This window comes from Trifolium pratense, linkage group LG5 (genome assembly GCF_020283565.1).
Source record: "Trifolium pratense cultivar HEN17-A07 linkage group LG5, ARS_RC_1.1, whole genome shotgun sequence".
NCBI classification, from domain to species: Eukaryota; Viridiplantae; Streptophyta; class Magnoliopsida; order Fabales; family Fabaceae; genus Trifolium; species Trifolium pratense.
Genome location: NC_060063.1, coordinates 839,719 through 911,266, shown reverse-complemented (window position 1 = coordinate 911,266; position 71,548 = coordinate 839,719). Strand labels below are relative to the sequence as shown.

The following is a 71,548-nucleotide window of genomic DNA, read 5'->3' as shown; positions in this document are numbered from 1 at the left end:
TGTTGCCTCACAAGTATTAGGAGAGTATCAAGCCAAAAATGATAACCTCTCCGAGTATTTAGCATTAGTGAAGGAAAAAATCACTAAGTTCGAGTCCGTGGAAGTGCAACACGTTCCACGCGAGCATAACAAACGGGCAGACATCATGTCCAAACTGGCGAGCACAAAAAAGAAAGGCGGAAACAAATCCTTCATCCAAGAAATACTCCCTAGACCAAGCATCGAGAAGACGACCAACGTCCTCGACATAAATGTCATTGGCGACAAAAATTGCTGGATGACCCCCGTCTACAACTTCCTCGCAAACGGAACCCTCCCCGACAATCAGAAAGAAGCTGCAATAATAAGACGTCGAGCATGCGCATACGTCATCCTCGACCGAAAGTTATACATACGAGGGTTCTCAATCCCGCTCTTAAAATGTATCGACGAGGAAACAGTCGACTACATCCTGCGCGAGGTTCACGAGGGAATCAACGCCCAGCACCTGGGAGGAAGATCGCTGGCCAGGAAAGCTCTTCGAGCAGGATACTACTGGCCCACCATGCAGCAAGACGCAAAGGACCATGTGAAAAAATGCGACAAATGTCAACGACATGGGGACATGCACCTGGCTCCTCCCCACGAACTCAAATCTTTGTCGTCACCATGGCCCTTCGCCTGGTGGGGCATGGACATACTTGGCCCCTTCACAAAGGGACTCCACCAAAATAAATTTCTAATAGTCGCCGTGGACTACTTCACCAAGTGGGTAGAGGCAGAACCCCTCTCCGACATAACGTCGTTCAGGATACTCCGTTTCTTCAAACGTGACGTACTCTGCCGATTTGGGATACTACAAGCCGTCGTCACAGACAACGGGACACAATTCACGGATAAAGGATTCCAAGACTTCCTCGCTGCCCTGGGGACTAAGCAACATTTCACTTCCGTGGAACATCCCCAAACTAACGGGCAAGCCGAGGCCGCCAACAGAGTAATCCTGCGCGGCCTACGACGAAGATTGGATCAAAATAAAAAGAAATGGGTCGAGGAGCTCGAAAGCGTCCTTTGGGCCTATCGCACAACACCACACTCCACAACCGGGGAGACTCCATTTAGAATGGTATATGGAACAGAAGCAGTCATCCCAGTGGAGGTGGGCGAGCCATCTCGCCGAACCGAGCAACCGCTCGAAGAGGAAATGAACGACGAAGCTCTCCGTGAAGAGCTCGATCTCGTCGAAGAGATCCGCACAGGGGCATCCCTTCGGGAAGCCACCCTTAAACAAAAAATAGCTGCCCGACATGACGTCAAAGTCATCAAAAGAGAATTTGAAGTGGGCAGCCTCGTCTTAAGACGAAATGCTAAGGACTCCCAGGATGGTAAGCTGGCGGCCAACTGGGAAGGACCATATCGCGTCATTAACAAAACAGAAAATGGCGCGTACTATCTCGAGGATCTTCGAGGAAAGAAACTTCCTCGACCTTGGAACGCCCAAAAATTAAAATAGTATTATAGCTAAGTTATTGCCAAACTAAAAAACAATTCTAAAAGGCTGCTCGGATCCTCTAGCAACGAGCCCGACACCTCGACAACGGAAAGCACGCGGGCACACGTGCTCGATCCAATTATTGAAAAGGAGATACTCTGGCTCAGGAAGGGCAAAGCGTCTCCCCGACGAGGATGATCTTTGAGACAAGCTCCTCGTCTTCGTGCCAAGGCTTAACGCCCAGCTCGCGATGGGAAGTTCAAGCCGCGGGGGCGGGCACAACAACGTGTCGGCGTCCGTATTAGCCTCAGAAAACAACTCTAGGCGCTTAGACAGTTCCCTAAACTGTCTAAGTTAAATCCGAGGACGATCTCCTCGACGACACGCGCTCGAAAGAAAAAAAACTTGCAAATAAAGAAAAAGGTTTTGTCGAGCAGGCATACAACAATGTCGAGCAAATACACAAACACCAAAACCAAAAATTTGTTAAGTTAAAAACGAGCAAGCATAAAGACATGCGCATTACGAACAGGCATAACTTAGCAAAAACAAAGAGCAATAACTTAAACATACACACGAGGAGAAGGAAATAAACGAGCAAGATTAACAAAACAGGCATCACTGTTATAAAATACCGGGCATGAAAACCCACTTGTTCGGATATTACAAAAACCGGGCACGCAGGCCCCCAAAAATTTGTTATAAAATGACAAATAAAAATTACAAGTAAATGGCGCGCAGGCCTAAATAGCTTGTCGAGGAGGTTCAGCTGCTCTCGTCATGACCTTCTTTGCCCTCATCGGGACCCTTCTCCTCCTCGACTTCCTCCTCCTCGCCATCCTCATCATCCCCCTCATCATCATCATCCTGCTTCTCCTCCTCAAGGGCCATCTCCCTGTACTTCGCCGGAATAACAATCTGCCCATTTTCAACCTTCTTGAGCTTGTGAATACCATCAGTAATTAAGCCCCGATCGGCATTCACAATCTTGAGCTGGGCGATCGCGTTTTTCCATCCGTGCACCATGCTCGCCAGCATCAAGCCCCCAAGCCTACGGACCTCCTTCACAAGGTCTCCTCGAGTTGCAAACTTGAGAGTCTCCTCCTTTTCATCCTCAAGAGGGGCACACTTGGCCTGCAACATAGCCATTTCCTCCAGCATCTTACTCCTCTGCTCGGCACTACTAACTTTAAGGTCCTCGAGCACCTTATTCGTTTTCTCCAGCTGCTCAGCAGTAAGTCGAGCCTCCTCCATATTCTTAAAATAATTTTCCTGCTTGGTCCTAAGGTCGAGCAGGTCATTTTCCAGCAAATCAATCTCAGCCTCCAGCTTCCTGTTCTTTGCGGCCAACTTCTCCACCTCATGAGTCGGGCCACCCTCGTTCAAAACAAGTGTCGTCTCCGCCAACCTAATTACCGCAGCGACATCCCGGTTTAGTTATTGTTGACGAGCAGCTGCAGAGGTGCCCAGCAGATAATCCCTCTCTGAAACAGGCACTTGGGGAGGATTATGCTCGAAGAAGCTCCCATTGGTCAGACAGGCGGGGAGAACAAACCCGCCATCCCCTTCAGACAAGTCAACAATTGTAGCCAGGGCCTCGTCCCTCTGCCTCTTTGTTCGGCTACCCGGGGCCACCTTAGAGCTCACGACCGGGGAAGACTGGCTCGGACTTCCAGACAAAGTTTCCTCCGGAATCATTGTGCTGCTCGACCCAACCTTGGCCCTCTTAGCCTTCTTCTTCAGCTTATCACCCTTGTGCTCGGCAGCCAGCTTAAAGAGCTCTGATGCAAGGTCGGCCATGTTATCTGCAACAAAACATTAAATGGTCAGTACCACGAAGAGGAGCAAAATAACAAAACATTATCAAAAATAAAGACAAGTATAATACGAGCAGGAAAAATGAAAGTAAATACCAAGCAAAACTTTTTCCTCCTCGACACTCTTGTACGCGAGCAAGGCCTTAGTATTGACAAACCGGGGCTCGACCCTAGGCCTGCCCTTCCTGTCGAGGGCAGCAGCACCCGACGCGACGGTAAAAGTACAAGGTTTGAAGCCCTTGACATAAGTCTTGAGCTTCAAGAACCCTGCCTGTTCCTCCGGAGACAGATCCACAGCAGCAGTCAAATATTCCTCCGTCCTCATTTCAAAATGTTCGGACGACCAAGCTAAAGGAAACCGGGGTACCCGTTCAGTCATGGGCACCCCTTGTTCGTCGAGTCGAGGAGACCCATCCTCCTGAAGCAACTCTTTATCCATATAAAGAGAATCCCGGGCAGCTTGCGTCACTGGTTTGACGACATAATACCTCTCCTTGAACCCCCGGGCAGACTCCACGAACATCTTGAAAATCTTTGCAGAAGCGTGTTTCAAAGAAACCCAGCCCTGCCTCTCCCCGACAATCTGCTTCTGAATCTTAAAGATATGGAAGAAGAGGGGAACTGTGGCCTCGACGTTCAGGTACCGGCAGAGAATTGGATATGCCCGAATAAACGCCATCGAATTGGGGTGGAGTTGCGAGGGAGCCACCTTCAACCGGCCAAAAACTTCGCATTCAAAATTGCTGAAGGGCAACTTAAATCCCAATTCCTTAAAGGCCAGCTCATACATAGCGAATCCATCCTCGGAGAATGTCGAGCAGATCCGCTTCCCCTCCTCGGGCAAATAAGTTTCCCAATTCACTGGCCCATTCCTAACGTCCTCAACAATGGTGTAAAGCCGAGGATCTTCAGCTGTGAGCGTCGAAGCAATACCCCTCGGCTCGGGCGCGACCCAGTCTAGCGCGGGATCCGTTATGGTATTGTCCAACTTATGCTTGGAAGCCGCTTGGCTCCCCGTAATCTCCTCTGTGTCTGACATTTCGAACACCTGAAAAGCAGCGAAAACAAAGTGAATTCGACAATTATCAAATCCACCCTTTCACCGCAGATCAAGTGAAAGGGCGTAGGATAGGGCGAGGACGCTGTCCCCGACCAAAAGCCCTTATCAAAATGGCAAAACAAAGACAAAAACAGAGGAGACGAGGAGAACCATTTCACAAAGCCCTAAAACGGGGAGAAGGTCCCCGACACAAGCTATCAACATTGCTCGACGCTTAGAAAAAAACTTAGTTTTACATAAAAACCTCAAGTTAAAAACGGGGAGAAGCTCCCCGACACAGAGTTTCTACAAACTCATGTATCTACCAAATTTCCCAGCGAAATAACGGGGAGAAGGTCCCCTAAAAACGGAGAGAGCCTCCCCGACAAAGAGTTTTCTTCAAACTCATTTTCTCAAAGAAAATGCGGGGAGAATGTCCCCGACATTCATACAATTCACAAAGACACTTAACGTATTCGCGAAGACGAAAACGGGGAGAAGCTCCCCGACATAAGGGTCAACTAACCTAGCTTTTTGCTACAATAAACGGGGAGAGAAAACAACATTCTCCTCCCCGACAAAAAACTCATAGAATTCCAGAAATCTATGTTCTTCGCGAAAACCCAGGTGTTCATCTTCATCACATTCATCCTCATATTCATCATTTTTTCAGAACTTCATGGTGTTCTTTCCAGAACCCAGAAAATCAAGCCAAAACGCTAACATAAAGCGAAAGGCACTGGTAAGGGGCAAATCAAAGCCCAAAACATACCATTTCAAACAAAAAGCAGACAAAGATAACCACCAAACACAGTGAGAGTTGGGTCACTAAAAACCCAAATTGAAGACCCAAGCATATTTAGATAACAAAGGGAATCGCCAAAACAAACTCAAAAAGGAAGACGCAACCAGAAATGAAATTATAACAAATAAGAAACTTTCTTACCTTTGTTAAGTGGAAATTTGAAGTCTTGAAATGCAAAAACTTGAAGATGGAAACTTGAACCTTTGAAACGCAGGAAGTTGCTTCAAGCACAACAGAAGTGAGAATGCAAAGAGTGAAAACTTTGCAAATACCCCCTCACTGTCCTATTTATAGCCCTCACAGATCCCTACGTCTGCATCGCGGATCAACGCGCCTCATGTTGTTACAGCCGTTGATCAAATCTGAGGGTCACGATTAAAAGCCATCAAATGGCTAAGATTCACTCTGCAGAAAGCGAAAGGGCGCGATCAATCTAACGGTCATCACGCCTCCTCGTAAAACGAAGCAATAGTCACCTATTCCCAAGGCCATCATTACGCCTCTTCATAGCCCACACACGTGGCGCTGGAAGACGAGAAAATCTGTCTCTTCATGTCCCATCGAACAGACGGCACGATACTCGAGGGACTCATCGTTATCCCCAACGTAAATATCTCCCCGACGTTGCGGACAAGCACAAACAAACGTGCCCGCAAAAACAAGCAGCATCATCTAGATGCAGTATACGCAATACGTCCTCGACAATTAGTCGAGGAACTAGAAAGCAAATGACCTAGAAAGGCAAAATCCCTTCCCCGTAATTTCCTCCACGAACATCCTGACACGCGTCACGAGCAAAGGGAAGCTTCCTCCTTGGATAATTCTCCTCGTCGTGCCAAGGAGGAATTTACGAGCTACATACAAATGCACTTCTCGCATAAACGAGCAATAATCATAATCAATGAATTATGAGCTCCTCGACATACGGGCATGGACCTTAAGTCATTACTCCTATGACTAGGAGCAACGACTTGGGGGGCTCCTGTTCTGGACTGGGCCAAGGGCTGGCCCAATCCCTTCTGCCCGACATTTGGGGCACAGCCCACTAAGGGGAGACCTCCCCGACACGTCAGCCAATGACGTGCCCTGCTCGACATAATGGGTAAGCAGCACGTTAAATACGTGCTCGTATCCATTCCATCGTAGCTTAACAGCTAAGCAGCACGTTTAGCACGTGCTCCTCTATCCAGCCACAGCTGTCACGGAGCCTATCCCTTACCCGCGAATAGCGGAACGGCTCCAACCAAGATAGAGGCAAATAACGGTCTTCCCCTACGATACGGGGACTATCTTGGCAGTTGAGTCTATTGGGCCGGTTATCCCGGCCCAATAGACCAACCTTTGGCCCAGCGCTGGGGGCACTATATAAGCTCTCCTAGACAGGAGAGCCAGGTATTCTGAATCATTCTGCATTCTACTTTCTCTCTCTTCTCTTGTATCTCTCTTGTTCTCTTTGCTGACTTAGGCATCGGAGCACCTGCAGGTACAAACCCCCCTTTGGTGTGGAAGCTTGCTCAACGGACCGGCCTCAACCTTTCTGATCATCAGGTTGGATCAATAATAATATATTTGCCGTTAAAAATTTTAAAAAACAATTAGTATATATGTAGATGCAGTTATAAAAGTAATTTATAAATTAGTTCTGGCTTATCAAAATAAAATTTTCAAAGTAATCTATAAATAAATGTTGAATCAAACTTGTTGAAATAATTTATTAAAAAAATATATTACCAACTTATTTAACCAAATATGCATGTAGGTGCACATGCAATGTTTCATTTCATGTGATTTACAAGTGCAGTTGTAAAGGATGTTGTAAAGGATGCCTCAAGTGTCTTACTTAAGCTAATGATTATTTTCAAGAGAGGATGCCTTAGTAATAATATGGAAAGAAGATGATGGTGACTTTATCACAAAAATGGGGGGTGGGGAAGAGAAGAGAATCACAAAATTAGCAACCCATGTGCAATGCTTGAAATTGCTATTCCTAAAATCAACTCAAAGGCTATAAAAAGACTTTTTATTTGGATAAATAATTATATGTATAGCTTGATAAATAACGTTGCTTTTTCTGGTAAAAAAATTCCAGACAAAGGAGCGTCGGCTTAGACTCGGCCAAACCAACTCTAAACCAGCGATGAATGACATGTAGCCAACACAGTGTTTAGCTTCGAGCATTTTAACATTGGTTCCGACACAGACGCTAATTTAACACTACATAGGTGTTAGTGTCGGCCTTTTAATTGACGCTAAATACTATTTTTCTGGAGCGCCCCATATAGATGCCAAATATAAGTTATATATAAAAGACTAATTAACTTGTTTTGCATGTGATCTTAAGAAAAATGTCAACTTTCTACAAAGATATGAACAAAGTCACCTTAGCAAATTTACACTTTTTGCCTTTTTATATAAATAGATTCAAAACTTTGTGAGAAAATATGTTAGTATCTTAGAACTCATTTTTATAGAGAGAAAAACAGGAGAAAAGTAATTTTACACCATTGGAGAGAATTTGAGCTTGGTTTTCTAATGTTGGATATTTCTTTGCTTCATTTCATCTTCTCTGTGTTAGCTATTTTGAGTATGTGTAGCTAAACTCTCGCTTTGTATTGGGATTATTTTTAGTTAGTTGACTCAAGGAGCTGCTTTTTGATTTTGATGGACCGTTCACTTTTGCTTTGAGATCGGAAGTTAGTATTTAGTGGCATCTCTATGGGTTAGGTTACTGTTTTCTCCGGTGGTATGGAAGCCGATCAGGACCGTCTCCGACAATTTGGAGGCCCCAGGCTAATAATAAAAATGGACCCCAAATAAAAAAAAAATTATAAAATGAACATTATATATTTAAATTGTAAATAACATTAAAAAATAGTCATTATAAGATGGGATGAGTAGCTAAAATGATTGAACCGACCACCTGCTCAAACTCTCAAACATTTGGACAGTTGTTGACCACTAGGCCAATAGGCAATTCATAATCTTTAGTGTTTGAAAAAGTACTTAAAGCAACAATTTAAATTATGGGCTTGAAAAAAAAAATTTAAGGCCCCATATTTTTGGAGGCCCCGGGCTGGAGGTCTGGTTGCCTTGGTCTAAAATCGGGCCTGAAGCCGATGAGTATTTTTCTAAGAATGAGATTAGAGTGGACCTCTATTAGGTTGTGTCTGTTTTGGTATTTTCATTGTTGTTCCGCTTATATACGGTGTATTTTCTTTGTAGCCCCTCTATTACGGATTTCTGTACGTCTTGTACAGAGTTCTGATTATTAATAATATTATATTTGCCGTTGAAAAAAAAACTATTTTGATGTAAACTCTTGATTTGGCCGACTAAATAAATTTGTCTCATTATGTTGCTAATTTATTTTTGCACTTAATATTTTTCCGACTTTAATCCCCGAAATTTATATTTTGATTTAGGAAGTGCTAGAGATAGGCTTTTACTTAAAAGATCTGAAATAAATTCATTTGTGAATGCTAGTTGCTAGACATAAGACTAGGTTTACGGTCACGGACACTATCAGATCGTAATGTCATTATATTGATTAACTGAGCAAGACATCAAAAATTAATATGTACAATGAATCTCTCGTTTTTTTATGAATAAAATGAAATTTATAATAGTTTGTATATATTTGAACTTTACCTCATGAATTTAAAATATCTCATATTATTAATTAAAAGATGATGTTCTTTTCATCTTTTGTGAAATCATGATTAAAGAATCAGCCATAAGAATAATATGAATTGCTCGCTTTCAGAGATGGGTTATGAAAATATTTAATATCATTTTTTTTTTATAATGAGATGGGGATCGAATCCAGGACCTATAACATACTACCCAAATCCTTCACGACTAGACCAAACTTAGTGGCTTCTATATCATATTGTTTTTGTTGTAACTAAAAATACACACTTTTCACACCCCCATTTATTATTTATTTTAAGAGTGCAAAACTATTGTGTTCTCCTTAAAGTATTTATTCTTTTATCACATGCTTTTCACTTTAAGTGAATTAGCATTCCTCTTTTTATCATATACTATTTGGGTGATAAAGCATTCCTCTTTTAAAATTAAATATGGTTATGATGAAATTATTTTTATTTTAAAATTATAATTTTATTTTATTAATACTATTGAAATAGTCTTATGTTTTTAAATAGGTTATTATCTACTTGGTTCAAAATAGGAGGAGGGGAGGTGAGGTATTTTTATAGAGGGGAGGGGAGGGGAGGGAAATTTTTTAATTACATATGTGTTTGGTTCAAAAGAGGGGAGAGAAGGGGAGGTGAGGTATTTTAATTAAATATATGTTTGGTTCACAAGGGGAGGGGAGGTATTTTAAAAGCAATTTACTTTTTTACCCTTAAAATCTTATAACACTCATATTGTAAAAACTAATATCTCTTTATTATTACATCAAAACAAATAACACATACTTTTCAACGAAAAAAAATATCACATACACGAAACTCACTACCACACCAAGAAATTCACGACATAGACATTAAAACAAAAACTTTGATTCAATAAAACACGGAAGAAAATATTCAAACAAAGTACATCGTACAACCTCCAAAATATTCGTAAATATTCAAACAAGTGTTCCAAATATTAAAAAACATATTAAAATGCAAATAAAGTATTCATAAACATCATAGCACCATTATAGGATGATTAATCTGATGAACCAAAGACCAGTTGCATTATCACAGCTTTGCGTGCTTCAAGTGGACATTGGAGAATCATTCTAAGCTTGTTAACATCTTTCATGACAGCACAATATATCTCAGGCACTGACGCTGCCTCACACCCGCAACCCTCTATTAAATTCCATGTTTCTTGACCAGAAATTGGAGGCAGATCATATTTTTGACGTTCTCTCATTATTTCATTTCCTTCTCGTAGTGCCTCAGCAACCATATTCATTGACTCTTTCATTTCAATCATTTCATTGTTTGACTCTTTATTCTTAGCCACTTTCAATTTCTTCTTTTTACTACCACTTGCTATAGGAGAAGGGTCTGATGATTGTGTTTCAGGTACAGTAAAATCAAAATGAGGAGCATCAAAACCCTCTAAATTCACCTCATTTTGAGCAACATGACCATCAATGTCTTGAATAGTTTCTACAAAGTCTTCATCGATGACCGGTGAACTTTGTTTTCTTGTCTCCTTTAAAGTCCCAGATTCATCGCCATCAGCTCGGTTGGGTCCATAAAGTGTCACCATCTTCTCATAATTTGGAAGTGGAACATTTCTCCAATATGCCGCTTTTGGTTTTGACTGAAAAATAAGTTTCACAATAGTTATACAACTATTAATTAATAAAAATATTGCAAAATACAAGATTTATAAAACTTACCGCAATTAGAGCATCCCAAACTTCTGGCTCAGCATCCCATAATTGTGTAGTTGGATTCATAGAAAATCCACTCATACCACCTTTAAAAATGTCGTAATATTCGGTGAAGTTTTTTTTCAAAGTTTTCCAACGGTTTTTTATCTTCACCCTGTCAATTTTTTCCCCAAATAATGCACTGATTTCAGCTGTAATATGGTCATACGCTGTTGATGTGAAGGTACCATTAACTTTGTTATCATTTTCAAATTCATGCATGAAAGCATCAACAAGAGCATCGTCCATGGCTCTAGTCCAACTCAAAGTCCTAGAGTTACCATTGTTGGTTGATAATTGCTTTTTCGATGCCATAAGCTATAAAAATGATCAATTATAACATATTAATAAAAAGGGTTACCTTAAAATATGGGTAGAATCTAGAGCTACTAGAAATTTCCAGAGGGACCGTTGAGCCATCAGGTTGTACAATAAATTTTTCTTCCAATTCAAGAATAGCTTTTAAAACTTGATGGAAATGACGACTAATTGTCTCGCCCGAACGCCGAAACCAAAATTTGACTTCACGATTTTTAACATTATGGGTTAATATGTAAATTGTTTTTGCAACTTGTTCTTCCACGCTTGACCATCGTGTAGCCTGTAAACCCCCCTCTCTTTCTAACATATCACATAGCCTTAAAAAAGTTTGAGGGCTCATTCTCAATAGATTTCTACTAGTTTCACAGTTACTAATTCGATACATTATTTCTTCACGCACCCTTTCTCTCTCAGAGCTCATGCTATAACTTAATTTTCTCTTACGAGACATCCGAACATAAAGGTAAACAATTGCACACATAAGTTGAGCTACAGCTCTTCGACGCAGATCAAACCATCTATTAATAACAATTTCTCGATCTTGATGATCCATCTAATTCAATAAAATATTTTAAAAAAAAATAAATTTCACATATAATAGTTTAACAAACTATCAATACTCCTATAAAAAAATTAACATTTAAACTACATATAAAAATTCAAATTTCATTGCAGATGCTTGAAGGGTAATATGTATTTACTCAAATTTCAATTTCTCATTCTCAATACATATATATTCTTTTCTCAAAAGAAGAGCAAAACAATACAATACAGTCACATATATATATATGTATAAACGCAAATGATCATATATCCATGTATGCTCGCGAAAATAAATGACGCAGAAAAGCAATAAGCATATATATGTATGTACAGGAAAACAACGAAAAGAAATAAACGCAGAAACACGACACCACATCATACTACAAAAACGCATAAACATGACACCACATCATTAGTACATAAACACAGAAACGTCATATATATAATCGCAGAAAAGAAATAACGCAAATAAACGCAGATACATACTTGATGAGCAGCAACGGCACCACAGGTACAAACAGAGGTAGACAAGGAGTATAAGCAATACAGACAACAAAGACCTAATAATAAAAATGGTAATAAGGATAATATTGGAATTCTAAAATATATTGAGGATAATTTTGTCAGTTTAATAAACTTTATAAAAGCTTCCCTCCCCTCCAAAACCCCCCAATTTGGGGGGAAGCAAAAATTGAGTTTAGGAGGGATTCTGCTTACCTCCCCTCCCCTCATATCCCCTCCTAAAAATTGAACCAAACACAAAAAAATTAAAATATTACCTCCCCTCACCTCCCCTCCAAAACCCCCGAACCAAACAGACCCTTACGCTCTTATGTCAAAGCAAAGTAAATAATGTAAGATACTCTTGCATTTTTTTAAAATTAGAATAGTATATGATATGATTAGCATTCCTTTTTTTGAATATGGTTATGAAAAATTTATTTTTATTTATTTTGAAATTAGAATTTTATATTATTACTACTTATGATTGCAATGAAATTATGAAATTATTTTTCCTTATTATTAAAAGTCGTATTGTAAAATTATTAGTATTTATTGGAATTAGAAATTACTTATTTTGAATTAACTTATTTATTGCTTAGGAGATTAAGATTTTGTTCGTGAGTTTGGAGGAGAGTGGGGAGGGCTTTCATGGAGAGGAATGTAGAGGAAAAAACAAAAAACATTACCATATTTTTTAAGAGAGCATTTTTGTATCGAATGATAAATGAATACTTTTGATTAATATATTTTAAATTTTAAGAATATTAAAAAATATAGATTAAATTTTAAGAATTCATACAAACCTCCCAAATCCTTCAAAAACCTTCTACAATACAATTTTTGAGTTCCTTCAAAATTAAGAAGATTTTGTATTATGAAAAAAAAAATGTCACAAAGCTCCCCTCTCTAAAAATCATCTATTCTTTCCACTCGCTTCTTCCTTTTTTCTAAAATTCTCACTTTCATTTCAAACTCCCAAACAACCTAAAAAAAAATAGGGGAAGACTTTGGAGATTTTTTAAACTCCCCAAACCCTCACTTGGTCCAATTTGAGAGTTCCCTAAAAATGAGGTGTTTTGGGGGTAACATGTGATTTTACCCCCACTTCTAAAAAAAATAATCGAAAAAAATCTCTGAAAAGAATAGAGTTTTCAACATATTGAAGGGAATGAACAACAATCAACGCACCTAGTAAGAATATTTAATATCAACAAAACTTGTTTATGTGAAATTATTTTTCAATCGTAACGTGTAAGAGAATATGTTAATTCCATAATTATCGATTTATGGAATGGAAATCCACCTAATGGAATTGAAAGCTTCCTACTGTTGGTATAAGAATATCATGGATACCGAAATCACATTAAAAGATTGAGCTCCTATCCCATTCACAAAAATCCCTATAATTTTAGTAATTTAATTTATATTATTTATTTGTGGAAAATTCTTTTGTTTGCAAAAGTTCAATAGCAAATGTCATCAATATATCAAGACACTTCTCTAATTTAGCTGTATCTTTGATGAGGAATTCAAGACAAAATTTCTTTTAGTAGAAACTAGTATAATTTTTTTCTTTCTCTAGACTTCGTTCTATGCACCAACAATTTCAAATTTTTTAATGAAAAGTATTATTTTAAATTAGAACTATAAATTAAGGTATATCTAAGTAATTACTAAGAAATTATGTTACAACCACCAAGTGGCTATTAAGGTATCATGTATTATGTTACAACCACCAAGTGGCTATTAAGGTATCATGTAGTTCGATCAGTTGGACCAACCAATTGGCTAATCTATAATTTATCTTTGGAATTTTATGACCTCTTAATTGAGTCACATCCTATAAATCAAACTATTTTTTTCCCTAGAGGTTCATCGTGTATAACTCAAAATGAATACTCTCTTCGGTCGTATATATAAGAAAAAATTTACTTTTTAGATTTTTAATCCAATGTATTTGATCCATAATATGGTATAGATACATTATATTTTTAATAAATTTAAAAACTAAATTTTCTCTTATATATAGGATCGGAGGGAATATCCCAAAATATAAGCAAAAACTAATCAACAAAAGTTTATGTATTTGGTGTAAAATTTAATCCAGATACATTAACTTTTGTTGACTTAATTTTGCTTATATTTTGGGATGGATGGAATATTTAGCATTAAAAAAGAAAAACGCAACTACCATTATCTTACAATTAAGAAATTGACCTCACGTTGACCCAAAAAAATAAAATAAATAAATTGACCTCACAATCATTCAACAGATTATAGACTAAAATGCATATTTGTAATTAAAAAAGAGTTAAATGCATATTTAGTTTTTATATTTTCTTTTTAAAAACTAATTTTTGTCCTCCATATTTACTTTTTTTACTATAATTTTCACCTTTATATTTTTGTCAAGTAATTTAGTGGTTAAAAATTAATGTCCTTGCCAAAATTACTTCTTTTTTTTCTAGAATGTTCACCTTCATTTTATTTTGGGATGATTTTGACAACATTTATGCAACCAATCTTTTTTCTATTACAGATATAAACAACTTGCGTGACAAGTGAAAATTCAATGAAAAAAAAAAAAGTTAAAAATAACCCGTCACGCAAAAATGAGACGGGTGAAAATCCATGAACTATGATACATTTGATTTGGTATAATGGAAAGAAAATTACGCAAATAATAAATTGATGAATTTGGACTAAAGTTATGATTTCATGCTGTTGATGATATCTGAACCGTCCGATTGAGTTGGGATGGTTACACTCTCACGATCTTACTGTGGTGGTGCTTCCATCTGATTGTATCCCCTCCACGTGTTACACACACCTCGTATCCGGTCGGTGAGTCAATGTTTCATTTTCACACACCTTTGTAATTTCTTTGTTCTCTAGGAAACTATAAACCCACATCGTTTTCTTTTCCTTTGATCCATAAAAACTCTTTCTTGATTCATAAAGAAACCAACTTTTGATTTGTTTTTTCCTCTTAGACATGGCATCAGTTAAGGTTGATTTTGAGGTTGGAAATGATGGTGTTGCTGTTATCACTATGTGTAACCCACCTGTTAATGCTTTGGCTATTCCAAGTAAGCTTAGTGTTTCATCAATTTTCATTCTTTTTGTTGTAAATTGTAGTTTTTTATTAGTTAATTTTGATGTTGTTTTGATCAACTTATGTGAAATTTTCATGTTTTTGTTGTTGTTTGGTTTGATCAGTTATTAGGGCGTTGAAATACAAATTTGATGAAGCATCAAGGAGGAATGATGTAAAAGCTATAGTTTTGACTGGTAATTTTTCTTTGGATTGTTTATTTATTCATGATTTTTGTTTTTGTGAAAATGGGTTTGTTCAATAGTGAATTCTTACACATAGGTCATGCTAACCGGTGCGGTGCACTGGTTAAGGAAAAAAAAAACTTTTAAATTGAAAAGAACACTTTTAGACTTTTGAGGAGTTGACCGTACAAACTCCAATGTCATATTACTATAAACAGGGGCACTGTTTAACATTTTCCTTTATTTTATTTAGATATGTATCAGGATCCTGTTGAGGTGCATAATTGTGATAGGTTCACAAATATTGTTTATTGATTTTTTTAGATTTATCAGAATTATCCACCACGACGGTGTACCAGTACATATTCAAATAAAATGTATACGAGAGTATTTACCTTGTTCAATTTGTAGAATGGAATGGATCATCAATATCATTTGATTTGATTGTTAAAGTATGAAAATTTGCAATTGTTTTATGTCTTACTCTCTTGAATTCAGGTAATGGTGGGAGATTTTCTGGAGGGTTTGACATCAGTGTAATGCAGAAAGTTCACCAAACTGGTAAGCTGGATTGGTATAAGCACTGTTTGGGTTGACTTATTTGAGCTTATTTAGTGACATAAACACTTGTAAGACTGTTTGAGAGAGCTTATAAAAACAGCTAATGATATGTTCATAAGGTGTTTCATAAGTTCTCCATGATAGATTATGAAAACAAACATATTGACTTTGTTTTATCTTTTGTTATAGAAATACTTGATAATCGCTTATACTGTAAGCACTTAACTAAGTTGTTTATCCAAACATGACCTAATTGTGCTAGCTAGATTCAAAATTTAGTTGAATTATGGTTGTGAATCTTGTATATATCCTGTATGAAGGCCAGCCACGGACACCGATAATAATTTGAGAAAATGACATAATTTAGTGTAATCATAAGTGTCGGTGTCGTGTTGGTGTCCGACACCGGGACACGGCTATTCTGAGGAGTGTCCGTGCTTCATAAATTGTAAGAAATGTTTGGGAGAGCTTATGGAAATGGTTGATGACATGTTTATAAGATGTTTTGTGCTTATTTCCATAAGCTCTCCATTATATGAAAACAACTTATAGCTTATGTGCGAACTGTTTGACTTTATTTTATCTTTTGTTGTAGAAATTGCTCAGAAGCGCGTATTCTATACAAAACTTACTTGAATTATGGTTGAGTTTTATATATTTGCTGTTTTTTCTTGATAGGGGATATCACACTTGTCCCTGATGTATCCGTGGAGCTAGTTGTCAACTCAATTGAAGGTTATAACGGTTCTTTAAGTTTAACTTTCCTTCCTTGATGTTTCTTTTAGCATGAATGTGGCAAATTGCAACATCATTGATTAGTAATATCGAATCTTCGCAATTATAGATTCAAAGAAGCCTGTTGTGGCAGCAGTACAGGGGCTTGCTCTTGGAGGTGGATTAGAATTGGCCATGGTTAGTTTATTTGTCATTGAGAATGCATGTTTTTCTTCTAAATAAGAATTATTTCTGCAAGTGTCTTCATTGTTGCTTGGAGGCATGTTTAGGGCGTGTTATCAATTGAGAATCGTGTAAAATAGAGGCCTGGTAAAATTCTGCTATGCTGCAGTGCTATAGCAGCGTTATAGCTGCGATTTGACAACACTTTGTACTAAATAGCGTACAACCGAACAATAGCTATATATATATATGTTTAAATTCAGTTACGCTATAATGTTATAGCACTATAGTGTGGTTATAGATGCTATTTGACAATACTGGTGAATCCTATGTTACAACCGTTAGATTGGTATAGAACTTTCATCATTGTAATGTAATACTTTGTCATTGTATAGGGATGCCATGCACGTGTTTCTGCTCCGGAAGCTCAACTGGGCCTGCCAGAGCTGACACTTGGTATTATTCCCGGATTCGGAGGTAATCAACATTTGCATGCTCTTGTGTTTGGTAATGTAGATTAGGAGTAAGAAACTTTTCATGTCTTCGTATCACTCACTGAAATCTTGACAAACATTATTGATTTACTAGGTACACAGCGTCTTCCAAGGCTTGTTGGGACGGCTAAAGCTGTTGAAATGATGCTGGTAAGATGTTAACCATTCATTTCCAATTGTTTTAGCTTCTATTGCATTTTCACACTAAAAAAAAAAAAGAAACTTTTTTCCGCGTACATGATTTTCTATCTTTTCTTTTCACCTTTGTGGTGCTATAAACATATGTTAAATTTGCATTTCTTACAGACATCAAAACCAATCTCATCGGAAGAAGGGAAGAAACTAGGACTTATTGATGCTATTGTATCTCCTGAAGAGTTACTTAAGGTGTCAAGGCTTTGGGCTCTTGATATTGCGGAGAGGCGCAAACCTTGGGTTCGTTCACTTCATATCACAGAAAAACTTGGTTCCGACGCACGTGAGGTGTTGGCAACTGCCAGACAACATGTCAAGAAAACTGCTTCACATTTGCCTCAACAACAAGCTTGCATCGATGTGATTGAACATGGGATAATTCACGGAGGTTACAGTGGAGTTTTAAGGGTATTGTTAGTTCTTCCTCTTCTAGTATGATTTGCATTACAAGTTTCTTGCTACCTTTTTTTTTTAATTATTATTTACCATCAAATTAATTGCAGGAAGCAGAAGTATTCAAGAAACTAGTATTGTCTGAAACCGCAAAAGGTTTAATTCATGTCTTCTTTGCTCAGCGCACAATATCGAAGGTACATGGCTAGATATAACAATTATTATATTTTAACATTTGTTAAAGAAAGAAATATTGTTTGTCTAGTTCTCGGACAACAAAGGTATAATAGTACTAATTGTACTTCCCTACAAATAACTGAAAACCCAAAATTTCATATGGTTTCGTACTTCAGTTTTTAATATGGATTTTCTCATCTTTTCATTGCTGAACTTGATAAATAGCTGCTGTGAGTTTACTCTTGTTTATTTAATGTATTCACCGACTCTCTCTTTCGGCAGATTCCTGGTGTAACTGATATTGGACTAAAGCCAAGAAATGTGAGAAAAGCTGCTGTTATTGGGGGAGGTCTAATGGGTTCCGGCATTGCTACAGCACTTATACTAGGCAACATTCGTGTTATACTCAAGGAAGTCAATTCTGAATATCTTCAGAAAGGAATAAAAACTATAGAAGGTGACATTTCCAGTCATTTGATGTCATTAAAGTAGGAATAATTTGATACACAAGACTAATTAGTTCATAATTGGTCTGTGAAAATTATTGTCAAGTTGCCATAATTATGAATGACGTGTTATTAATGAAGCATAGACTCTCCTCAGATTAGCCGTGTCCCGTGTCGGTATTACACTTAATTATTTCATTTTCTCAAACTATTATCGGTGTCGACGTGTCCGTGCTTCATAATATTACAAAAAAATTATCATTTTTCTATCATTTATATCATCTAAGAAATTGAAGATAACCAGCCTTTAAATGTAAACCAGTCTCATCCTTGATACATATAACTTTATGCTATACGACTTGTTAAATATATTTTTGTTTCCTTTTGTATGATAGCAAATGTACGTGGCTTAGTAACAAGAAAAAAGTTGACCCAACAAAAGGCAGAAGGAGCTCTCTCACTGCTTAAAGGTGTTCTAGATTACACAGAATTTAAAGATGTTGACTTGGTCATTGAGGTTGGTTTCATGAAGTCTTTTTTGTTATACTTGGTAAATAGTTTGCGTAGTACCAAACATTGGAATTCGGGTCTTTTGCAGTTGTCAAACTCGAAGTGTTTTTGTTATGCACTTTTTCTTTAAGTCTATTTTTACTGTCCCGTGGTATGTAGCACCGACACTAGCATGTTTGGTGTTTGACATGTGTTGATGTCCGACACAGATACATATTATTACCTATATTGACGTGTCTGTGTCATGTCCGATGTCCAAATCTGTTTATGAATGGAGGACATGCAACATTTATTTTTTATACTATTAGAAGCTAATTAGTATTAATGTTCTCTCTTTGCAGGCTGTAATTGAAAAAGTCAGTCTTAAACAAGAAATATTTAGTGATCTGGAGAAGATATGTCCCCCACATTGCATTTTGGCAACAAACACATCGACTATTGACCTTGACATTATTGGCGAAAAGATCAGCTCTCAAGATCGTGTTGTCGGTGCTCATTTTTTCAGGTTATTATTTAACTCATTTCTCTTGTTTCCTTTTCTTTTTAAAGGAAAATTATACGCATTCACACATGCGCGCGCGTACGTACGTTTGTGTACTTAAAGATCCTGTTATAAATAACATTTTGAAAATGTTCTATGGATGCTTTCTGACTTTGCTTCTTGATCTGCAGTCCTGCTCATATTATGCCTCTTTTGGAGATTGTTCGAACAAATAAAACTTCTGCACAAGTTATTCTTGATCTGATTACAGTTGGTAAAGTCATAAAAAAGTCTCCTGTTGTGGTCGGTAACTGCACTGGCTTCGCCGTGAACAGAACTTTCTTCCCATATGCACAAGGTGCCCATTTGTTGGTCAACTTAGGGGTCGATGGTTTCAGAATCGACAGATTGATAACCAATTTTGGCCTTCCCATGGGTCCTTTACAGTAAATACTCTTCTCTTAATGTTTCTGTTTTTTTATAATCTGTAACAAAATGCATATGCCACTAATCTGATGGCTGTTTGAAGTTTCTAATGCAATTCATTGTTATAGAAATTATGTTGTAAACACGCATTTAAGTCTCAACTTACGTACAAAATGCTAATAGGATAAAAGGCTTGCATAAATAAATAGTTATTGATTTCATGGCATCAGATCCGAGACACCGAGCATAAGTCTCTCCATGCGGTTCTATATCATGAAACAGTCTTTCTATGGCTTTTGCAGGCTCCAGGACTTGGCTGGCTACGGAGTTGCCTTAGCCGTTGGAAAAGAATTTGCTGGTGCATTTCCTGACCGTACATTCAAAACTCCACTTGTTGATCTTTTGATCAAAAGCGGGAGAAATGGTAACACTTGATCTGTTGATCATTACCCTTTACACAAATTATGCTTTCTTTTGTGTTAGAGGCATTACTTGTGCTGCAAGTAACTAATGCTTTCCGTCCGTGTCTTATCAGGAAAAAATAACGGCAAAGGGTACTACATTTATGAAAAGGGTAGCAAACCAAAACCTGACCCTTCAGTACTACCAATTATTGAGGAGTCTAGAAGAATTTGCAATATCATGCCGAATGGAAAGGTGCTTCTATTTTGTAGTGTCGCATATAGGAACTGTTTGGATTGACTTATTTGATTGAGCATATCTATTGGCATAAGCACTTGGGAGACTGTTTGAGAGAGTTTATGAAAACAGCTTAAGGCATGTCCATAAGCTGTTTGAACTTATTTTCATAAGCTCTCTAGGATAATTTATGAAAACAGATTATATGAAAATAGTTTGACTTTATTTTATATTTTGTTTTAGAAATAAACTTATATATAAACACTTATATCATAAGCGCTTAATTATGTTGTTTATCCAAACAGGGCCATAGATTCCTATTGATATTAACATCAAATTGAAACTGACATTGTTGCCTTTTAATGTGATGATGGTTTAATCAGCGAGGCAAGTAAAACTCATATTTTGTTACTTTTACAGCCCATATCTATCACCGATCAAGAGATTGTGGAGATGATACTCTTTCCAATAGTGAACGAGGCCTGTCGTGTTCTGGAAGAAGGAGTTGTTATTCGAGCATCTGACCTTGACATTGCATCTGTTCTTGGAATGAGCTTCCCAAGTTATCGGTATGCCCCCTTCCCTTCTCTTAATGACCGAGAACGACCTTTACAATAATTTAGGGAATAAAAGGCGACAACTAACTTATGTCTCATTGCAATCAATTTTTTTGGCAGGGGTGGCATTGTTTTCTGGGCTGATCTGGTCGGAGCTAAGCATATTTATAACAGCCTTAAAAAATGGGCACAATTATATGGTAACTTTTATAAACCATCACAGTATTTGGAAGAAAGAGCAATAAAAGGCATTCCTTTGGTAAGACAAAAATCTCCTTCATTATTTAAAACAAATCATCATAAGCATGTATAATTGCTACATTTCATTGATTAAATATCAACTAGAGCATGCTTGACATTATCTTTTGTATTGCCTGCAGAGTGCACCGGCTTCATCTAATCCAACGACAAAGGCACGTCTATGATATTCTAGGATAGGGAATTTAGCTCTTGATATTTTCTTTCTTCCATGTTTAGCTCATAATATTCTCACCCCTACCAGCAAAACTAAAAGAAAAGTTTATAGGAAAAATAAATGTTTGAGGTTTATGCTTTGCTTTCTATGTTTTGAAATTGCATGGTTAGTTCAAAGAAGTTATTGAGATTGCTAAGAATCAATTGCCTTTCATCTTTGGTTTGTGTTTTGATTTTCCCCTTTTGGTCCTAAACATTTATGTTTCAGAAAAACCATAAAATTTGTGCGGTTTAGATGCATGCTTTTAGATAATGTATGATTTGAATCCTCTTTAAAAAAATGTGGTTCAATGCAATGAGGTTTTTTAGATACTTTGTCAGACACTTTATAAACATTGTTGTGAATCTAGTTTTATGACAAAATTAATATGTTATTAATTTTAAATTAAAAATAAATTTTAAATATTATATGATTCACACTTAATTGATTTTCTCTCATTAGTTAAAGTTATGCATTTCAATAAATCTCTTTTTTTTTTTTCACGTATTAAATATAACTATTTTTTATAATATTAAATATGATTATTTGAATTATGCATGTCATCTGAGATTGAATATTATATCTGATTGAAATACAAAGTGGTTATGGTTATATATCTTAAAATAGACTAAAAAAATTATATTTATATAATTGCATAAAATGTTGCAATATTATATTATTGAGTAAATTACACCCTTCTCCCTTGAGAGAAGCTTGAATTACACTCCCCTTCCCTCTTATGTTAATATTTACACTTTAGTCTATTTTTTTATTTTTTTTATAACAATTAACTTTTTTTTTGACAAAATGATAACAATTAACTTTAAATCACTATTTAATGTAAAAAAGTTTAAGAAATTTATTTATTTATTTTTTAATACTTGAATACTAATTATATGAATTTAGAATATAAAATTCAATTTAAAATATTTTTTCTTTTAAATAAAAAAATTTAAAAAATAAAAAAAGTTTGAAAATTTGGCTTTAGTAATTTATTGAAAATATTTTATTTTATCTTGTATAGTTTTATAATTTATGACATAGTTTAAAATTATATGTTAATGATGTCAATAAAAGATAATGACAAAAAATGTATTAGAGGTTTTCTTTATATTAAAATGAAGTGTTTATTAAAAGAGAAAAAAGTAGGTTTTAATATAAAGGGGAGAATGAAATTCAAGCTTCTATAAAAGGAGGAGAGTGTAATTTTCTCCAAAATATTTTGTATGAGAGGGGAGGGGAGTGTATATTTTAACATAAGAGGGGAGTGTAATGTAATTTAAGCATCTCTCAAAAAAGGGATCATAATTTACTCTCTCACACACACACGAAGATTATCAATTCCAAGAAATCACAAAGAAACCATGGCATATTTCTCATCAATGTTCGTGAACCAGTACGACGACCTAGCATTGTTTAGAATGGCTGCCCTCGGTGGTCGTGGCCAAAGAGGTTCTTTCCCGCGTTCTGCACACAATTTGGGGTCGCACCGTCTTATATATACTAGCTCATGGTATGCACCACACATGTGGCCGGAATGCCAAACAATTTTCTTATAGTGGGAAAAGTCTATTATCTGACCATTGATATAGTATTTAGATATTGAATGGCTTAGATTGTGGGAAGGGTTCTTTTTCTTAACTTAAACATAATGGAGGGTTATTTGTAGCAACTTTTATGTGCATTTATATTTATTTTATTATGGCTATGGTATTTACAATTCTATTTTTAATTTTCATATAAAATCAGCTCGTGACATTTACATAAAAAAATAATAATAATTCCTTACATATATTTATCAAATCAAATTAATTGATCATATCAACCAGTCGGATTAGATTGGTTTTGACTAAACTCGTTATCCAATTCAATTAAACTTAAATTAGTTTGAGTTTCATAAAAAAAAAATATGTATTCTTTCTTCTCTCTTTTTTTTTTTTTTCAAACCAAAACACCATAAAAGAACTCTATTTATTTATTAATAATAAGTACTAAAAATAGTCACAAAAATCAATAATTAATTGGTTTCAAGTAGTAAATGTTTTGTGTCTCTTAAGGAGAGAGTTGATTTCTAGATTTGTCTATAGAAAAATTTGGTTAGAATGAGAGAACTCGCCGGTTGTTCGGCATAAATTAATCATCAATAACATTTGTATAAACTTTAAATTTATATCATGATTTAATAAAACAGTCACACACAAAAACTATAGAATTTAATCCAAATATTTTTAGTACAATTGTTAAATTCTACAATAAAATTAAGTCATACGATGCGTTTGATTCGCAAAACAGTGAGTACTAGACATAATAGTACAAGACAGAATAAGATAGTACATGACATGATAAAACTATACCGGAGAGAGATAGGGCGATAATATTTTTTATATTCAAAAATAAAATAGGTATTTTCATATTTCTTATAGTTGTACTCCTGACAAAAAATTGTCTCGTGGTTTAATGAGGGACAAAAACTTCCGTCATTTGCTACCTATTTTGTTCAGTCTCATAATCAGTTTCTAAATCAATCAGGGTACAACAAAAATTGTCTAGTCCAATCTCCTGTATTTTAACCGATCAAATGCACCATAAATAAATACTTACAAACTATCCTCGATGCCTATTAGATTTTGGAGGCTATCCTCTCCATGCAATTGTATCGGCAACTTCTATTAATCTTGTTCTTACATGTCCAAATTATATTATCAATAAATTTACCATATTCTCCTCAATGGGCATCACTCAACCAAACTTTGTGTGTAATAATTTAATCGGAAATTTGTAATCTTATCTATAACAGTAACCATATGCTCTCGTTGACCCCTTTATTGCAAACATTCAAGATTCATATGCAAAAATATTAGGTGTTTTATCTTATTTTTTTGTAACATTTTGCTCTTTTATTTTTTATTTGTAACATTTTAGTTCTTTATCTATCAAAATGTATACACTTTGATCTTTTTCGTAATTTTCATGCACAAAAATGCTGATGTGGCTAGCTATCCATCTAGGATTATCTTTCTTTTTTTATTGAAAGGAAAAAAAATTATTATAAAATGTATGAATTCATGTCCATGTGTTCATCACCCTATTCGTATCTTCATCATCATTTTTTTCCTTAAACCAAAATAATTTTTTTACTCAAATACACCTCAAAGTAGCTTGAATCTTTATTTTATGTACTATTTAATCCCTTTTTAAACTCAAAAATTAAAATACCCAAATTCTTAATAAACCCTAGACTTCTTCAATTCAATTTCCACTAAATAATTAAATAAAATAACAAATAAATACACAAACATAAAAACATAAACATAAAACAAAGATTCGAGGTGTATTTGAGTAAAAATTTATTTTGGTTTAAGGAAAAAAATGATGATGATGATGATGATGATGAAGATATGAATAGGATGATGAATACATTAATATGATTTCATAAATTTTCTGGATTTTTTTTTCCTTTCAATAAAAAAAATTAGAAAATAAGATAATCCTAGATGGATAGCCACATCAGCATTTTTGTGCGTGAAAATTACGAAAAGGACCAAAGTGTATGCGTTTTGAGAGATAAAAAACTAAAATGTTACAAACAAAAGATAAAGGTCCAAAGTGTTACAAAACAATAAGATAAAGGACATGCAGAAATCATCATTTGTTCAAAGGCTCAACAGGCACACCTCATCTTTTGTTGGACAAGATCAAGCTTTTCTCCTTTAGGTGGTTGAAGACGACGAGTATCACGTTAGCTTCGAACTACCATAGCTGGTGGTCTAGTCCATTGTTGTGTTTGAGCCTTGTATGATTTGATTGTGATTACATTTCTTTGACTCTATTGTAATCTTTTGTAGTTTACCTCGGTACGTCTTGTGTTAGGTAGTGTACCATTTTGGCTTCTTCAAAAAAAAAATGGAATTTTCTATACAATACAATGCATCCTACATTTTTAATTTTTTTCATGCCAAATTGGCATAGATGTTTACTTATTCATAATCCCAAGTTGAAAAATGTAATTTAATAGAGAGATGAGATAAAAAGTTCTTAACAAAAGAAAAAAAATGAGAAAAAGGTATATCTGATAGAATTTTTGAGACCGAAATATTATGATGGTTACTATAAAAAGTGCATTTTATATGATATTCCCTTCAGTTTTGCATATTATGAAATATTCTTGTAGTATTTAGTGAACTAAAATATAAGTGAATATATGTCAAAAAAATATAAGTGAATATAAGCAGAAGACAGAAAAAAAAAGAAAAACCCCTAAGCCAGAAAAGGAGAAATACATTCTAAGTTATAAGCTATGACCTACGAGCCATCAAAAGCAATATCTAAACGATATAATTTATGAAATTATAGCTCAGCAATTTACAAGCATCACAATAAAACAATCTTGAAGCTAAAAAAAAATTAAGTTAGATATCTATGAATGGCCAATGTAGAATAAGAAAATTGATGAAAGAAAAAATTGATCTTCCATGGACTAATGGTGGGGCCTGTATTCTTAATAACAGACCTTCACAGAGGAGGGAAGCATAAATAAAAAGGCTAATGGCAATGTTTTATTAATTACATTACAGAGAAGTTCTAGAAGGGGTATCTCTGCGAATTCTTCTAAGTTAGATTCTTTTCATAGTTCTTTTTCCATCTCCTGCTTAGTTTCTCCGTTTTCAGCTACAGCATCGCGAGGGACCACAGGTGTTGAAGTTGTGGCTATAGGTGGAACTACAGTTTTGGGATCGCCGTTGCTAGTAGCTTCCTGCTGATGTACTATGTCAGTACTTGAATTTCCAGTTTCCTTGTTGATTGGATGCTTTTGATTCTCTAATTCACTTCTAGCCAAGGAAGAACACTTTGTCTCTGAAATTGGGAGTAAAAATCAGCAATTTTTAACAATAAAGTGTAATGAGAAAATATGTCTAGCTACCCTGAAGTCTAGTCAGGGATAGGGATTCCCTGTATTTGGTGGCCGTTCAATAAAAGATTAGACAGTCCCGATTCAAGTTTGGTAATTTGACTTGATGCATTTTTATAACTGTCCAATTTTGATCGAACGGCCATGGATGTTCCCGACTACGTGAATGTGGGATCTCTTGACTGCAGGGAATCCAAATTCTTACCAATGACATAGCATAGCATGCAAAGCTGACTATCTGTACTGAGAGTCTGAGACTATCTTTGACATAATATTCAACAATGAACTACTAGTTAAAAGGATAATAACATCCAAACGAGTGTGTCCTGATTTTGGTGCTTTGGCCCTTCAATTTTTAGCATACTAAATTTAGCAATTGACCCCCTTAATAATTACAGTGTCTCAATAGGTTCAGTGTTCTCTTATTGTGAAATGTACAGTTTAGTGTTTACTGTTGAGCAGAAGCACTTGCAGAGGAACAATGGAACAAAATAGATTGGCAGTTGAAAAATTTAATGCTTGGAGATGGTAAGAAAGACAAACAAACTGATAGAAGCAGTTGTTGAGATGTTTTTCAAAGCTTAGGAGGTCAATTGCAAAAAATGGAAAGTTGACGGTAATTTTAACCAAAGCCACAATGATGATACAAAAGGATTTTATTTATGAATATTTCTAAAGGTAAAATTATAACTACTGGAGAGGAAAATATTACCATTTATTTCTCCCATAGTGATAACTCTATTGAGAAAATCTCTAAACTGTGTTAATACAATCCTTTCTTGCTCGCCATAGACCTCTGTCACTCCTTGTCCACTAGGAAATTGCGAAGATGTGTTGCAAGCATGGTTCATAGGCCGAATGGGAGAGGAAGCTCTCATGAACATTGTATCTTGCTCATCACACATCAAAGCTAAAGTCCCAGGAGACATTGGCCTCCCTTTTGGGACATCAGCACCATCTGAACAGGAATTACTTGGGCTGATCTTATCTGTTTGATTTGCACTCGAACAATCATCATCCATAGCCTTTTCAACATCAACGTCTTTTTGACTAGGCAATTGCTCTTGAGTTGAAGAAGCAAGGGAAGTTTCTGCCTGATCTTCTGTACGTTTTTCTGCTGAACTTTTCTGGTCTGTTCAAATTAAACCAAAAATTGATAAGAAAGAAAAAAATTCAAACAATGGAAGTGAAAAAGGTATTCTACCCTTGGTGTGATTTTAAGCTATTTGGTTTTCATTTTTACGATGTACTTTGATAGAGTCTAGAGCTGCGTAATTACGATAAAGTTTCATATGGCAAAGTTTAGATAACCCAACGGAAATTGAAAGACAAGTGATTGGCCCATTTATAATGCGCATACATTAAATACTAAATAGAAATAGTGAGCTTGTTTACAAAAACAGGAAAAGCGTGGGAAAATGACAAGTGCATAGGAAAAGACTCTCAAGAACAAAAGAATGGAAGAAAACACGATGGACATTTAAAACCAATAACACAATTGATGATTGGTGATTTTAGATGTCAATGTACCTGCAAGTGTCTTTGCAGCTTGTCCTGATACTAGCACCAGAACTGAACAAAGCTCTTTGAGGTGGTGTGGTTGCACAATGTCTGCTAAAAGAGACCTTAAAAAATAATCAAGTAAGCAACTAAGTTGAGTAAATTTACTTTCATTTCATATATATAACCAATGACGAATATTACCTATACTTTAATTTTTGTGGACTTTGACCTAATGTTGCATTTGCAACTCGAGCATTTGGGACAGGTGACAATGATGAGGATGCTGCTGCTGGACCTTTAACATGGTTTACCTGACAAACATTCAAAAAAATTAAAAATATATCATGACGATAGTGTACATAAGTTGAGTAACAAAAGACGCTCATGAATCCTGACAGTATTCACCATAATCTGCAGCTAGCATTCATCATGGTATTGAAAATAACGCTTTGGCTTCAGACTTTAATTTGTTAATACCTTAGAATTTAAATTAACAAGTTGACATATCTACTGGACCCAAGTTCAATTTATAAAAACTTAATTCAATGCATCTTTGATACTAAATGATAATCATGTCTCATATGACTAAAATTTGCTATGTCGACTGGTTTGAATGTTAACCAATACCTATGTTTAAATAAACCCCTGTAACAAACATTCAAAAAAATTAAAAATATATCATGACGATAGTGTACATAAGTTGAGTAACAAAAGACGCTCATGAATCCTGACAGTATTCACCATAATCTGCAGCTAGCATTCATCATGGTATTGAAAATAACGCTTTGGCTTCAGACTTTAATTTGTTAATACCTTAGAATTTAAATTAACAAGTTGACATATCTACTGGACCCAAGTTCAATTTATAAAAACTTAATTCAATGAATCTTTGATACTAAATGATAATCATGTCTCATATGACTAAAATTTGCTATGTCGACTGGTTTGAATGTTAACCAATACCTATGTTTAAATAAACCCCTGTACCAGTATGACTTGTGCAATGAGCAGGTTTTACCTGTTGTCCCGACTTGCTAATTGATGGATCCTTGGATGTAGGCCACAAGAAGAGTTCCTGACCTTTTCTTTTCTTTGATACTGGAGGTGATGAATAGCCGTAGGAACCAATAGCTCCAGTTATGGCAGCATTTGCCGCTTGCTGAATATATGTGTTGTTATTTTGATCTCCATGAAACAAAGCCTGTCTCTCTTCACTTCCCTCAAAGTTCTTGCAGTCCATGCATCTACAATTCTCAGAACAAAGAACGTTGGCTTGGAAGCATTCACAGTACTTCTTAAGACAGCCAGATTTTTTACAATGGCACCCCTTGTTATGTTTTATTAATACTAAACCTTCCCCAGTCTCCTCCTACATTTATTTTCAAATTGTCACAGTCAGCAAAAAAATATAGTATGTGATACCAAAAATAATAAGATCCAGCCGATTCAGAAAATAAAATCAGGAATCGTCCAAATTCTTGTGAAGATATAAATTGTTGTATTGGAATGTGAAACAAAAAAACCAGTACTGGCACAATTTACTTCTGATTATATTTTAGCATTATTGACTTTCTACCCTTAAGTTTCTAAAAGAAAGCAAACATAAATAAGTAAACAAAGATCAAAATGAATTGGTTTCATTAAGTTATTTTACAAGGAAATTATTTTCAGAAATTTGCAAGAATATAGTTCAACATATTGAGGGGAATGGACCAACAACAGCCAATGCATCCAATAAAAATATTTAATATCAAGAAAACTTGTTTCTAGAAAATTGATTTTCAGCCGCAACTCATAAGTAGAATGTGTAATTCCATAACTATCAATTATGGAATGGCGGCGCACTTAATTTAAAAGAAAGCTTTCTACTGTTGGAAAAAATCACATTGAAAAAGTGACCTCCTATCATATCGACAAAAATTCCTTTACTTTTGCATAATATCCCAGGATGAAAAGGAATAAATATTAAAGATAATAGGAGCAATGTCTTGTATTATTAGCACAAAAGTCATAAAAATAAAAATAAACGTTATACGCTCAATAAAAGAACAATCAAGACTTTTTGGAATCAAAATAAGCACTATATTCTAAACCGATCTCCATCATACTGAATAAAATATGTTATACTACCTATCACAAAAAGTTAGACCTACTTACCCTGCTATCTCGTGCTCCTTGAGGGCTACTTGCAATTTTGGGCCTAAATGCATTTGGATTACGCTCTAAAGTAGCTTCAACAGCCTCTCGTCTAGCAGCTTCGTTATCAACATTGTTGAAACAATTGACACAATTGCAACCGTCACAATATATTCCCGATGCAAAACATTCACAATATCTACAAAAAATATTTTGAAAGTCAACTTCATGTAGGATTTTATAGCAGCTAGTATGTTATACTGAAGAATGGCCTCTACCAAAGGAAAGGGATAAAACAATTCAAGATAGTAAGTTTTGACCAAAGGTAAAAATATTTTTCATGATAATTCAGATAAAATGGAGCTTTACTTTGGTAATGGGAATCCATCGACTATGCATTAAAACTACCTATAATACATATTATATAAAAAATATATCGCTGAAGACAATAAAAATTTCCCCGAATTGTTTCTGGGTCAGGTGTGTTTTTTTTTTCACATTCCCAACTATTTCCATTTTCCTTGCCAATTCAGGATAGTTCAATATCGTTGAATCAGAAAGCTAATCCCCTCCCCACAAAAAATTAAATGTGGATAGTCATGTCAGTGCAGGCAACTGACTGCCACATGCTCAAGCTCACCCAAGTAGTTTACTGTACCCTATTTGCTGAGTTAATAGGTTTCTACTTTAGATCTTCCACTGTGAATTTAATTTTTATGGGTCATCTATTAATCAAGGGAAAATATCAAAAGCCAAGAAAGAAAGGGAATGAAACACAACCGCACAAAATAAAAGGAAAGAAAAGCAAAATAAGAAATCCTTTGATATAAGGCAACTTGACTAATGATAAAGAACTAAAATCACTAAATTAAAATCAGTAAACAACAAAAAATTAACAATCAAAAATTTGATAGGTGAGGAAATTCCTTGGGGGCAACAATGTCCTACAAAACTCCTATCATGAAAAGGTTGAGGGAAGATTTGTACACACTGTGGGTCCATTTTATAGATAAACAACACTCCAAACAACAGAAACCTGTTGCAGTATACTTCAAAGAGCAACAACAGTATATATACTCGTACAAAATTGTGATAACTATGCTAGCTTATGGTATGCACATGTGAGAACGTATGCTAGCTTATGGTATGCACACACATATGCTGATATGTGCTTATTGTCTCGATACACCATTCAAAGAAATACACACACAAAGAAAGGGAGAGAAAGAGATAGAGAGGAACAAATTTTCTTACAGTTTTAAGCATTTAGAGTGTTTACAGTTGCATTGCTTTTGCTTCTTTGGAGTACCTTCTTTCATATCAAAGTTAGGTCTTGATTTTGGTTTGGGAGATTCCGGTTTCCTGGAAAATTAAAGGTCAGTTAATTGAAGATCAATAATAGTTGTTTGATCATTTACATGAAGATATTTGCAAGAAGCCACGGTCAAAGTGGATATATGAATGACAAAACATAAAGACAAAAACATAGATACTAATATCACATCATAGTTATCATGTCTCAGAAAATCAAAACTTCAGAATTATGGATCATCAGGAAATCAACTCTTCTATCAAGAACTTCTCTTGATTTGTCTCTCGCATGTCCAAACCATATTATGCATAAATTTATCATATTCTCTTAAATGCGCATCACTCAACCAAACTTTACCTTTAATACATTTAATCGTAAATTTGTAATCTTATCTGTAACAGTAACCCTATGCTCTTGTTGACCCTTCATTGCAAACTTTAAAAAATCATAATCATAAAGTGTCGCTAGTCTAATTCCTTTGTACCCAAATTCCCTACGGTCAAAATTCCTTCCGATCACCACAATCAATCAATCTAAGTCGTTAAAAAGATTTTAACCAGCTCACTTTGGGACTTCAGTAAATTTGGAATTTCAACCGTCTAATCTAGGTCAATGTTCGAGATAACTAACTACAGTTACTGATTACCGCTAAACATCCGTTTCCTAAATTCCAAACACTTATTAATCACATCCCACAACATATTAAAATTTCAAACATGAATGGAAACTAGTCAAATTACAGCTAAAAACTTCATAAAAATGTGTATGCAATTAAAGCCTACATTCTTAACATTCCTATCTATAATCTACAGTGTCATATACGAAAACAAATTTAAACTCCCGCCATCTTCGATTTCCACGTCAAGAACACAATACATTACAACATACCAACAAAACCAAACATAACAAAGAATTGAAATTGAAATTGAAATCAACCAAACAAATAAATCCTGAAATTTCAAGAACATCAAATTTCATCAAACAGATATTTCATAACAAAATTCAAAATTGTATAGAATTTAATACAAACAAACAAACTCACCCAACCCTCACAGAACAGTGTTGAAGTCCTATCATCGGCTGCGGAGGCGGCAAAGGCGAACCAGCCACTGGTTTCTGCGTCATTACAGTCATCGGTTGCAACAGCTGCTGTGGTGGTTTCGATTGTTCCGTCATAGTATTAAAATCAAGCTGCCTCACTATCTTCTTCGCCGGTGCATCCGACCACGCCGTTGTAGCAGCCGCCGCCGTTGGTGAAACAGCCACAACAAACTCTGGCGGAACAACATTCTTTGAACCACTTTCTCCTCCTTCACCTTCCTCCATCAAACCACACAATCACAATTGAAACACACAATTTCGAAAATCAAAAAAATATTAAAAAAAAAATTCAAAAAATTAAAATTAGCTCGAATTGGATGATGTTTTAGAAAGTGAAAAACATAACATCAATTTCAAAGCTGAGAATTTTAATTTTGAAAATAAAAAATAAAAAAAATTGTTTGAAATTTTAAATTTGAAATTCAAAATAAGAAAAAGTGATGAATTGTGATTTGGATCGAAAATTGGTGATGTGATGAAATGAGAGAGAGGATTTTAGAGAGAGTGTACGAAGGTTTTTAGAGAAAGAGAGAGAGAAAGCGAATTGCAGAGGGAAAGGGTTGCGAGGAAGAAGAAGGTAACGCAACAACACTACTACTCCCTCTCTCTTACAAGGTTTTGAAAATTCAATTTTTTGATTTGATTTGTGAATATTTTGACGGTTGGATTTTGATCTCAGGTTTATTGGACGGTGGATTCAGAGGGAACTTTTGGACGGTTGTGATTTGTAGAAGTGTTTATTTTTTTACCAAATTTAAAAGATCTTTATTTAATTTTTGGACTTGTTTGTTTAATGGATCCTTATTAATATTATGACCTAATGATTTGTTTAGTTTTTTTTTTTTTACTCAAAGTTTTAAAAAATAACACTCCCAAGTCCTAATTATATTTATATTTCTAATCTCCAAGATAAAATATAAAAAAAATAGGCATTAATGTACTTTTGATCCCCTATTTTGAATAACCCGAACTTTTGATCCTCCTATTTTAAAAGTCAACTTTTTGATTTCCTATTTTGAAAAATCTTAACTTTTGATCCCCCTATTTTAAAAGCCAATTTTTTTATCCCTTATTTTTAAAAACCTGAAGTTTTGATCCCCTATTTTAGATTTTTCTGAATTTTAATCCCCGAACTCAATTTGGTCAAATTTTTCCTGATGTGTCAAACTTATATTATTGACATGGCAGTGTCCATTATGACAAAACGTTTTCATGTCTTTAATATTTTTACATCAAATATTTTAAAAGTATTAAACAATAAAATAATTAATTAATACTAATTTAAAAAAAAACAGTAAAATTAACTTCTATACATATATAATAAAAAATCAGTAAATTATCCAAAAAAAAGTTAACAATTGAGAACAATGTCAATGAAAGATTAAGAGCAAAGACGAAGGATGTTAACACGAGCGTGATTATTTGTGTTTCTGATTTCTTACGGTGTCATGATTTGAGAACCGGCGTTTGCTTTTCTGAGTTCTTTGAGTAATTTAATGATTTTTAGTTATATAATAATGTAAAGAGCTTTATTTTAGTTATTATTATATAATGTAAAAATGTTTATTTTATTATTTTTTAATTATCATTAATTATTTTATTATTTTTAAAATATTTGATTTAAAAAAAATAATGACGTGGACTAAAATCTTACCAAATTGTGTTGGGGGACTAAAATTCATAAAAATCTAAAATAGGGGGATTAAAACTTCATAATAAGCATGAGAGTTGATGTGAGTTTAGCTCAGTTGGCAGGGACACCATATTATACAGGTAGAGGTCTACAAATAATATGATAAAATCAAAGTGACCAGAATACTTATGACTTCAAATCTACATCGTTGACGAACTTAATCACCATGTGAATCAATAGTTGATCGAAGTTGATCAGTCAATCTGAATCAAATAATGTCGCCTAAGACGACAAAATCACAAAAAAAAAATCTATGTGAAAACCACTCATTTTGATTAAAGCAGACGAAAAAAGATGCACAAAGGTAATATGAAGAGAAACTTAGAGAGAATGAAGAGTTTATCTCTATAAAAAATTAGTGTCAACTTTAAATTGTTTAGTTATGTATCCACATTAATCGGGTTATGTATATTTTTTTAGTGCAAACATATACTACTACTAAATACGTGGGTCGCGTTACGTTGGACTATTTTTGGGTTTCGTAAAAAACATTAGCAGTTCAAAACAGTTGAAAATTGCTTTTATGGCCCCATGTTTATTTCGAGGCCCCCCATTTTGGCCATGTTGCCCTTATAAAGAGTTTAGAATCTGCTATACAAACTCACCTAATTTTGTATTGTAGGATACAAAATGTTGCACAAGACCTAATGTTGGATTGTTAGCCAAATTTTGAGTAAAACACATGGTTTCGTTACGCAGGTTACAAAGTGTGACTGTTTTGAAAAAAATTTAGCATTTCGTTAATTACGAAATAAAATCATTGAGTTTCGTAATGCACGTTACGAAGTATGCGTAATATGCGTATATAGGCCTAGGGCGATTTTGGGACGATTGGAAGGCTTCAAAGCAACGTTTCTTCACCAAAAGAGGGATCCCACACTCATTTGGAGTCACACAACACATAATTTATGCTTTATATCGTTTTTTTTTTAAGTTTTCATGGAATTGCTGCCGTTTTGCGTTTTGGTAGTTACGCTACGAAGTGACTATGGTAGTTATGTTACGAAATGGTGTTAACTGACGCCTGTTATAAATTTTTCTCATGGAATACAATCCACACGTCAGGTATGGGTCCTGTAAATGGCAGACATAATAAAGAAACCAAATGGAATAGGTCCTCTAAATTTCCAACACAAACCCTTGTTCCAGTAGCGATTCAGGGAGACGAATAGCGGGGCTTGAATGAAACTGATTGATTGAGATCATTGTTCGTCGTTCTCGATCGCGATTGAAACCCTAAAAACCGCCCTTCACATCCACAAAAACCTAGTTTTCTTCAAACTAATAAAGTGTTGGGGTTTTACTGGTATAACACGCCTAGGATATGAAAGCAGACGTCTTCATTTCGTAGAATACGAAACCTAGCGTATTCGTTTCGTAAAATACGAAGTTTAGAGTTTTCGTTTTGTAGGGTACGAAGGGTAGTCTTTTATTGGTTTTTGCAAGCTTTTCTTTGAAGTTGTAGCCATAAGATACGAAGTATAGCGGGTTCGTATCCTAGAATACGAAATTTATGCAGGTTCGTATTGTAGGAACCAAACGCAACTAGTCCCAAAATTTGGGGTATTTTGGAATTTTTTGGGGGTTAAAAAGCAACATGGGGGCCTAAAAAGCAATTTTCAAAACAGTTTGAAGTGTATCTTCTGATCTTAATACTAAGGAATTTCTGGACTTGTTTGCATCGTGGATCCTTGTGACCCGATTTGTTTAGTTATGTTTCCACATTAACTGGTGTATTCTTTATTTTATTTTTTTGTGCAAACCCACTACCAAGTATGTGTGTCAAGTGGGTCCAAATGTCATTTATACACCCCAAAATATTTAAAAACTTTGGTAATGGAAGAAATGGAAAACATAAAAAATGGAGAGGATTTCAACTCGATTTTGAGAATGTAGGGGGAGGAGAAATTTCCATGATATTTAACCAAATCAAATTTAGAGAGTCGCTTCTCCCCCAACACCCTATGTTTTCGGGGTGTAAGCGGATAAAAAAATGATTAAACCGGCAAATCAAATCTAACCAAATCAGATTGAAAAATGACCGATCTAGTTCAATTCGGATAAAAAAACTAAACCAAACCGAAGAAAACTGAACTGGTTTTGTTCGGTTTTCACGTTTCAATTTTAGAAACCGATGAATAAAATCAAACCTCTAACTAATACTATTTTTTATAAATCTTAGATGAAATAATATGGTTTGTTGTATAACAATTTATGGAAATAGATTTTTTTACCAGGAAAATGAATTATGTTAGTTTATTTGATTTTGTATTACAAAATACTAAACCAAACCAAACCCGGATTAGTAAATAGATGTAGGTCAATTTTTTTTCCCCCTTTGTTCAGTTTGAATCCAAAACCTTCAATTCTTTTAACTCTTAACTTAAACCACTTGAGCTACCTACCCACCGTGGAATGTTTAAATTTTTAAAAATAAGATGAAATAAATATGAATTTTAAAAATTTCGAAAGATCAAGATAAAATAACAAAAATCTCGATCTTGAAAATAAATTTTGAGCTTTTTTTTGGATGAACTTTTTATAATGTTTTAAATATATCAAAATAATGTGTCAAAAAAAAAATCAAAATAATCATTCCAAAATACCTTTTTTTTACATGAAAACTTCTCATTCATTGAAAAGAAAGATAATTACAAATGATAGAAGCAGCTATAGTTCCTACATTTCTAGCCAAACCTACAAGGCCATGAGCTACTCTATTTTTGCCTCTTTTAACAATAACCTAAACACATTTTAGGTTAATTAAACTAGACAATAAAGACATACAATCATCAACAATGAAGTAAATTTCCACAAGAGATAAAACTCTATAAACAAATTTTACCAACTAGCTCAGAATCCATTTCCACCAGTGTTCTGCAAATTTAGCACTTTAATCCACTTAAGACACCATCTCAGTCCCATTGTTTCAGCCACTAAAGGTGAGGTTTTGAGTTTTCTCTCAAAGTGGCTGCAGCATTCTCTTTACCTTCAAAATTACACGCAACCAGTCCCCAGCACATAAAACTCTCATCAAAACAGCCTGTATCTATGTTTATCTTTGTGTAGTCCTTGACACGAGGTTCCAAGGGAACTGAATCAGTGTATAGAAATTAATAAGCTCATGTGTTACTGGCATTTTGTGGCGACAGGTGGCTGCGGCTAGGTCATTGTTCCATTTTGACGTGCCCTTTTTGATTGACTTGAAATGTGTGGCATCAAGGATAGTTTCGACAATTTCTTTCACTTAGAACTTGGGAACCAACCACCAAAATATCCTTGCAATCATGATATTTAGTGTTATGTCTCTATTTTTTTTCTATATGAATGAGCTATGACCTCCCTCGAGTGGAATTTTCGGCTTAAATTCCACATGTACCATCAAGCAAGGGCAATGCCTGAATTTGACACTCTGAAAAATGAAGATTGTATAGTCAGTTAGTCAGATTCCAAATGACAAGTGCTAAGCTCAAAGAAAAAACAAATACAAATAGAAAGAACTAAATTATTAGAGAGGATGTGATCAGATTATTTGGTTACAATAATTATGAGTATTCAGAGTGCAACATTTATAACCTATTCCTCTAGCAGATGAATTTGGACAATTTACAAAAAAGGCGAGCAAGTAGCTATGATAGTAAGGTCCTATTTGGATAAACACCTTAATTAAATGCTTCTAGCTTATAGCATAAGCGATTATCATATAAGTTTTTATGTATAAGTTATTTCTATAACGAAAAATCAAATCAAATTGTTTTCATATAAGCTATAATTTGTTTTCACAAGTTATCCTTGAAAACTTAATGAAAATACACTGAAAACAAGTTAGTTATAGACATGTCATAAGTTGTCTTCGTAACTCTCACAAACAATTTCATAGGTGCTTATGTCAGTAGATAAGCATTAATAAGTAATTTCAAACAAGTCCTAAGAGATTAACTTACTGGAATGCTTATTAATTTTCCTTGTTGATTGATCAGAACAGGCAAGCTTCTCCTTGCAGCAACTGGGATAGATTTTAACAAAACTAGAGCCTTTGTTGCTGATACGCTGGCATAGTTCAAATATGGAACTGTTTTCTCTATCATCTGCGTGTTTCCATTTGCCGACATAACCTCATATTCTGTGAAGTTTCCGGAAAGAGGATACTTGGATAATTCGGCAAGATACAGCCAATCAGATTCAATCATGTACCGCACTTCAAGAACGTTATCATGATGAACTACACATGACGAGCAATAAAAGTTCTGGGCGTCCTCGCTAAAATCTATGTCATAATCAACTAAATCAGAAACTACGTCTCTATCCATTTTATCATTCAACTTCCATGTTAGAATGAATCGATCCATGAAGTAACAGCACTGCCCTGGCTGAAGCAATTTGCCAAAAGTGGTAGAGATTTCAACTTTCTGCTTTGATGCTAGGTCAGAAATGGCTCCAACTTTAGATCTGAAGCGATCTGTTTCTTGCTTCTGCAGTACGAGAATGCTACTGTAGGTTGATTCGCTGATTATGTTTAGTCTTTTAGCTTCGTCAAGAACAGACTCAGGATTCACATCCAAAAAGTGGACATTTGATGCATCTTGAACAAAATGATTTGGATATGATTTTTCATCCTCGACAATCTTTCCCAACTCATCGGCAACACAATACTCTTGTTGTCTGAAAGAGTGTGTCTCGAAAAATTCCATCTTTAAAGATGAAGCAAAGTCAACAGAACAGCAAACCAGTACTCTGGACCCTCTAGAACCAGGTTCCGGACAAAGGTAACAACCCGCGGCAGTGATCGACTTCTACAGCATAATTGGGGGAAAAAAGACTGGTAAAAAAATTGAAATTAATCAAATATTTATAGCTAAAATGCTGATGTGTCAACTAAAAAGAAAAGTAAAAGAATCAGCATAGTCCGAGACAATCTCTTTCAAACTATGAAACACTGACACAGACTTCTATCTAAGGTGATTAAATGAAGTAACATGTGCCGGACACGCCTTCAATCCAAAGTGACGGAGCTATATAACTTTCAGACTTCTATGCAGCAAAGACGATGTGTGATCCAATTTTATGTTGTAAGTACCAAATCAATCTCAAGAAAGCATAATTACCTTGCATGGAAAAGTACGTAAGTAGTCCATTAGCAATTTCAAAGCACTACCTCTTATTTGCTTTTGTCTTTGTGAAACAAACTGCAACAATAAAAGTTTGAACACTATTATGACTAAAGAGAATGCATATAAATAAAGGTTCAAACGAAAAATTATTCATGTATAAGATCAGAAGTACCTGCAAGACTACGGAAAGAAATTTCATCAAGCATATGTCCTCGATTTTCAAATCACAGAGAATCTGTAAATCAATAACGGCGTATCCATGCTGCAAATATAACCATATATCGCAGAAATAAAGGACACAGCCACACAGGTATTATTTTGAGCAACATTAACAGAGAATTATCTATGCGAAACTCAACATCAAGTATTAATCAAATAGGCAATGGGTAGAATAAGTAGTTAAATCATACTCACATCATTAATAACCACAGAATGATGTATCAGGTTATGGCAAACTTGATCAACATATGCACGTGTTTTTCGACATGCAGAAATCACTCTCTGGAGTTCAGACTTGAATGCTGCAGAAAATGTAAGAAACCATCATTAGAATAAGAATGTTGGCGCCTGGAAGAAATAAATGATTACTTAAAATACTATTAACGGAATCATAATACTCGTAATCACAACTTACAAGATGACAAGGGATTAAGTGCCATCCGTATCCTATTACGTGTGAATAACGGACTTTGATTTGTTGGGTCTTCTACCCACTCTTCAGTACCTCCTTGGCATATCTGCGAGGATAAAGACAAATGATTGAAATTATCAATTACACATTCCAATGGGAGAAGGGAAAATATGAGCATTGCATAAATAAACAAGTAATGTCAATCACGGATCACAAAAGATAGTAGTTTGTTCAAATTCTGTTACGCTACAGTGCTATAGCGCCAGTGCGCCGCTATTTGACAATACTTTCTACTAAATAGTGTGTCGCCGAACAATTGTGATTTGTTCAAATTCCACTACACTAGCTTGCTATTTGACTGCACGAAAATAAACAAATATCAAGTACCAACCTTGTACATGTCTTCCTTTGAAAAATCCAGAAGAGGCCGCACAAGAAGGATGCCTTGATTTTCCGGAACTTCACAGTAGGAACGTGTTTGCATAGGGAAAATCTGGGAGGTGAAAGGTGTGCCTGCAAGTCCAAGCACACCACTATTTCGAGAAAGCCTTAAAATAAATAACTCAGCCTGCATCATTTCTCAGCAACAATTACATGTCTTAACATCTTGAACAAGCATTTTATCTTGCAATCAACTTATGGGATAACAAAAACGCAACATTTAGTCCCTTTAAAAAATTCAATATTTTTAACTCATCCAGTTCAAAAACTCATCCACATAACAGATGCAACTCATCAAAATAATACGAAGTAATGAAAAATAGATATTGAACATAAAAGTATTGCCAATTAAACCTGGTCATCCGCATGATGTGCAATAAACAACACTCCAATCTGGTGTTTGGCACAAACATCATGAAAGACTTGATACCTAAAGTTCAAAATCAAAATCCACAATTAGCACACCTTATCAAAATTCCTAGCACAAACAACTAATGACCTGTTTACTTCCATATTTTATGTTTTCATTTTTACTTCAACTAATAAGCATAAGAGGATATAGATCTAATATTTTCTTCACCATTTTCTTTTACAATTTTCGAAAAAACACTATTTTCGTTGTTTCTGAAAATGCAATTTTCCTAGTTTGTCTTTCAGCTCTCTCTATCACAATTGTTCATGACATAAATCTTCCATCTCCTTATTAGCAATTTAAAACAAACATAAATGTTAGAAAATGAAAACTGAAAAATGTTTTTAGTAAGTAAACATGGACTAATATTTAATTGGGTCTTGCTAACGAGTGCCCCCGGGGCACTCTTTAAGCATTACATTTAAAGAAACTTTTTATTCAAAAAGTTAAACACTACAATTTCCAATGCGTTGAATTTACGCATTCCGATAAAAATTCTATAAAAAGCTTACTATTTAAGGACTTAAATAGTGCCCCGGGGGCACTATTTAGCATTTGCCTATTTAATTAACACGACACTTAGGTATAATAACCTCTTTTCACGAGCAGCTTCTTGCAATTGACCCTGCTTTGGCTTGCCACTTGGCCAATCACAGCTGGTAATCTCACATCTGATTCCTGTATATCAGCAAAGTTCTTAAGTTTGAACAAGTTCAAGTACTCAAATGACATATTCAAACTACACAATCACGGATAAAGCAGACAATTATGGACCAACCCATTTCAGAAACACGTTTACAAACAACATTGGCCTCCTCTTTGCTCTCTGCACGTAGTCCATGATCAACGATTATCGCCAACAGACCGTCAATGAAACCACTACTGTCAGTGCCAACAGAGTTAACACCAGTAGTTTTCCATCCAGCAGTTAAAACACAGAGTGCCATACTGTCAGGGCCACCAGAGACTCCCAAAGCTGATGGGAAAAGAAGCATGATAACATCAAATGGTCAATAAACAATGCAAAGAAAAAAAAAAAGGTTATTTGCATCACTGGCAAATGGACTAAGCAAAATAATATGTAAAATGGATTTTGACCGAAAGTGAGTTAAATTTAAAGAAATTTATGTTTGGATACATTCATGTAAAAGTGCATTGAACAACAAATTCAAAGCTAAGTTCAATTGTAGAAGCCAAAAGCTACAATTTCTAACTTTTTAAGTTAGGATCAATTTTAGCTCCTCCAAAAGTAAAACCAAACATCAATTCCAAACATGTACTAAGCAACTTGTCTAGCACTAAAGTTGCTGCTATAAGCTTGGATTCTAACAAAAGCTACAGATATAACAAAAAGGGCACACTCCAAATTGCACAAATAGCAAAAATTTCTCAAAGAGAAAAAAGATTAAACACTACGTTTATACTTGTTCCGATTGCTATTTGAGCTTATTTACTGGCATAAATTCTTGCAACTTGTGAAAACTTACGGAAACAACTTCAAACCTATGTTTACACCGTTTGACTCAATTTTATCTTTTATTATAGAAACAAATTATACATAAGAACTTATATGATAAGTGTTTATACTATTAGCACTTAATTAAGTTGTTTATCCAAACATGTCTAAATTAATAACTTTTTCAAAATATCTCAATGTGCATAATGTTTCTTCCTCCCTATTTCTGGCAGAGTAATAATTTTAGGATTTAGGGCCCCGTTTGGATTCGGCTCAATTTTGAGCATATGAAAATATCTTGTGTAAATAAATAAACTTTTATGTTGATTCATAAGTTTTCACCGACAAAAATTGTATCTTTATAAGTTGTTTTCTCATAAACTACCTTGAAAAACTTATAATAATACATAATAACTTATTTATTTGCATAACTTGTTTCGTATAAGCTCAAAAATAAGTCAATCCAAATGGGCCCTTAATTTGTATACATTGACGGTGTAAAACTTTTTTATACATGCATCATTGTTTAAATATTTGTGGAGATATTTTAGAAACTAACCAATAAAAGTGGCACTATATTGTCTCTGTGATATTGCATGTAATATGCATCATACTCTGGCACTATGATGTTATTTGATTGGATGCACGCATAGGAAAACAGTTTTACAATAATCTCATAATTTTACTGAACCTCATATTGATTTGTAGCACAAACAACATATATAACCAAAAGGGCACACACCAAATTGCACAAAAACAAAATTCTTCAAAAAAAGATTAATTTTTTTCTTTATGTAAGCAATAAGCATAAAGAAACAAGAGTGATAGAAAGAGAAACTAACTAACTAACCAATTCTATGGTGAGGTTTGATTCCAGCCATATCCATTCTGTTTGAAAATGCTTGTCTGTATTTGGACATATCGATTGAGCATTGTTGAGAAGAACAACAAACGGAGAAGCAGCAACATGATAATGGAATTGAGGAAGATTTTGGAAGATAGTGATGATGATGATGCAGGTGAGAAAAGGGTGAAAACTTGAAACTTTTTAATGGGGTTTTGGAGAAAGAAGTGAATAGAGAATTTGCAGTGAGTGTTGTTGATGATGATAGGATTAAACCTCGCGCCATAAAGAGTGAATTTTTTTTGAAGTGAGATTAGAAAGAGTGAACATAAAGAGCGAAGCCTTTCTGCAACATCAACGCCGCCGTGAAAACAGCAATCTCGCCCTCCGCCGCCGTGCGAACGTGCGTGGCCACCGGTGATGAAAGGTCGTATCGGATTGACTAGAGCGAGCGAGTTCATAGCATAAAAAAAAAATATTTAAGGGCTTAAAGAAGTTTTTCATTTAAGGAAATGTTTTATTTAAAAAGTTAAACAGTACAATTTCCAATGCGTTGACTTTATGCATTCTGATAAAAATTCTATAAAAAATTTATTATTTAAGGGCTTAAAGAGTATCCTGGGACACTATTTAGCATTTGCCTAAAAAAATTGGTAATGATATATGATGATAGATAATATAAACAACATATTTTGGACAACAATTTGATAACAAGGGTAATTTTGTAACTGCACCAGCATACAAAAGTCAATTTTTGTATCTGACTGACTATAGTAAAAAAAAGCAAAAGTAAGTGAAAAAATATTACTCCATCCAGTCCTTAATATAAGAGAGACTTTACTTTTTAGATTCATTGAAAATCTAATGTAACTAGATCATAATATGGACTGGATACATTAGATTCTCAATGAATTTAAAAATATTTTTAATAAAAAAAATAAATAAATAAGTCAATCTGAAGAGAACATAGATTAAGGACTAGAGGGAGTATATTTAACTCATGTTGTCAAATTATCGTAAAAAAAAAATGATGTTGATATATCATTACTCTAAAAAAGTAGATGTGTCACACGACAAATAAATAAGAGTTTAATTGTTGTACACTGTCTGTGTAAATTTTTTTTTTACATATGCATCCAATGATATGTTGTCATATCATTTAATGAAATTGGCACATCATTTGTTTTTAAACACAACACATGATGTGTTGGTATATTACTAGACGCATTTGTAAAATAACTTTACACTGACAATGTATATAAATTTGACAACATGAGTTATTTTTCATAAATAAAATAAAATAAAAAAGTCAATCTAAAGAGAACTTAGGCTCTGTTTGGATTGATGGTACAGAACGGAATGGAGCGGAATGGAACATAATGAAATGAGTGGAGCGGGACGGAATGGAACACAAATTACATTCTATTGTTTGGACATTCAATAATGGAATGGATCAAAATTACCACTCTATCGTTTGGGAAGTGGACGGAATGGAATAAATTATAATATTTTTATTCCAATTTTACCCTTATTTTAAAACATTAAACTATAAGCAATAACTTCAATTTACTTAAACTAAACCAACGAAAAAGACTCAAATACTAAAGATACATAATATATGAGCATGCACACCATCACAATTAATTAACAAAGACAAATATCCAAGAAGAAGCTTCGCAATGAAGGATTTGTAGAACTTTCACCAATTCATGTGCTCGAAAGTTGGACTCGAAATAAAATGAATTCGTTGAGATCATATAAAGAACCATAGCTTCAAGTTCAAAGCACCAACACAAAGACGCTAAAGTCTGCAAGTAATTTGCAACGTTACTTAGCCACTAGCAAGCTTGCATCCAAAACAACATCTCTCCAAGAACAATCTATTTTCATTTTTTGGGCAAACAATGATCAATAAAAAATGGCATTCTTTGTTGAGCAATGAAAAATTAGCGGTCAGAACACATAAGAAGAAGTGAGGTACAAGAGTTTTCATGTGAAATATGTGTATTTGAGAAGAGGAAGAGACAAATAAAATAAGGGTAAAAGAGTAATATTAAAAATATCAAGTTCCATTCCATTTGCTACACCGCAAATTGGGGGAATGAAAAATTGAAGGATGGAGTGGTATATAATGGAATTGGTTCCATTGGTTTCCATTCCATTAGCTTTTTGCAAATTCAAACAATAGAATTTTATTATTTACCTATGCATTTCATTTCATTCCACCACATACCACCAATCCAAACATAGCCTTAGGGAGGAGAGGATTTGAATTAAAAAACTACTACATTCATTATGGGATATGGATCCTCCTCAGTCAGCTCTCTCGTGATATTCATTCTGCCGTTATTTCAGTCGTTCGTCTATGTTTTTCTCTTCCTTTTTTTTGGTTTACTTTTCTCTTCCTTTAAAACACTTTTAAATTTTAATTGGTTCCTTCATGATATAATAAAAAGAAAAGGAATAAAAGTGAACAAATTATAATTAAATAAAAAGAAAATAAAATAAACATATATCATGATCATTATCATATCTTGTTGAAGGAAGATCAAAGACAATGATGGAGATGAAATGATTTTGTGGGGATTGGAAACTCAGGTTTTGAGAGAAAGAAAGAAACATGAAAAATGAAGTGGTAATCCACTGAAATTAAACTCACATATAAATATAATTATGAAATCACGGATTCGAATTCGGATCACGACATTCGTCCTAACAATTTAGGCATTTTTACCGGCTGAGTTATAATTGATGGGACACAAAAAATCGAACTTAGTTGTTTTTGTGGTAAGGCAAGTTTATCCAATGTGTTGGTCAAATTTATTGATCATTTTAATCTAGTATTTTCTAAAATAACAGAAAAAGACAAACCAAAGACAAAAGACATGGAAGATTCAGACAAGTGAACCAAGATTCAAACATAAGCAAAGAATCAATCACAAATCCATCGTAACATAACATAACATAACATTGATGTAACAACAAAACTGTTTCTTTCACTCTCTCTCTCTTTGTTCATTCCGGCCAAAATGGCCACCACCACCACCACCACCACCATCTTCTCCATCTTCCTTCTCTTCATTGCCCTTTTCAAAACCCTAACCCTAAATCCCTCAATTTCCTCACAACCACCACAATCTCCACCTCCAAATTACATCATCGGATTCACCCAATACAAAACCGCTGACCACCACCGTGCTTATCTTGAATCCAATCTCCGATCAAAAGGGTGGCAATGGATTGTAAGAAATAATCCTGCAGCTAAATTCCCCACCGATTTTGGCCTTGTTTCGGTTCATGAATTGGGGATTATTGAAGAAATTAAGAAATTAGGGTTAGTGAAGTATGTTAGTTTGGATATGAGTTATAAAAGGGGTTTGATGAAACATGGTAGTGATAAAGTTGGTTCTTTTATTGATGGGAATAAAAAACCTGGGAAGATCTTTACTAAGATGTCGTTTTGTGAAGCAGAAGAAGAACAAGAACAAGATACTGTCAATCACAATCACAATCACAATCACAATCACAATAATTCCATCAAATGGGGGAGACAATTGTTGTTCCAGGTCATTTTTGTTTTGTTTTGGTTTATGTAACAATTTCCAAAGTAACTGGAGTTACATCATCTATATTTCCCATTTTAATTCAAGGGGTATCTTGAGGAAGCTAAAAATATTACAACTTTTATTTGTCACATTTCGTCGTCGTCATTGTGTCACTATCATTAGCATTATGACTAAAACTGTGTTATTTAGTTTTGAGAGGAATTGCACCAACATAAGAGAATAGAGTGATAAAGAGATAATGGTAAAATAAAAATGTAAGATTACTAATAGAGGTTTGTGTAAAAGCGAGGAAATGTAATAGGGAGAAAACTTGTAGATTATGTAGTAAGCAGAGTAGATCAGATAGAGGGTAGTCAAAATCACTAGAGGTAGAAGAAGACCTAGAAAAACTATAAAAAAAACTATTAAGAAAGATGTAGAGATCAATGAGTTGGATAGAGATATGATAGATGATGGAACATTGGGACGTCATTTGATCTATGTAGCCGACCCCACTTAGTAGGATAAGACTTTGTTATTATTTGTAGTATTTTTATTATTTTGTCTTTGCTGAGTTTAATTTGGTGTATTGTGAATTTATTGATTACTGAAAACTATGTAATGTTTGGTATTTTGTCTCTGATTAGTTGAGTTTGGTTTATGTAAAAGCTATGAAATGTTTATGGTAGCAACTGGTGTGATCCTTGTTACTATTAGTAATAGTATTTTGTTTCCATTGAGTTGAATTATTGTTGAAAGTGTGCATTTTCTGAGGTTTTTTTTTTTTTTGGTATCAGAGATCACAAGTTACTTCTATGTTTGGGGCGGAAGAACTGTGGACGAAAGGGCACACTGGTGCAAAGGTCAAGATGGCCATATTTGATACTGGCATTCGTGCTGATCACCCCCATTTCCGTAACATCAAGGTAAATGGTTGTTTGGTTAGTTTGATGTTGAGGGTAGGAGTTGATTGATAGTTGATGAACTGAGTGTCGAGGAACTTTACAGGAGCGTACAAATTGGACTAACGAGGATACATTGAATGACAATCTTGGACATGGGACTTTCGTTGCTGGTGTTGTTGCCGGTATGGATGCTGAGTGCCTTGGTTTTGCACCAGATACAGAGATTTATGCATTTCGTGTGTTCACTGATGCACAGGTAATGCCTGTTGAGTATTATTATTAAATTCTCTTATTTCTGTAGAAGGGGTTGAATTGACCTCCTTTTAACTGCGTTGAAATGGTGTTTCAGCTCATCATCAAACTTATACATATCTTCATTCCATATTTGTCCAAAAAATTGCATGATGTAATTGTCTGAAGTTTATTAGCCGACTAGAGTAATCATCATCATTCCCTAAACAGAAGACCAGAGATGCATCTTAGCAGTTCATAAATGCATTTTTTTTAACAGGCAAAATTGTATTGATAGGCCATAAATAATCAAAGCAGAAGTTATGTTAGGATTATGCAGAAAATTAAGTTGCATTCTTTTTACAAACTATGCTGCTTATGCTATTTGTATTCTGCAATACTTGGCAAGATTTTGAGAAGATTTCATTCAGCCTATTGCAGGTGTCATATACCTCTTGGTTCCTTGATGCCTTTAACTATGCAATTGCAACAAATATGGATGTGCTCAATTTGAGCATAGGTGGACCTGATTACTTGGATCTCCCATTTGTAGAAAAGGTAAATTTCTTCCGCCCGTCTGTTCTTCTAGCTCAGGAATATGGTAGTATTGAGTATTTTATTTATTATCTTCAGGTGGAAAATTTCCAAACTTAGTACTTTGTTTTCTGGAGAATGTATTTGATCTACTTCAGCCTTATATTGCAGAAACCATTGTTTCTTTTAGTGTTCATAATTATTTCTTCCACCAACTATATAAGTGTGATTTGTTGACAAAAAAAGAAGTATAGAAGTGTATTTTTTTTTAATATTTTTTTTTTATAGTTTCATGACACAAATTTGTTGATCAGATATGGGAGATAACAGCCAATAACATAATAATGGTTTCTGCAATTGGAAACGATGGACCACTTTATGGAACTTTGAATAATCCAGCAGATCAAAGTGATGTGATTGGTGTTGGTGGTATTGACTATAGTGACCATATAGCTTCCTTTTCCTCACGTGGAATGAGTACCTGGGAACTTCCTCATGGGTAAACATTGTTTGTCGTCTGTTAGTTTGTAATTCCCTCATATATATTTGCAGGTTTGGTTTCTTACTCGCTGGTAAATATTTACCTTGCAGTTATGGCCGTGTGAAGCCAGACGTAGTTGCATATGGACGAGACATAATGGGATCAAAGATTAGTTCGGGTTGTAAAAGTTTATCAGGGACCAGTGTTGCAAGTCCTGTAGTGGCTGGTGTTGTATGTTTGCTTGTCAGTGTCATTCCTGAACCTGACCGCAAAAATCTCTTAAACCCAGCAAGCATGAAACAAGCATTGGTCGAGGGTGCTGCAAAACTTGCTGGGCCTAACATGTACGAGCAGGGTGCTGGCAGAGTTGATCTGTAGGTTCTCCTATTTAGCTCTCCACTTTGTTCATATGCAAAACTATAGGGGTCTATTTATAAATCTAAAACTATGGGAATTAATTGAAAATATCCCAAAAATATAGGGACTTGATATTCTTTAACTATTCTCTAATCTCGACGTTTTCTTGTTTGTTAATCAAATTTTCAGGTTAGAATCATATGAGATTCTTAAGAGCTACAAACCGAGGGCAAGCATCTTTCCCAGTCTTCTTGATTACTCGGATTGTCCTTATGCATGGCCCTTTTGTCGTCAGCCACTCTATGCAGGTGCCATGCCTGTCATCTTCAATGCCAGCATTCTAAATGGAATGGGTGTTATTGGCTACGTCGAAAGTCCGCCAATATGGCATCCTTTTGAAGAAGTAGGGAATCTTCTAAGCATTCATTTTACATATTCTGAGATCATCTGGCCTTGGACTGGTTATTTGGCCATTCATTTGCAAATCAAGGAAGAAGGTGCACAATTTTCCGGTAACATTGAAGGTAATGTGACTCTTAGGGTTTCCAGCCCTCCAGCTCAAGGAGAAAAGCGCCCTCGAGTTAGCACATGTGTGCTTCAATTGAAGTTAAAAGTGGTGCCAACACCGCCACGAGCAAAACGAATTTTGTGGGATCAGTTTCACAATATCAAATACCCCCCAGGTTATATCCCCAGAGATTCGTTGGATGTTCGTAATGACATTCTTGACTGGCACGGGGATCATCTACATACAAATTTTCACATAATGTTCAACATGTTACGAGACACTGGTTACTATGTTGAAACACTTGGTTCTCCTCTTACCTGCTTTGATGCTCGACACTATGGAACACTTCTTTTGGTCGATCTTGAAGAAGAGTACTTTCCCGAGGAGATTGAAAAGTTGAGAGACGATGTTATAAATACTGGATTGGGATTAGCTGTCTTTGCTGAGTGGTACAATGTAGATACCATGGTAAAGATGAGATTCTTTGATGATAATACCCGGAGTTGGTGGACCCCTGTCACAGGAGGTGCTAATAATCCTGCTCTTAATGATCTTTTGGCTCCATTTGGAATTGCTTTTGGAGATAAGATTCTGAGCGGTGATTTTTCACTTTTCGGTGAGGAAAATCGATATGCATCTGGAACAGATATAGTGAGGTTTCCAAGAGGTGGTTATGTACATAGCTTTGCTTTTTCAGATAGTTCAGAAAGTGGAGCCACTCAGAATGTGTTGCTTACTTCTAGCACCACCAAGGTGTGAAACGACATCTATTTCTTGGCCATGGCTAATGACGTTTGAAATCATGGTTAATTAATTATGTTCTGTGGATGGTTAATGAGTTGTGCAACCTTGTTATATTCATTAATCCGCCACTTAATGTAATTAATCACATATTTAAACGGCGTTGACCATCTAAATTTTTGTCAGTGTTTTATGTTAAATTTGTGTCAAAATATCATTTATTTTTAAAAAATATGCCCCTCTTGGTGAAACAGGCAGATTCTCCAATTCTTGGTCTTACGGTGATGGGTGAAGGTCGCATTGCTGTGTATGGTGACTCCAACTGTTTGGACAGCAGCCATATGGTCACTAACTGTTTTACACTTCTGAGGAAAATGCTAGATTTTACTAGTGAGAATGTTAGAGATCCAGTGCTTTTCTCTAAATCAAATAAACAAGTCGCTCCCTTATATGAAGACGACAATCAGTTACCATCTCGCAGAACTGATGTAAATTTCTCTTCATATTCAGCTGTTGTGGGGAAGGACTTGATATGCAGGACCGACTCAAGGTTTGAAATATGGGGAACTAAGGGCTACATTTTGCAAGTCAGAGGAAGAAACAGAAGATTGCCTGGTTATCCTGTCATTGATCTCGGGAATGGTTTAAATTCAACCTTTGATGCTTCTAACATTAGGCGTCGAAAGGTAACTTTGAGAAATAAGGACGACTCTCTTGGGAATAGATATTTAGGCCTGTTCTATGGAGATGAGGTATGAAACTGAAAAAGCTGTTGAGTTGGTTTTGTAGAAATTTCAGATGTTGCATATTGCTGATGTACTGAACTCTGATATTTCTTGCAGCCTGATGCACCTATGTTGGTTGGTAGTCACTGGCTTATTCCTGCTGTTGTTGCAGCAACTGGTTAGTGAACACACAACTTTGCTATCCAATATTTTAGACTATAACTAGGTTATGTATTGTTACGATTCCCACTGTGATATGGCCTGAAAATGAGTGTATAAGTAGAAGACGCTCAACCTAAATTTTAAGATCATATCAAAGCTTATCCAAGATTTGTTGGGTTTCCCACTATCAGGGTCTCGCCATATGTCAAATCTTAGGCTTGAGGGTGTGTTAAGATTCCCTGATTAGATGAGATATGACCTGAAAATGAGTTTTAAGTGGGCGACATCTCTCACCTTATAAGTCGGTTTTGTCAGGTTGAGTTAGATTTTATGTAGCACTGACACTTCATATTTAAGGCATGTCCTTTGTTCAACATGTGTTCAGCACTGACACGTGTGGTTACATTCAATTATTAAGATGTATATATATATATATATATATATATGTTATCTGCTCCGTGTCCGTGTCAATGCTTCATAGTTACTTACAACCAATTCAGATTTTAAGATGTATATGTTATCTATGTTTCATCATTTCTTTCTTTTCTGACAGGTATTTTACTATTGAGTTTTTGGCGCATTCGCCAAAAGAGACGTCGAAGAAGGAAAGGATCGTCAAGCTCTGGTAGACTGACCAATTTATAGTCCAATATCAACACTAATGTAATTATAGATCCTTGCCTCCAAAGAGATTCCCCTGTAGTATTAGCATAGTTACAAATTCATGAGTTGTTCCATCAGCATCACGGTAGGAAGATAGCTAAATAAGTTGCTTTTTTCCTTACCTATAGAGTTGTAACATTTTTGTTGTTATTATGGATGCTTTTCAAGGGCACAAATTTTCTGATGATGAAATAATGTATTTTCATGTGTTTATTATGTTTATTGATATATCAAAGTTTGTAAGAGTTACTAAAGTAGTACGAGTAGTTTATTTGCAGTTAAGCAAATGATTGCAGTAACACTAATTAAATTTAGGCAATATAGTTTTTTTTTTTTCAAATCAGAGGCAATATAGTTTAGAATAAGTTTGCAAATTAATTTTTAGAAAATTATGGAAACTAAAATAAGTTTATGTCTTATTTAAATTATTAACTAATGATGTAAGATGATTGTTGTTCGCCCCCCGAATCACTCATAGTAGAAAACACACTACTTTTTTTTGACGGAAAAAAAAAAGTAGTGTTACTTGAAGATACCTCTTGGTAAGATTTGCACTCCCGGTAAAATTTGCACTACTGGTAGATATCTCCTGGTAGATGGAGAATATGGGGAGATTTTGATAATTTAGGAGGACAACTGACCCCTTCCTTTGATCCGAATGGACTGCCCGGTACGCTCTGTTATGATTATGATAGAGTCTCCGCTTTTGATTCGCTCCTACCTGTCTTTCGCCTCTCGAACCCGAGTGGGGAAGGAAAAGGAAGATGAGGGTGAACTTCAATAGAGAAAGGACAACCGCCTATTTCTTTAGAGAGCTTTTTTTTCCACCCCATGATTCTTAAAAACTACTCCTGGTTGAATTTACCCACATTTTTTTTCTTTAGATTTATCCATTCAGGCACGAGGAAAAACTATGTATTTTCATTGTCCGTATTGGTAAATTCGGAAGGGTGTGAGTTTTCAAACAATGTGGGGTAAAAGTAGCTCTCCTTCCTTTAGGATTACTAGGTTAAGGCCAAATTAAGCTGATACGACGATCTTAGATACCATTTGGTCCGACTTTTATACGGTCTAAAAGCTACTTCTAAAATAAAGTTAAAAGCAAGTACTTTAAAAAATAAATTTAAAGTTGTTTGGTGATTCATTTTTAAAAAACTTAAAATAAACTCTAATTTAAAATTTGTTTGATAAAATATTTAATAAAAGTTATGATAGTATATTAAAAATCACTAGGAATAAATAAATTTAATAACTCATTTTGAAATATGATAAACTAATATTAACAAAAAGTATATAAAAAATAACTAATTAGAGAAATAGCTAAAATGTTCCAATTTTATAATATTAAAAATTCTATTTGTTGAATTACTGTTTTAATATTTAATAAATTAATTCTTTTATAAAATATTTAATATATTAATTTAAATATTGGTGAATATACATCATTACCATTTGATTGAAAAATTACACTATTTAAATAATCTATGTAAAATTTTACACGTTTTTTTTTTAATTTACAATGTTGTCAATGTGGATCGAACATAGGACCCCATGTATATTATTCAAATCCTTCACCAATAGACCAAACCTAGTAGCTTAATTTTATACATGTTTGATACGTTATAAATATTTATAGAGATTAAAAATGTTCAATAAAAATGCATAAATCTTTTTGTCTCGTTGAATTTCAAGAACATTTCAAATAATTTTAAATAAAATTTGACATGTATAACCTAAATTTTATAAATTTCACTTAAGTGCTATAAAATTACTCAAATATTATTATTTTTTCATGTTTTTATTAATAAATAATTAAATACATGTATAAAAATGAACCATATGACAATTAGTTTAATAAAAATAATAAGGGTTTTTGCTAACGAGTGTCTCGGGGCATTATTTAACCATAAAAGTTTCCGTAAAAGTTATAAAAAAAAATGTGTTTAAAGAGTGTCCAGAGACACTAGTTAGCATTTCACAAATGATCTACTAAAAAACAGGGGACTTCACTGGACAACTTTTGTTGTACTGTTTGATTTGAAACTGATTGTGAGACTGGACAAATCAGGTAGCAACCACATAACAATTTTTTGTCCAATGTACAACTATAAAAAATACGAAAATACTCATTTCATTTTCAAATATAAAAATATTATCGTCATATATCTCTCCGATACAGTTTTATCCTTTTATGCATTATCTTGTTCTGTTGTGTATTGGTATGTCTGGTCCTTACTATTTTACGAACACATAATTGTTGTGTGGTTGAGTGTGCTTCCTATGTTGTTCACCTACCTACACTTTTTCTTTACAAAACAAAAATAACTTCTTATATTGTTGGTTCAAGACGGACCAAAACATGGAATTAGTTCTAACTATCGGGATATGGTTGAAAGTAGAATTTCCTCCCGAATCGGATTAAGCTGGTGGTAAAAAAAAAATTTGGTCCTAGTTAATCTAAAGTGAAAGTGTCTTTTCATATTTCATTTGTTGTTTTCCATTGACAGCCACGCTCACGAAGGAATGGCGCCAAGTAGCAACACTGATGAATCAAACGACGTCGCTTTGTCCGATCCACCGACGGAGGATACAACTGCCACCAAGAAGCTGAGTTTGAACTCTTGGATCAAATTGTTCCGTGTTCCTCACATAAATCTTGGTTATGATCCGGATGTTTGTGCACTTTATGTTGCTGAGGATGATCAAGTGCTATTGGACTTGAATGTTATGTATTGAGTTGGAATTCCCGCTTGAAAACACGTTTTATTATACGCTTATTTACTTGAGACCTGTTATTTTCTGTGAGATAAAATTTGGGTGCTATTTCGTTAAGATTGCATACATGTTTAGCTTTATGCTTTCAGAATTCCATCCAGGTGTTGGAACAATGAGCACATTACATGTGAATTGAAAATAAAATATTTGAGTCTCACATCGGGTACTAGAGCATACTAGTATGTATTATATATTAGTATGTATTTTGAGAATAAAAATAATGGAAGTAGACTTTGTTGTAGAAACTTATATGAGTTACTAAATAATAGGAAGAGTGGTAGAAAAAGTCAGAACATGTGTTCCTATTAAGAAGCATCAGTTATTTTTCCCTTCCTATTTAAGTGTTAAAAACCTAATAGATTAAAGTCTAATGAAGCATTAGAAAGTGTGTGACGGCTGCATAAATGGAACTTCACGTTCCCAGAATAATTAGATTGGCCGCCGCCCACTATATCAATCCATACGGTGATGATGCATGGTCTAGGTGTGAAACATTATAAGCTCATGACAACTGAGAAAAAGAGATCAACATATTTGGAATTAGGAGAACCGTGATATATATATAGGCAATGAGAGCACCAAGCTTGTCAACGTGAACAACACCTCTTTGGTATTCTCTTTGCTTATCTTTTACAAATTCAATTGTTTCTATGGTTTAGATTCTACTATACACACTTGTCATCATTATTAGCAATTTGACATTGATGTAGTAGTAGAAATAATTGTTGTGATCAGTTTGTTTTAATTAACACAAAAACATCGGTTGAAGTGGAAATATTTCACCATTAACTAGACTTGTTAGAAGTGAGCCATATTAAAGTTAAAATAGAATGAATGAATTATTCATATTAATTGGTTTCATTATTCGGTTATGCAAATTAATTAGAAAGATTTGTATTAGGTTGTGTTCCTAATAGCTTAGAGAATAATATTGAAGTTATATTCTATTTGTTTTGAGATACTAATATTAATATTAGTATTATTATTGTGTTTTAAGAGTGATCTTAGTATCACAGTTCCTTTAAATTTAAGAATGGTCATAGCACCATATTCCCTATAATAAGAATGGTCTCCGTACCATATTAGAACGGTCATAACACCGTATTAGAATGGACTTAAAATCATAGCGCAATGGTTTTAGTACCATATTTGAGGGTGTAATTCTTGCCCGATATCTACAGTGCAGTATTTATCGGTATCAGTAGAGAACTGGGCTGTTTTATCCTGGAGACTTCGTGGTTGATCGTCTGTCTTGCACAATTTTGGGCAGTGCCGCGAAACGTCTTAAAGAAAGCGTATTCACCCGCGACTCAGTCCAGTAATCTCTTCGGTGGCTGAAAATTATTTTTAACGATTTTTGAACCTCGGAAACAACAATTTTAAGACGTTTCTTTCCTGCCATGTCTACCGAAGAAATTACTGGCTCAGATTATGATGTTGCTGGCTAGAACAAACCATTTCGGTTTGAAGGAAATCACTTCAAATATTGGCAACAAAAATTATGCTTTTATAATAACAACTGAGTTGCTATTGTTTTGAAGAAAGATATTCCAATTTTACTTGAAAAAAAGAAGCTAATAAGAATAAACAAAAGGCTAAGCAATATTCCCTCAAATGTCTGGTAACATGTCTTCGTATTGACGAAGAAGTTAGCAAGAACATAAAAAGAAAGTATTTGTTGTCTCGAACAACAACACTAAAAAGTAAACCCACCATTATGGAATGACCCTAGATCACAATGTATCTTATACAATTGTGATATAATATGTCATATGGCACATAAGTGCAGTACCGAATCAAGTACTGCTACACAGACTATAACAAAAGAGTTAATTGTTATATAATTTACTAAGATCAACCTTGTTGGTAGATCAAGTGGGTGGTGGACAGTTTTTCCTTACGGGAATTTCTATAAATTTTTTGTCTTACGTTGTACTATGGGATTCAATACCTAATATAAATGGACATGAATTGATTCCATTCTTTAGTGCAATCTTCATATAGAAGCACAAAATATAATTTCCCATTTATAATGAGTACGAAATTATTCATGAAACAATTGTCTCTTATATAATGGTAAAGTGAAAAGAAAGTATAAATTCTTTGATGAGCTAGTTGTTATAATCATACTTAATTTCGGCATTGAAACTCATTTTTATGAATTGGTTGTTTTGTGCTAGATAGAGTGTCTAATTACAAGAACAAAATTTCTAATTATGAAATTTTGAAGAAAAGACAATCTAATTTGTCTTATTTTAGAACTTGGGTTTATCTAGTCTATGTTTAAATTTCAGAAACCAAGAGAGTTAAACTCACTAGTAGAGCCTATGAATGTGTACTCATTGAGTATATAATTGACCGTAAAGCTTATAGGTTTTATGACCTATATGCTAAAGTGATCATAGAATCAAATTATATTGATTTCTATGAAAATGAATTTCTCTTTAAATTGAGAAATAGTGGGGGCACCAGTGGGGGTATTGCAACTGATCACATTTCAGTGATCAGAAGCAGTGATGAGAACATCAAACAAGATGTTATGAACCTCGAAGAGGTAAGATAGCAATAGTTGCTAAAGAGTGTGAACCTTGTTACATGGTTTATACATTAGAAGAGAATTTAACTAGCTTTCAAGAAGCGTTGTCTTCCTTGAAGGTTGATATATGGCAAGAGGCCATAAAAGATAAGATAGATTCTCAATGGTCTAATAAGACTTGACATTTGAAAGAATTGCCTCCTGAGTACAAACCAATGAGTTGTAAATGAATTTTGAAAAATAATCTAAAACATTATAGAAATTTTGATAAATACAAGGCTTACCTTGTAGCCAATGGTTTTAGATAAAGAAAAAAGATAGATTTCTTCAAAAGTTTTTCTCTGTCACAATAATAACATTCATAATGGTACTAAAATATTTTGATGCTATTTATAACTGAATAGCACACCAAAGGGATGTCAAAACTATTTTTTCTTAGTTTTTACCGTGACTGGAAGAAGAAATTTATTTAGAACAACCTGAATATTTTGTAACTCTGAGGTGGCAAGAAAATTAAAGTCTATAAGTCATATAGTACTTTGTATGGTCTTAAATAAGCCATAAGAAATGTCATGAAAAGTTTCACAATTTGATGATGTCAAATGAATTAAAAGTGAATGAAGTGACAAATGTATTTACCATAAACTAGTAAATAGCATTTGCATTATCATATGTCTCTATGTAATTGATTTACATGTTAGAGCAAACATTCATGTTGTGAATGAAGTGAAATCATTGTTATCTAACAACTTTGATAAGAAAGATTTCAAAAAGGTAGATGTAATCTTAGTTATTAAGATTATTAACTCATAATGAGAAATCCTTTAAATCAATCTCACTATGTTGAGAAGATCTTTAAGAAGTACAAGTAAACGTACTTGCACACCTTACGATCCAAGTGTAAACTTATTTAAGAGCACTGGTGAATGTGTTAAACAAATTGAGTATGAGAGCATCATTGACAGCCTTTGGTATGTCACTGATTGTATTAGACCCGACATTGCATATGTCGTGGTACTGTTGTGAAGGTTTATTAGTAAACCTAATAAAGAGCATTGATATGCTATTGAGAGGTTCATGAAATACCTGACAAGGGTCATGAATCCCATATTACATTAGCAGAGATTTTCTGTTGTATTTGAAGGATACATTGATGTAGATTAGAATATATTATCATATGATTCTAAAAACTACTAGTAACTATATATTTAATATAGTAGATAAATTGTATCTTGGAAACAGACTATGTTGGCTCAGTCCACTATGAAGTCTGAAATGATAGCATTAGCGACTGCTAGTGAAGAAGCAAGATGGTTAAGATACTTGCTAGCTGAGATTCCTTTATGGAATAATCTATGCCAGATGTGTTGATTCATTGCGATAGTACCGCGGCTATTGCATAAATTGAGAACCGTTATTATAACGGTAAGAGACGTCAAATAAGAAGAAAGCACAGCATAGAGAGAAAGTTACTCTCTAAGAGAGCTGTAAGAATGGGTCATGTACACACTGATGAAAATTTAGCAGATCCTTTGACGAAAGGAATGGCTAAAAAGGAAGTCCATAATACATCCAAGAAGATGGGACTAATGCCTAAGAATTGCTCATAATGGTAACCCAACCTAAAAGACTGGAGATCCCAAGAATTAGGTTCCAATGGGTAAACAACAAGTTGTGAGTGGTAGGAAATGATCATGCAAGTTAAGAAGCATGAATCCTGAAGCAGAAGTGAAAGGATGAGATAATAGAAACTCTTAATGAGATCTATACTCTGATATGAGTGGAGTACCAAGCTTCAGGCGTACTCTAGATAGACTCACCTATATGAATGTGGAACTGAGGCCGGTTCCTATGGAGTTTTGAGGCGGATTCCTAGAGCGTTCATGAAACCGGGATACACGTGCAGGGCCATTAAAGCACGGGCTTTTAAGATACACCTTAAGAGAGGTTGTGTGCGGGTTTGAGAAAAATCTGAGATAGAGTTCAAGACAAGCGTCACTCTTGTTAAATCGGGCTCTTACTTGCTATGTGAAGGTTCAAGACAAGCGTCACCTTTGCTTATGCACAATCTTATAGAAGCGTCCTACGCTATTTTGGAATTTTCTTTTAAATTCAAGTGGGGGATTGTTGGAACAATGAGCACATTACATGTGAATTGAAAATAAAATATTTGAGTCTCACATCGGGTACTAGAGCATACTAGTATGTATTATATACTAGTATGTATTTTGAGAATAAAAATAATGGAAGTAGACTTTGTTGTAGAAACTTATATGAGTTACTAAATAATAGGAAGAGTGGTAGAAAAAGTCAGAACATGTGTTCCTATTAAGAAGCATCAGTTATTTTTCCCTTCCTATTTAAGTGTTAAAAACCTAATAGATTAAAGTCTAATGAAGCATTAGAAAGTGTGTGACGGCTGCATAAATGGAACTTCACGTTCCCAGAATAATTAGATTGGCCGCCGCCCACTATATCAATCCATACGGTGATGATGCATGGTCTAGGTGTGAAACATTATAAGCTCATGACAACTGAGAAAAAGAGATCAACATATTTGGAATTAGGAGAACCGTGATATATATATAGGCAATGAGAGCACCAAGCTTGTCAACGTGAACAACACCTCTTTGGTATTCTCTTTGCTTATCTTTTACAAATTCAATTGTTTCTATGGTTTAGATTCTACTATACACACTTGTCATCATTATTAGCAATTTGACATTGATGTAGTAGTAGAAATAATTGTTGTGATCAGTTTGTTTTAATTAACACAAAAACATCGGTTGAAGTGGAAATATTTCACCATTAACTAGACTTGTTAGAAGTGAGCCATATTAAAGTTAAAATAGAATGAATGAATTATTCATATTAATTGGTTTCATTATTCGGTTATGCAAATTAATTAGAAAGATTTGTATTAGGTTGTGTTCCTAATAGCTTAGAGAATAATATTGAAGTTATATTCTATTTGTTTTGAGATACTAATATTAATATTAGTATTATTATTGTGTTTTAAGAGTGATCTTAGTATCACAGTTCCTTTAAATTTAAGAATGGTCATAGCACCATATTCCCTATAATAAGAATGGTCTCCGTACCATATTAGAACGGTCATAACACCGTATTAGAATGGACTTAAAATCATAGCGCAATGGTTTTAGTACCATATTTGAGGGTGTAATTCTTGCCCGATATCTACAGTGCAGTATTTATCGGTATCAGTAGAGAACTGGGCTGTTTTATCCTGGAGACTTCGTGGTTGATCGTCTGTCTTGCACAATTTTGGGCAGTGCCGCGAAACGTCTTAAAGAAAGCGTATTCACCCGCGACTCAGTCCAGTAATCTCTTCGGTGGCTGAAAATTATTTTTAACGATTTTTGAACCTCGGAAACAACAGGTTAGTTATTTATTGGTGTTAGAACTTGCCCTCATTCAATATTTTATCGAGACCTTTCTTTGGTGGAGATTGGAGAAGAATAAGGACAATTTGGTCTTTTACTTTCCGTAACCAAACCAAATTGTGAATAACTGAACCGCAAACTCAAAACTTAAAAACTAAAAATGTCTCAAACTTAAATTTGTATTCTGGGTTTGTGATTTTTGCAATGTGATTCTGGGGTTGTGAATTTGTATTCTGGGTTTGTGAACTTTTTCTTAATATTTCACTTAATAATTAAACTTGTAGCTATTGCAGTATACATGTATTAATGATACTATATAGTAATATACATTTTATATGCATCATGATTTAAAACTGATACTAGTAGTATACATTTTATATGCTGACCTTTTCTTTTCTTTGCTTACAAAGGTGATTGTACCTGATAGTGATACTTGTAATATACACTTAAAACTGATACTATTAATATATATTTTATAAGTTAGTTTGTGAATAAGATTTGAAAGGGTGCTTCTATCAAAATTTGGTTATAATTTGGAAAACATATACGTTTCTTCCATGAGAATTGGCTGCTTTCAGCACTGTCATTGCAAACCATGTTATAGAACCACTAAATGATATCTATCCCTCAAAAAAATTCAGTAAGCTATAAGACATAACTTCAGTAAACCATAAGTACAGTTATGTTGTGCATAACAGTTCGATTCGGTTAACCGGTTAACTGAACCATAAATATAGTTCTATTGTGCTTAACGGTTTGGTTTGGTTAACCGTTTAACAGAACCATAAGTACAGTTCGGTTTGGCTATAAACCATAACAGTTTGGTTCGATATTTTTAACCATTGTTATGGTTCGGTTTGATTCTTTGGTCGAACTGAACCATGAACAATCCTACCCTGGAGTACATGCACGCCCCCTGATATTCCTAATTTACCCCTCTCGCTACTTAGAAAACGAGTGTGTAAATAGCAATAATTGGGGAAAAAGAATTCGCTTTCTATATAGCAAACTGCAAACTGAGTTCGCTTTCTAGGATGTGAACCTTATAAAAATCAATTTTTTTATCCTTTTCCCCCTTCTCTCATCTCCCATGAAATAACTTTAAATGAAACACAGTTCTCGGCTGAGGGCATCCCTCATCAGCTTCCCTTGTTTTGTCTGTCATAATATTTGACTTTCTCGATATGAGTCGAAGTTAAAGTCTGAACCATTCGTTCACCTAATTTCTATTTTATGTCAAACTTATCAACTCTTGTAGCCTTGATATATGTCAATTGTAAGTATAAAAGTAAATTTGGTCATATCAAATAAAGTAACAATTAAGTATAGCTATATTTATGGTGCGTGTGATTGGTCTCCAATGGCAAATTAAAATATGATATAAGATAGTGACCCCATTTTTATAAGATACACTAGTTAAAGTATAATTCATACTTTATTTACTGTGTTTTAGTTCGCACTCTACATAACGAGTGACCATATTTTATACTCAAACTCAACGTCCACGCCCCTCTAGATGAAAAAATCATGAAAAAAAGAGTTCGCTTTCAAGATAGCAAACTCAAACTCTTTTTTTTCATGATTTTTTTCATCTAGGGGGCGCAGACGCTGTGTTTGGTTTAAAAATATAGCCACTCACTACTTAGAGTGTGAATAGTGCTTGCATCCTAGAAAGTAAAGGGGTTAGTTTGGTAATTTCGCTGGGTGCATAAGGAATTTCAGGGGGCGCGAAAAACAAACCTCTTGTTAAGAATATAGATCCTTAGTTAATCAATAAGAGTTAGTTGATAGGTTACTAAGTTGGTTAGGAGGTTAGAAAGTTAGTTAGAGAGTTAGTTACTCCAAATAGTCCTATAAATAAACTACTCCATTGTACATTTTAGTCATTCTTTTATCAATCTATATTTATTTAATATGAATTTCTATGAGTATCTTCCTCATAAATACTCTTATGCACTCTATCTTGCTGACATCTATGATCTTTATCCCTTCGATTCCATGATTCATAACACCTCTCGTCAAAATTGTCATTTACATCAGAGGATCTCTTAGCATAAGAACTAGAACGGGCCTAAAGAACGATTTCCTTCACTTTTTGGTAAGCCAGAAGTCCTAGTGGGCCAGGCCCAATTAATTTTTTGTTTTCTCCTTGTTTGGGAGGGGGGAGGACATGATTTAAGGGGATGTTTTGTGCTTTTTGATTGTTATTGTCCTTAATTTAAAGGTCATATTAACATGTGCACCAATGACACATGTTAAGGTATCTAAAATTAGAAATTTGCATTCCTAATAACATAAAAAAATTTAATGTTTAAAATGTATAATGCACAAGTTACAAGAGAATATTACTACATTTGTATTCTTAATGTGTGTCATTTTCCTAATTTAAAACATATTTTCAATTTATTTCAGTAAGTTGTATGAAGAAGTGTTTTTATCCAAACATGTCCTTGGTTAATTTTTTCTTCCTTTGTTGCCATAAACATGTTGAATTCATGACAAGAAACTTTGCTAGTAAAGTTGGTTAGAATTCAAATGATTCTGATACACTCTGTAAAATAGTCGTGTAGTGGTATTTTCAAAACCATGCACCTTTTGAGACTGGTGTATTATTTCAGAACTTTGAATTTTTTATGCATTCAAATCCAAGACATGCATCATCTTTTTTAAAAAACTTGGTATTACTATAAAACAACTAAGTAAATAATTAATATAAAAATCCAGCAAGCATTTCAGTTAGATAGATTGATTGTAACGTACTCTTGTCTGTCTTTTTTGTCCATGTATGTACTTTACTCCAAACTCAAAATTAGGATAATTATATATATGAATGAAAAACAAATTGACCGAGAATAAGCTGCGCCGTTAAATTTTTTTAAATGGCAAAATCAATCTTCTGAAAAACAACATTTGTAGCTCTAGAGAACACAACATTATTATGTATGATATTTTAAACTCTTTGCAAACCTCTGATACTAGGAAGCCAAATATATCAAATGCAAATGTTATAAAAAATTGTATTTGTAATTAAGTGATAACACATCATGTTTATAGTTATAAAGTACAGACAGAAACCGGTGAATAAACTTAAATTAAGAACTAAGATTTAGTTTAAGTTTATTCATTAGTTTTTCGTGTTTTCCTTCCCACTTTCTTTCCTTCGAATCAAACGCACCGGTAGACATTGATACACGCGAGCCATCACATTTTAGTTCAAGTTCATTCATCTATTTTCGTCTTTTTTTTTTAATAAATTAAGAACGTCTCGGCGTCAATGTATGAATAAACATCTCAACTATGTTGGTATTCCTAGGCATACCTATCCTATACCTACATCTCAGAATAATATTTTCGTGTTTTTGTTCCTACTTTCTTTCCTTCGAATGAAACGCATCAGTAGACATTGATATATGTGAGCCATCACACATAGTATCATGTTGGTGCTACATTGATTGGTAGGGTAATGTTGTTTGTATTGTAACTATGGGAATGGATAATGTATATGAAAAATGTTCAACTTTTTCTTCTTCTAAGTGGAGCTCATGTTAATCATATATCATGTCCATGTTATGCAATGACTTTTTCTTTTCTTATTTTTCTAATATATTTTTCTCTCTAAATTTTTTTCTTCTCTTTGACCTTGCTCAACCCGTGTGGAGCTTAGGGTGGAAGGCTTCAAGTCAGAGATAGAGAGATGGTGGCCAATTCAATCTTTTTTTTGTTATTTCAGCTTCACCAAATGGAATGATGATTTAATTTGTAGATGTCTATTATTTAATGATTCAACCCATGTGACAAATATCCTTTGTGTAGTGTCAGTCCAAAAGCTACAGCTTTTTCATTTCTGGCATGCATCATTCTTTTACATGCCCACTTGGAATAATATAATCACCAAAATAACATCCATCTAAAATAAAGGAAAAAAGGTGTAACAAAAATTGAAGGAAAAAATTAGAAATAAATCATTTGGTTTATTTATTTAAATGTTTTACCAAATCCAAACTTCTTATAGTATATGAAGCCAAAACTTTCTTGATGGTTAAGAAAGTATTTGAGCTAAAGATTATTGATTAAGTTAATAGAGATATGTGTCATTTTATCCTAATGTTCTTGGATGATATTTTAGAAATTACAAGATTTGAAGAAAAATTATAGTGAAATTCTATTTTGAATTTCTACTGAGAAATAACCTAACTTTAAATTAATTATGAAAGTACATAAAATAGTCCATTTTTCATATTAATGGGGAAAAAATAGTTTCAGCCTTACACAAAGTAATTACCTATTTTTAACAATTCTACTTTTCGCATAATTAGATATCAACTATGGTCAACGACTCAAACAATTCCTCGAATAGTATTAAACCATCATGACGGAAAACTCTCGCAACAGTTTTGACGAAATAGCTCATTAAACTAAGAGACTCATAACATCTCATCATTCAAATAATCTTTTTTATGGAGAAATGGAGTGCATATCTCATAATCTATAATATAATGTCAAAGAATCATCGTACTGCAATTCAAGTTAGGCAAAAGCTAACATGTGCCCTAAGGGCAGATGCTAAATAACTTAATATAGAAATATTTTTATCAAAAGTTGTGCATTCAACTTTTCAAAAGTCAAATTATTGTATTTTCCAATACAATAATTCTTCTTTTGGGTTTCTAGAAGTTAATAATATTTTGTTTGAGTGTCTAGAAGTTTGTCTTGTTGGTCAAACTTAATAAAGCTTTCTAAGATCTCAATTTTGAGTATCTACCAATTTGCTTTTCCTTCACATGAAAAAAAGCTTATACATATTCCCACTTATGCAAGTAACAAAGTTGAAGTGTTGAACACTAACACACCTACAAAATATAATATGTATAGTGCAACTACTCACTCTCTCAATTAGGTAAAAAAATCACAATATTGTTCTAAAGATTCATTCACAATCAAGTAAAGGCCTTAAAAAAAAAGAATTTGATATCAATATATTAACAAAACCAAGCAAACCTACTTCCAACTACCAACCTCAAATTGACACAAGAGCAACAATGGAAAACAAGGTTGATAATGATGCAATACATTTCCAACCCTTAATAAGGAAGAAAAAAAAATGAAAGAATCAACTGTTATATGTTGTATACTTTGATAAATACAGATAAAATATGTGAAACATTTTGGGGAAAAAATAGTAACAATAATTTGGTAATTGGTAAGTCAATCCAAACATGTCAGTCAAGCAAAAAAATCAACCGTGTCATCCATAGGTGAAAAATCAAAGACATAGATTTTTTATACAAGATTAAAAAAAAATATAGCAAACAATTGTTTCAAGGCTCATGAACTTCCACTAAATCCTTGACTGTTCTTCATCTTTCTCATTTCCATTTCCCTTGTTGTCTGGCGGCTTTGGGTTTCGCTGCTTGAGCCAGACGGGTTTAGACCATATTCGCTAGTAGCTGCACTGTATTCGCTGCTTCCGGCGTACTCTTGAGTTCCTAATGCCATTTTTCTGAACTTGATCATGTCGTCTTTGTATTGTTGAGTATCGTAATCTGAGCTTTCATGAGAACTGTAAACAGAACTGTGTCCTGGCCTAATCCCTTCGTTAAGATCTGCTAGTGATACATCTCCTTCTAAAGCGCGCACAACCTATATAGTATGTATAATTATTAGAGTCAAAAGATGGTCACATATAAAGGAAATAGCATGGACTCAAAATTCGAAAAATGGAAAGTAGAATTCATGTGAGATTTTATATTCGCATCAACATTATTTGTCGAAATACATGCATTGCATTTAGACAATCAACACCGACATACTGGAGAGCTTTAAAAGAAGTGTGATGAATATTTGAAGATTATAATTCAAGATTACATTCCAAATTATAGCAGGAAAAATATATTTTTCCTTATGTGTCAGAGAATCCAATATGATTTTGGCACATTAATATTCGATAAATGATATAACAAATTTGTCACTTTACCTGACTCATCCTTGGTCGACGCTTTGCTGAGTGACGAGTGCAAGCTGCAGCGCATGCCACCATACGAGTCATCTCATTAGGGTCAAATTCATTCTGCAGCCTTGGATCAATCAGAGAATCAAGATTATCTTCTTCTAAAGCACGCATGAGCAAAGGCCTAGCCTGTAAGAATGAAATATGGATATAGTTAAGAGTGGATCAATGGTGCTGGTTCAGAGTTTAACTGGTTGAACAATCGGTTCAACATTGATTTTATCAATTATATTAAAACCCTACGAATTTACAGTTGCAAATTATATTTAACTCTCGAGAAATGTTGGAGGATGGCAAAACTTACCCATTCTACCAAACTATCCTCCATGAAAGTCTGGTTTTTATCAACCGGACGCCGTCCAGTTAATAGCTCGAGGAGCATGACTCCATACGAGAAAACATCTGATTTGTCTGTAAGTTTTCCACTAGCTGCGTATTCTGGAGCCAGATACCTATAAACAACAATCAATAATTCATGAGCTCGATATTTACATATATATACAACAAACAGAAAAATGCAATATGGTTAATGCATTTGTTCAATTTTATCAATAGACAATAGCATATATTGAACAAACTAAATATGTTCGTACCCAAAAGTCCCCATCACTCGAGTAGAAACATGAGTATTCAGATCAGAAGCAATCTTTGCAAGACCAAAGTCAGCAACCTGTCAACAAAAAAAATGATACTAAATTAATCGAAGATTCACAACAACTTAGAACATTTTAAACGGTGCATCACAATTATCGCAGGTATAAGAAATAGATTGATCGCAAGTGCTAATAACTATGCCGCAAGAAAGACACATAAAAGAACATTACCTTTGCTTCAAACTTAAAATCCAGAAGAATGTTAGCAGCTTTAATATCACGATGAATGATCTTAGGATGACCTGAACAAAACAAAAAAACATAATGAACATTGAGTTTGACATAAATTAGCTTCTTTGAAAAAGAAACAGTCAAAAGTACAGAAACATACAATCTTCATGAAGATAAGCCAATCCTTTTGCAGATCCCAAAGCAATTCTCAATCTTGTTGCCCAATCCATTGTTGGTCGTCCTTTTCCTGCAGTACAAAAATAACCATAAGAATGAAGAAAACTTCTAGCAAAAGCATTGTGCTACACAAAAGAATGTAATGTACCATGTAAATGGAATTCCAATGTATTATTTGGAACAAACTCATAAACAAGTAGCCTCTGAAAACCAGTGCTGCAGTATCCAACAAGTGAAACAAGATGCTTGTGATGTACACGGCTAATAATCTCTACTTCAGCTTGAAACTCACGTTCTCCTTGTCCACTTCCCGCTTTTAGCTGCTTAACAGCAACCTCTTTACCGTTAGGGAGTATGCCTCTATGAACATATCCAAATCCACCTTGTCCGAGGAGGTTAGCATCAGAGAAGCCATCAGTTGCACGTGCCAACTCCTCGTAAGTAAAAGTGCTCTTTGCGGAGCTAAATGCAAGGCCTGGAGAAGGAGGTGTAAGCAGTTCGCCGCCTGAATAGTTTGATCCAGAACCACCACTGCTGTTTATGAAAGGAGGCGGTGGCGGTGCAACATGAGATGGCGGTCGCGATGGAATTGGAGCAGGAGGTGGCGGCTTAGGTATAGTTGAAACTAAATGATCTGATGGAGGGTGAGCATTATGCTGCCATTGTTGTGGTGGACCACCATAAGGATCAACTGTCAATGGTCAAAAATTCAGCATCAAATGAACATTATCGTTGAATATCAGCAAAAACACAATTTGAAACCATTTTTTCAAAAATTAGAACAAAACTTGATATCTAAAAATGAATTAAATCTCCAATAGTACGATCCTGCAAGCAATAGAGTAACATAATTCACACTAAAACTACAGCTTTGTAATCAAGCAAATTAGTTAGATTAGCATTATGCCACTAACAAATACATGCAATAGAGTAATATAATTCACACTAAACCTTAAAGTTGTTCCAAAAACCATGTGCAAGATTTATATTTTATTATATTATTTAGTAAAACCAATATATCATGGCAGGAACATTGCATTATATATCCAGGGGCCGGAGTTCGAACCCCGATCATTCCATTCATCCACCTTAAGGGTGGAAAGTCACTAGACTGCTTGACCACAAAAAAACTACAAAAACTAATATCTCAAGAGCATCATCAAGCACAATGAGGACCTTTCTCGAATGGAATTTGCTCAATTCACAACCACCGTGAATCGAACTCTCTTTAACCGCTTTGCTTAAGGAATCTGAGACACTTCCCACTCGGACCAATTCATGTTGATTACCAAATTTATAAAATTTCACAATATGAACCTATCAAAGGGACAAAATATCATACATATGGTTGGCAATGCAATTGGATCAAGCAATAAGAAAAATAAAAAGAGATCAAAACAAAAACATAAAAAACTAAAAACCATTTTCAAAATCAACATTCAAAGGTAAAAAATTCTTGAAAAAATAAGAACCCTAGAAAAAAAAATTCACCTTTGGATCGCTGAGGTGGTGGTGGTTGGTGATGCTGCTGACCATAGTATTCTTCATCACGTCTTCTCTTTTTCTTCCTACAGCACATGCACAGAATGCTCAAAACCACAAGAATGGCCACAGCTCCGACAGCGATTCCGACGACTACTCCGGTAGAAATACTTGACGAAGAAGACGGTGGAGATGGTGGCGATGGTGGAGATTTGGAGGAAGGTGGTGTTGGGCTTCGATCAGAGCTTGGTGGAGTTTTAGTGGAAGGTGGTGATGGTGGACTTGGAGTAGTGCCACTTCCGGGAGTCAACGACGGCGGTGACGGCGGAGAACTCGACGGTGGAGTGGTCGACGGAGTATTTGGTGCTGGTGGAGAAATTGAAGGTGTATCTGGTGGAGGCGCTGAAGGTGTCGCCGGAGGTGGTTTTGAAGGTGTCGCCGGAGGTGGTTTTGAAGGAGTTGCCGGCGGAGGAGCGGAGGGAGTAGCCGGTGGAGGTGATGACGGCACTGCAGGAGGTGGTGATGAAGGTGTTGCAGGTGGTGGTGAGGAAGGTGTTGCAGGTGGTGGTGCTGCTGGGGTTGACGGTGGAGGCGCGGTGTTCCCCGCCGGCGGCGAAGACGGCGCCGGAGCAGTTGACATTGCAGAAAATATAGAAAAAAATTCAAAATTTATAAGAATCAACAAAAGGGTTTATTGAAAATGAAAATTAAGGAAAACCCAATTGAAGAATAAGAAAAGGGTATGTAAGATTTTTATGTGAATGTGTTTCTCTCTCAAAAAGATTGAAAATTTCAGAGAGAGAGAGAGTTGAAAGAATAAAGAGAAGAAAAGAAAAACGTTTTTGAAGAGTTTAAGGTATGGATTTTGTGTTGTTTTATGAAGCTGTTTTTGTGTGTTACTCTTTCTCTGTGTTCTGTTTTGTGTGTGTGAATATGAATGTGTCTTTTTTATTTTTATTTGTTATTTTTTGTTTTTTTGTTTTTTGTTTTTGAGGTTATTTACCGTATTGGTTGAGCCAACCAGAGAGGACAGTATTTGGAATATGGGACCCACACGAATTCTCCACGGTCTAATATATTCTTTATTGTCATTTGACAAAAGAAGTAATAAAAAATCTTCCATTTAGTATTTTTTAAATTTTAGTTTATGGATTTTGTCAAAAAAAAAAAAAAATTAGTTTATGGATAAATTATAATTAAATTTATACCCATTTCTATCAACAATGGATTTTTTTTAAGTAACAAATCGAAAATTTCTCTTCTAATAAATTAATCATCATTATTCCTGTGAGCTTAACTCAGTTGCTAAAAAAACATTGTATATTATTGCAGAATTGGGGTTCGAATCACATACTCTCACTTTTTTTTGTCTTAGATGAAGTGATAATTTACTGGAATTAAACTCACATATAATTGTGAGATCTCGGGTTCGAACCAGGGTCACGACGTCCGACCTAATAATTTCGGCATTTTATCAATTGAGCTAGGATTTGTGAGACATGATACTCTCACTTAATCATGTTAAATATGTGAAATTGTAGCCACCGGATTACTTGAAAAAAATTTAAATCATCAATAAATGAGAAAAATGAGAGGTGGCTGAACCAAAATGGTATGAGAGGAATTCATTTCCTTGTTTTTCTCTCCTCATCTTTTATTTGAGAAATCTTAAATTTTTTTTTTCCCAAATAGATATTCTCAATACACAAATTTCATAGACTAATTCGTCAAGTTAGATAGGATTACGATGAGCGGCAAAACTCTCATTTTTAGTTATATATATCAACACTTATATTTTTATGTGAGCTCAAATGCTAAAAATTGTAAAAAATATTTGATAGGTTGAATGAGAGTCGGGACCATAAATAAAATACTAGATTGTTTATGTTGAAATAATAATACCATTTAAACATTATAAGTTAATATATTTTTTGTTTTTTACAAAATTATGACTTTTTAAGTTTGGTCTCTCAAAAATAAATTATTTACTTTTCATTTCATTTTTTCTTTTTTTTTTGGTACAAATACTTACTTTTCATTTCTATTTGCATTTCATAAAAAAAATAAAAAATAAATAAGAACTATTTTTATAAACTGCAATATTATAAAAACTAAAATTAATTACTATTAAAATTTAATAGAGATTAAATTAAAAAAAAATGTAATTTTATAGAGGTTAAAAACATATTTAACTCAAAATTATATTTCAATTATATATGTTTTGGGTACACCCTATCATTATTATTATTATTATTATTATTATTATTATTATTATTATTATTATTATACATGCTTTGGATTTTTATTATATTTCAATTATATATGTAATTTCATTTCTTTTTTTTTGGTACAAATACTTACTTTTCATTTCTATTTGCATTTCATAAAAAAAAAACAAAATAAGAACTATTTTTATAAACTGCAATATTATAAAAACTAAAATTAATTACCATTAAAATTTAATATATGTTTCTAACCTCTATAAAATTACATTTTTTTTTAATTTAATCTCTTTTTTTTTGGTTACATTTT

The 71,548-nt window shown here is 34.4% G+C and overlaps 6 protein-coding genes across 8 annotated transcripts; 2 read left to right on the top strand and 4 right to left on the bottom strand.

Annotated features, from left to right (window-relative positions):
* Positions 1-9,423: 9,423 nt before the first annotated feature.
* LOC123885286 lies at positions 9,424-10,845 on the bottom strand. The gene is made up of 2 exons (XM_045934563.1): positions 10,501-10,845; positions 9,424-10,421 (listed from the first exon to the last, which is right to left on the bottom strand). The coding sequence occupies exons 1-2, from the start codon at positions 10,780-10,782 to the stop codon at positions 9,813-9,815; spliced, it is 891 nt and encodes a 296-aa protein (XP_045790519.1). The 5' UTR covers positions 10,783-10,845; the 3' UTR covers positions 9,424-9,812.
* A 3,889-nt stretch (positions 10,846-14,734) lies between these two features.
* Positions 14,735-21,584, top strand: LOC123883176 (peroxisomal fatty acid beta-oxidation multifunctional protein AIM1). The gene is made up of 18 exons (XM_045931913.1): positions 14,735-14,990; positions 15,121-15,192; positions 15,679-15,741; positions 16,420-16,476; positions 16,586-16,653; positions 17,034-17,115; positions 17,227-17,282; positions 17,439-17,735; positions 17,831-17,917; positions 18,180-18,354; positions 18,739-18,860; positions 19,195-19,358; positions 19,526-19,780; positions 20,063-20,184; positions 20,296-20,417; positions 20,820-20,968; positions 21,077-21,215; positions 21,337-21,584. Exons 1-18 carry the CDS (start codon positions 14,897-14,899, stop codon positions 21,379-21,381), a joined length of 2,169 nt encoding a protein of 722 aa, XP_045787869.1. The 5' UTR covers positions 14,735-14,896; the 3' UTR covers positions 21,382-21,584.
* Positions 21,585-25,722: 4,138 nt separating this feature from the next.
* On the bottom strand, positions 25,723-33,023 carry LOC123885485 (protein tesmin/TSO1-like CXC 5). The gene is made up of 8 exons (XM_045934770.1): positions 32,313-33,023; positions 31,213-31,320; positions 29,980-30,157; positions 28,841-29,191; positions 28,024-28,133; positions 27,850-27,944; positions 27,032-27,451; positions 25,723-26,264 (listed from the first exon to the last, which is right to left on the bottom strand). Exons 1-8 carry the CDS (start codon positions 32,594-32,596, stop codon positions 26,035-26,037), a joined length of 1,776 nt encoding a protein of 591 aa, XP_045790726.1. The 5' UTR covers positions 32,597-33,023; the 3' UTR covers positions 25,723-26,034.
* Positions 33,024-36,659: 3,636 nt separating this feature from the next.
* LOC123884783 lies at positions 36,660-43,461 on the bottom strand. 2 transcript variants are annotated; one of them, XM_045933996.1, is made up of 11 exons: positions 42,966-43,461; positions 41,438-41,635; positions 41,253-41,337; positions 40,602-40,677; positions 40,198-40,374; positions 39,810-39,912; positions 39,590-39,696; positions 39,348-39,437; positions 39,170-39,250; positions 38,009-38,857; positions 36,660-37,476 (listed from the first exon to the last, which is right to left on the bottom strand). In XM_045933996.1, the coding sequence occupies exons 1-11, from the start codon at positions 43,243-43,245 to the stop codon at positions 37,384-37,386; spliced, it is 2,139 nt and encodes a 712-aa protein (XP_045789952.1). In that variant the 5' UTR covers positions 43,246-43,461; the 3' UTR covers positions 36,660-37,383. The 2 variants fall into 2 exon arrangements, with proteins under 2 accessions (XP_045789952.1, XP_045789953.1); XM_045933997.1 differs by having other exon boundaries at positions 38,009-38,854; positions 42,966-43,419.
* Positions 43,462-45,784: 2,323 nt separating this feature from the next.
* LOC123884222 (subtilisin-like protease SBT6.1) lies at positions 45,785-52,093 on the top strand. 2 transcript variants are annotated; one of them, XM_045933283.1, is made up of 10 exons: positions 45,785-46,525; positions 47,302-47,430; positions 47,513-47,665; positions 48,082-48,198; positions 48,489-48,673; positions 48,766-49,029; positions 49,202-50,273; positions 50,516-51,013; positions 51,104-51,164; positions 51,702-52,093. In XM_045933283.1, the coding sequence occupies exons 1-10, from the start codon at positions 45,989-45,991 to the stop codon at positions 51,791-51,793; spliced, it is 3,108 nt and encodes a 1,035-aa protein (XP_045789239.1). In that variant the 5' UTR covers positions 45,785-45,988; the 3' UTR covers positions 51,794-52,093. The 2 variants fall into 2 exon arrangements, with proteins under 2 accessions (XP_045789239.1, XP_045789240.1); XM_045933284.1 differs by lacking the exon at positions 45,785-46,525 and having other exon boundaries at positions 48,072-48,198.
* A 13,535-nt stretch (positions 52,094-65,628) lies between these two features.
* LOC123883393 (proline-rich receptor-like protein kinase PERK1) lies at positions 65,629-69,993 on the bottom strand. Its single transcript, XM_045932179.1, has 8 exons — positions 69,026-69,993; positions 67,683-68,225; positions 67,518-67,604; positions 67,358-67,428; positions 67,127-67,203; positions 66,838-66,985; positions 66,501-66,662; positions 65,629-66,166 (listed from the first exon to the last, which is right to left on the bottom strand). Exons 1-8 carry the CDS (start codon positions 69,654-69,656, stop codon positions 65,852-65,854), a joined length of 2,034 nt encoding a protein of 677 aa, XP_045788135.1. The 5' UTR covers positions 69,657-69,993; the 3' UTR covers positions 65,629-65,851.
* Positions 69,994-71,548: the final 1,555 nt, after the last annotated feature.

Coding starts and splice junctions, on each gene's coding strand:
- LOC123885286 (XM_045934563.1), bottom strand. CDS start 10,782: ATGGACGATGCTCTTGTTGATGCTTTCATGCATGAATTTGAAAATGAT. Junction 10,422..10,500: donor TTTGGGATGCTCTAATTGCG/GTAAGTTTTATA, acceptor CTTATTTTTCAG/TCAAAACCAAAAGCGGCATA.
- LOC123883176 (XM_045931913.1), top strand. CDS start 14,897: ATGGCATCAGTTAAGGTTGATTTTGAGGTTGGAAATGATGGTGTTGCT. Junction 15,193..15,678: donor AAAAGCTATAGTTTTGACTG/GTAATTTTTCTT, acceptor TCTTGAATTCAG/GTAATGGTGGGAGATTTTCT. Junction 17,283..17,438: donor AAGCTGTTGAAATGATGCTG/GTAAGATGTTAA, acceptor CATTTCTTACAG/ACATCAAAACCAATCTCATC.
- LOC123885485 (XM_045934770.1), bottom strand. CDS start 32,596: ATGGAGGAAGGTGAAGGAGGAGAAAGTGGTTCAAAGAATGTTGTTCCG. Junction 30,158..31,212: donor CACTCTAAATGCTTAAAACT/GTAAGAAAATTT, acceptor TATTTTTTGTAG/ATATTGTGAATGTTTTGCAT. Junction 27,452..27,849: donor AGCTGCAAAGACACTTGCAG/GTACATTGACAT, acceptor TAATTTGAACAG/ACCAGAAAAGTTCAGCAGAA.
- LOC123884783 (XM_045933996.1), bottom strand. CDS start 43,245: ATGGCGCGAGGTTTAATCCTATCATCATCAACAACACTCACTGCAAAT. Junction 39,251..39,347: donor TTCTTTCCGTAGTCTTGCAG/GTACTTCTGATC, acceptor TTATTGTTGCAG/TTTGTTTCACAAAGACAAAA. Junction 37,477..38,008: donor GAAAATTAATAAGCATTCCA/GTAAGTTAATCT, acceptor TTCATTTTTCAG/AGTGTCAAATTCAGGCATTG.
- LOC123884222 (XM_045933283.1), top strand. CDS start 45,989: ATGGCCACCACCACCACCACCACCACCATCTTCTCCATCTTCCTTCTC. Junction 47,666..48,081: donor GTGTGTTCACTGATGCACAG/GTAATGCCTGTT, acceptor AGCCTATTGCAG/GTGTCATATACCTCTTGGTT. Junction 48,199..48,488: donor ATCTCCCATTTGTAGAAAAG/GTAAATTTCTTC, acceptor TTTGTTGATCAG/ATATGGGAGATAACAGCCAA.
- LOC123883393 (XM_045932179.1), bottom strand. CDS start 69,656: ATGTCAACTGCTCCGGCGCCGTCTTCGCCGCCGGCGGGGAACACCGCG. Junction 67,605..67,682: donor ATTGGAATTCCATTTACATG/GTACATTACATT, acceptor TTTGTACTGCAG/GAAAAGGACGACCAACAATG. Junction 66,663..66,837: donor AGGATAGTTTGGTAGAATGG/GTAAGTTTTGCC, acceptor TCATTCTTACAG/GCTAGGCCTTTGCTCATGCG.